The following is a 72,089-nucleotide window of genomic DNA, read 5'->3' on the forward strand; positions in this document are numbered from 1 at the left end:
GACATTCAGATCATCATTGACTATGAAATGGCAGTAGGTGCCTGTAATGTTCACGACTCCCTCCTGGATGCACCGAGTGATTCCGATACACAATTAGAAATCCAGGATAACGACGCCTTAAAAAGCTCCCTGACCTCCCTCGCCACAGCTAATGAGGACGACCCTCTTCTGACAAGCCTAGCAAATGTCCTCACAGACAGCCTTAGCATGTCCACAGCTAAGCAGAAGTCCCTGCATTCAGCATGTCCAGTAATCTTATACCAGTGCCAAATAAATGTCAAATGTGTCCTGCTTCACAGGCTGTTTCTCTGTGACACAGCAATTATCCTGGAATACTAAGAGACTCTGTTCACCAGATCTCTTCCAGTTTACATATCACCACACTGATATGAAAAATTTGTGTCACAAATAAATATTATAAAATGAAGTACAATCTCTCTCTCTCTCTCTCTCTCTCTCTCTCTCTCTATACATCATTATGATGTAACTGATCGAACCAATGGTGCTTCCAGGAAATAAGATACAAATGTGTTTTAGGAACCCCTATGTGAACAGTGGGGAGGGAGGTGGAGGTAGAAAATGTATGAGGTGTTGAGGGTTTACTGTGGAGGCTGTGCTCTGGGCAAATCCCTACGAGACTCACATTAATGAAGGATAAGCATTATACAGGCAGTAGGCTCTAACATGTTTGTGTATGGTTCAGTCTTCATTAAGATCCAAATTACTCTTGCAGAGTTTTAATTAAAATTTCAAAAATTTAATTACTGTTGAGGTAAAATGAATTTATTGGGATTTATGGGAATTTTTCCTTTAGTTGGTGTGGGTGCAAATTCCTGAATAAAATGACATAGCATTTCATATTACGTATGTACATGTAAAGTGTTCCAGTATTTATGTAAGATGTCATGAACTTGTATGAAATGGTTCATAACATCTTATAAATGTCATATTAAATGGTAATTTATATGTGACCTTCATATAAAATAGTATTTACTATGTGAAAACACACATGTAAATCTCCTTTTGCCAGTAGTTTCCAGTTACTTGAGCTGGAATTCAACCTCTCAGCAGACACAGTCTGATGTGCACATGTGATGTTTCATGAGCAACAGGAACTGACCTTCCTTAGTTGGACAAAAATGCTCAGCTTTTTTCATAGTTAAAAATATCATCTTTCTTAATATTTTTGTAACAATAAATGGTACCAACGATTCACTGTCAATCTTCCTGGAGGCTATGAGAGGTTCAATGAATTAGTGTTCTTCATAGGAAGCAGACTGACTTCATCATGAGTAATTACCCTAACCTGCATATTACTTAAAACACATGGACCATTTCATTTTAATATTCAAATGTTTAAAGTATTATCAAAATAAAAGAGCTCTCTTGAGATCCATAAATGTCTCTTGAGATCTCTTTTTCCTGAGTCTCCTGAGTTTCAACACTCAGACACCCATAGACATGTAGAGATGGAGATTAATGGAACTGTCTATGCTTCTCACTCAAGGGTGCAGGGAAAAACGAAGGTCACATACAATATTACAGAGAGGCATAGACGCAAATCCCTGTGGACTGACAACTGAGACTAAAGTCAGTGTTCACATGAAGCCTTCATCTGTTATCTTCCCCACAACCCTCACAGCATGTGGCAGATATAAAGAAGCTAAATGACAGGTCGACATGGGGAGGGAATCATGGATACATACCGTGCATGATTGGCACCTGAGGCTAAAATATAGAAGTATAAAGTTAGACCTCTTTTGTCAGGTAGCAAATACCAGTAAAATGAAGTGTCAATCAAGATCACCCTTTTCAGATAATATTTTTGAATTAAAAAAGGATGACAGGGTCTTTGGCTTCTCTGTAACCAAACAACATGCAATCCAGTTAAAAACATACAAAGATGATTGTAGCTGAGCTCTTAATGTTTTCCTCAATTTCTAAATCAAAGAGTATATGGTATATTTGCACTAGAGTCTAGTAATATTGCTACGCCAACACACCACCCAGAGCAAATTTAGAGACTTCTGTGTTTTTGTTTTCACAGAAATGTGGCTCAATTACAGAATACCTGACACCATCATCCAGCTGAGTCAGTTTGCTTTGTCTCATGCTGAGAGAAATGTAGCTATCTCAAGACTCAAGGAGCGGGTCTGTGTGGTACCATTAACACAGAGTAGTGCAAGAACTCTGCTGTTTCCAAGAACAACTCACCACTGCTAGAGTTTGTGACTGTTTAATGCAGGCCATTAGACCATATTATCTACTGTAGAAATTCACACCCATGCTAATACTTGAGGTGTACAATGGACTTCCTGACTGGGAAACCTCAGTGATTGTTAATCAGGGTCAGCATGTCCAGCACAGATTCACTGAGCCCCGGAGACCCCCTGTGAGCTCAGCCCACGGATGGGTAATAATGCACCGCTGGAACTACATCATCAAGTTTGCTGGCACTACTGTGGGTCTCATAAACAGAGATGATGGGTCCGCAAAAACAGAGGAGGTCCAGCACGTTAAGAACTGCTGCAAAGTCATCAACCTGTGCCTGAATGTGCACAAAACAAAATAGATCGCAGTTGACTTTAGGAAAGTACAGAGTTATTATCACTCTCCACTCAACATCAGTGATCTGCAGAAATAGTTTCAACCATCAAATTCCTTGGTGTCCACCTAGCAGAGAACCTTGAATCTCAAAATGTTTCATAGCCAAGGAATTCAGGAACTCACAGCGGTGGAATTTCTGACATATTTCTTATTATTTCATCCATTTCTAGCTTAGCAAACAGCAAATCACTTTTTAACAAAGACTGATCCAGCTAAGCTTGTAGGACTGAGCAATACAGAAGGGCATTCATTCATCAGACTCTTTAACTCACCCACCCCGTGTCTGATAAGCTTTTGAACTGTAATGCTACTCAACCAAGGAGACAGCAACTCCCAAAATTTTCTGCATTGTCTTATTGTGTTGATCCTTCTCCCCTCAATATAATCACCTGTTTCTCTTCACTAGGCCATTATATATACTAGAAGGTTCCCTAGACTCTTTGCGAAGTATTGCCCACATATCTTTGTAAGCATACAGAGTGTTTATTCTGATTGTTTTACATGGTTTGACCCAGTTTGTCTTGTTCTCTTCTTGTGGATTTCTTTCTGCTTCTGCTTGGTTTATGCTCTTTTTGGTGTCAGGGCTGGCTCGGATGCCATGCCATCCACGTCCACTAGGGGCACCCGAGCCAGTCCTAGACTCCAGCAACGCAATCAGCAATGATCTGTCTCACCTGTTGCCATGGCTTCTTAAGGAAGCCCGTGGAAACGGATCATTGCTGATTCGTTGTGGTTATGCCGTTGCGTTCTCAGCCTCTCCTGTCTTTCTCTGTTGCAGCGTTTGCCTCTGTAGGTGTCCCGTCACCTATCTCTCCTGTCTGTTTTCTCTGTCTTTTTCCGAGTCCTCTCCTGCGTCGCTTACTGACCTCCCTCAAGTTTTCCTCAACCTGTTTATCTTCCTATCCCGTTGCTGTTTGTATGGGAAGGGTTTTTTGTTTGAGTAGCCTTTTTGCTATTAGCCAGCTTCTTCCCCTGGCGTCCTTGTTTTGCTTTATTTCTTTTTACGCGTTGAGCTGTCCGTGTTTATTTAGGCGCTCCTTTTAGTTCTGTTAGTTTTTTGTGGCACTTGGTTCCACCTCTCCCTTGCTCTCTCTAACGCGGTGTGTGCGTCCCTACCCACCGACGTTACATTTGGACTAAACTGACCTGGACTGTTTCTGGCATCGCCATTGGATTACGCATCACATGTAGCATCACATGAACAATTGTTACGACCCGCCCCTGTCTAGGTAGGGGCGAACGAACAAAGAAAGACACGGAGGGGTGGAGGTGAACTGCGCTCCACAGACACAAATAAGACCTCTAACCTACCTGACCAAACCTAACCTCAATAACGTACATACATGGCACGTGCCCCTAAACTAGTGTTTTAACAAAGGGTTCCCCTACGTGAATGGAATGTAAGGGCCCAACTAAACTGTCCACTTATAAGAAAATACAAACCAAAAACATCACATACAAACACCAACCAAACAAACAATAACGTATCTCAGTCTATTTGCCGTCAACATGCCCATCTCTACACTCGTCACGCGCTACTAAAATCACGTCTCTTGGCGCGTCCATAAAACGACAGTTGATCATAGTCTACGCGTCGTTCTACAATCAAAAGGATTTCACAACACACTTAGTCAAGATCAATCGAAGAGACTCTTAACGCGCTACGATTTCTCACAACTCATAACGCGCTGGATGGAAACCTGGCAAGTAAACACTCAGCGCGAGATACACTAAAATGTTCTCACGACTCATAACGCGCTAGATGGAAACCTGGCAAGTAAACACTCTTAGGGCGATTTACAATAAAATGTTCTCACGACTCATAACGCACATGGTCACAAGCTCTCTACGAGGCTCTGCGAGTCTGTCTGCAAGTCTATCTGCAAATCTAGCCTCTCGTACCAGTGCGCGCTGTCCCGATTTTAAGACCCATACCACGCCCCGTTAGAGGGCCTAGACACACAACCATTGGCCTGTGCCAAACGAGACGCAGCAGTAAGCAATCCGAATTAACAAGTCTGACTTGATAACGCAGATGCCCGTAACACCCCCACCCAAAAAGATAACACATCAGTAATACATTGTGTTCACATATTCAAAACAGACACTCAACCGACAGCCCACGACAGGGCGTCTGCAACAACATTGTCCATGCCCTTCTTGTGCTGAATGACGAGGTTGTAATCCTGGATGAGAAGAGCCCAGCGCATCAAACGTTGGTTCTTATTATACATCCTCGAGAGAAAGACAAGGGGGTTATGGTCCGTATAGACGATAACAGGAGAAGGAGTAGATCCCACATATACATCAAAGTGCTGTATGGCTAAAAGCAATGCCAGAGTCTCCTTCTCGATGGTGGAATACCGTCGTTGATAGTCCGTAAACTTGTGGGAATAAAAACAGACAGGATGTTGTAGACCGGTGTCGTCTGTCTGGAGTAGTACTGCTCCGGCACCGAGATCACTTGCGTCCAGGGGCAGACAAAACAGGTGCAGAAGACAACAAAACCTTGACACTGTTAAAAGCGTGATCACAAGCATCATTCCAAACAAATGGACAAGAAGGGCTTAACAACTTGGTTAGTGGACAAATAACATCCGCAAAGTTCCTACAAAAACGCCTATAATACCCAGCCATACCCAAAAACCGGCGGAGACTACGCAGAGATTGCGGAACTGGATAATCCTGGATAGCCTGAACTTTTGCGGTTAGGGGGCAAACTTTGCCATTGCCAACCAACACACCCAAATAAGACACAGTAGCTTGTGCAAACACACATTTCGACAGGTTAAGAGTTAAAGACGCCCGCGAAAGACGCTCAAATACTTCCCGTAAAAGCTGAACATGACTACTCCAATCGGTACTAAACAAAAGCACATCATCCAAATAAGCCGCACAGTCAGACAGATCACCTAAAACCAAATTAATAAGCTTTTGAAACGTAGCGGGTGCGTTCTTAAAACCAAAGGGCATCACAGTATACTGCAAAAAGTTGTCAGGAGTTACAAATGCAGATATGTTGGACGCTTCCTCCGTTAGTGGCACCTGCCAGTAGCCTTTTAATAGATCTAACTTGGTCACGTAAGCAGCAGAACCAACCTTGTCTATACAATCATCCACTCTGGGCAGTGGATACGAATCAGCAACAGTAAGTGCATTAACCTTCCTGTAATCTGTACACAAACGTGAACTTCCGTCAGGTTTGGGGACCAAGATACAAGGAGAACTCCAAGGACTAATGCTTGGCTTAGCCAGGCCATGCTTCACCAAATACTCCACCTCAGTCCGCATGGCAGCTCTCTTTTCTGCATTAGCTCTATATGGGTGCTGTTTGACTGGCTTGTCACAAAGGACCTCAACATGATGTGTGGGGACCGTGGTTTGTGTGGGCACATCATTAAACAAATGTGAGTAGTCGTGAACCAATTCTATAATGTCGTCTCTTTGTTCTTCCTCCAAATACACCAGAGTTGATGGTAATGCAGACAATGCTTGGGAATTGGACAGCTGAGCAGGTATTACAGCACGAGCACGCAATGACGCAGCATCCACCACAGGAAAACCAGCATTATCCACCAAACCCACAGAAGACACTGGTACTCCATTGGTGTTGTCACCACCCGACTGATCCTTAGAAACATAAGACTTCAGCATGTGAACATGACAGAACTGTGTGCCAGTTCTTCTTTCAGGGACCTGTATCACATAATTGGCATCACTCAACTTTTCTTTCACCTGATAGGGTCCAGCAAACTTTGCTGAAAAGCAAGAACCAGGCACAGGCAGTAAAACCAAGACTTTATCCCCTGGCTTAAACTCACGGTGAACAGCTTTCTTGTCAAATGCACACTTCATCTGTGTTTGAGTGGCCTGTAGGGCTTCTCTTGCCACTTTCCATGCATGATACAGTCGGTCTCTGAAAGTAGACACATATTCCAATACAGACCTTCTCTGTTCATGAGGGGGTTCTGACAGTAAAAACTCTTGAAACGAAGTAAGAGGACCACGGTACGAATGACCGAACACCAAATCTGCAGGACTAAAACCAAGAGACTCTTGAACAGCTCCTCGGAATGCAAACATTATAAACGGAAGCCCTTCATCCCAGTCTTTCTGTGACATAAAACAAAAACGTTTGAGTGCAGCTTTCAATGACTGGTGGAACCTCTCCAGAGCACCCTGAGACTCAGGATGATAAGGGGAGGAAACAACATGCTTCACATTTAGTATACTCATCACCTGCTGGAACAACTTAGCAGTAAAATTTGTACCCTGGTCACTTTGTATCTCTTTGGGTAACCCAAACAGAGAGAAGAACTTCATTAGGGCCCGCACTATGACGGGGGCTGTAATTTTCCTCAAAGGAACTGCCTCAGGGAACCGTGTAGCCGAACACATAATGGTTAACAAATACTGATTTCCAGTCTTTGTTTTAGGCAGAGGACCGATGCAATCAATGATTACTCGTTCGAACGGCTCACTCATAATGGGCACTGGACAAAGAGGAGCAGGAGCAACACTCTGGTTTGGTTTACCAGTACACTGACAGACATGGCAGGATCGACAATAAGCAACAACATCTCTTTTGAGACCAGGCCAAAAGAAACACCTCAAAACGCGGTCATATGTTTTTGTTATACCTAAATGGCCAGACCACTGTAACGTTTGTGACGGGCAGGCATGACGCAATTGCAGAATTTAAAGGGTTTTAATGAAAAGAGAGACAAACACAACTAACCACAGAAGGCAGAGGGAGCTAGGCTAACGATAGGGAGAGAACACCAATGACACGGGTAAGCTACACTACAGAGAAACGTAAACGCAAAAACCACAATGGACCTAGAACTACGAAACATATATGAGGGGAGGTACACAATGAGGGGAGCAATGATGCAGGGACAACAATGGCGTAGACTATGAACTAAACAGACAAGGAAATATAAACTACAAGAGATTAACTAAGACTATGAACAAGCACAAAGTAAACACAAGCATGAAATACGGGGGGGGACCAAACCAACATACAAAGACTAGAAACAAAACAGAGAGGGTACAAGGGCAAAGGCATGAACAGAAAGCAAGGTACAACTGAGGAACAATGAGGAACTTACGTACAGGGAATGACCGACAAGGGAATGAAACACTCGGGGTTCTTTATACACAGAGACAAGACGGTGAAACGAGACTCAGGTGTGTGGGCACTAACGAGGGGGCGTGACAGACAGAGGGAGGAACGAATGGGAGCGGGGAGCTAGGCGGGACCAGGGAGGAGGGAGGGGCTGGACGTGACATAACCCCCCCTCAAGGCGTGCAACTCCGGGGCACGCCAACCAGGGAGGGCCGGACAGACGCTGGGGACAGAGACACCATGACACAGAGGGAAACGAACGGGCGAGGCCGGGGCAGGGACAACAGACACGGGGCAGGATGGAGACAACGGCCCGGACTCCAGACGTATGGGAGGACCGGGACAAGGACTGGGCGGTGACGTGGGAAAGGGACCAGACGGCACAGGACAGGGGGTCAACACAGGAGGCGGGACCAAGGGAGCTGGACAAGATGGGGTCAAGGGCACAGGACCGGACACCAGGGAGGACTGAGATGCAGAGGCAAACAGGTGGAGGACGACAGAGACAGGGACGGGAACAAAGTGGGTGACGATCTGCGGAACAGAGACGGGAACAGGGACATGGAGGACACTACCACGCACGGACACAGGGACAGGCACGTGGACGCGGACAGAGACGCACACAGGAACGGGGACCAACAGGAAACCAGGGAGGGGACAGGGCAAAAGAGGGAACACAGGCGATTGTAAAACAGGGTTAACATGAGTGTCAGTGTCTGAACAGTTCAGCATGGGACCAGCCCCAGGCCCACAGGCGGGCAAGGCAGTCACTGTGGGGGCTGGCGTAAGCTGAGGAGTGTCCTGGGGAACCAGCAGAGCCGGAGGAGGGTCCAGGGGAGCCGGGGAAGGGTTCATGGGTACTGGCGGGTTCAGCTGAGGGACAGCGGAACCCGGGGAGGCCGGCGGAGGGGCCGCAGGGGCCTGGGAGGCCAGGCGATGGGCCGCAGGGACCGGCAGGACCTGTTGGCCGGTAGAGGGAACATGCAGGGTCCGCTGGCGGGCAGAGGGAACCGGCGGGGACCGCTGGCGGGCAGCGGGGACAGGCGGGGACCGCTGGCGGGCAGCGGGAACATGCGGTCTGTTTACGTTTACAGGCGGTTCTGTTTACGTTTACAGAAACGTAAACGCAAAAACCACAATGGACCTAGAACTACGAAACATATATGAGGGGAGGTACACAATGAGGGGAGCAATGATGCAGGGACAACAATGGCGTAGACTATGAACTAAACAGACAAGGAAATATAAACTAAGACTATGAACAAGCACAAAGTAAACACAAGCATGAAATACGGGGGGGAACCAAACCAACATACAAAGACTAGAAACAAAACAGAGAGGGTACAAGGGCAAAGGCATGAACAGAAAGCAAGGTACAACTGAGGAACAATGAGGAACTTACGTACAGGGAATGACCGACAAGGGAATGAAACACTCGGGGTTCTTTATACAGAGACAAGACGGTGAAACGAGACTCAGGTGTGTGGGCACTAACGAGGGGGCGTGACAGACAGAGGGAGGAACGAATGGGAGCGGGGAGCTAGGCGGGACCAGGGAGGAGGGAGGGGCTGGACGTGACAACCACGAACTGTCATGTGCTAAACGCAGCACGTGTTGTCTATAAGAAACAGGCAGCCACTATCTGATCCACACTACGCAAACCCGCATTCTTGATGTCAACCCAGCGACGCAATAATAAACCACGATCAAGGTGATAAGACACAGAACCACACCCACTATCACCAGCTACTGTTTTTCCTACTTTATCCAAGCACTGGAAAAGAGAAGGATCTAACTGTTGTTCTTTAACGAGTTGTTTTCTACCAGCACTACACTCTATCGTCGGCAATAGATCCTGCCCTTTAGTGTCGTGACTTGTACGGACACTTGGGTTGGAAAAGCAAGTCTCCACCTGATCATCAGCTAGAAAAGTATCTGACAAATCAATATCTGCGTTTTTACGTGCCTGAGCACGAGTAACAGCACATGCAGGAAACACAACAGGATCTACAATACTACTCGGAACAGGTGCGTCTATGACTTCAAGGCTGGGAAACACCTGACCTCCTGCAAGGTCATTGCCTAAAATCAAGTCCACACCGTCGATAGGCAGTGTGTCACATATTGCCAGCGTACACTCACCTACCACTAATTCCGAGCTCAAGTGTACAGTATGGAGGGGCACTTTAATGTAACGTGTCCCCAAACTTCTACACACAACATGTACACCACTAAAAGACTGCGCAGAAAAAGGTAAAACACTAGCTAAAAGCAGTGATTGGGCCGCACCAGTATCCCTTAAAATTCGAACAGGAGTAGTCGTCTCATCTTTATGTAAACTCACGCCACCCTTAGACATAAAAGGTTGAAAGGGGGACTCCTTAACGGACATGTTACAAGGGGCCTTGTTCACAAACGCAACGCCAGTAGAGCCGCCACCCGGCGGTTTCCCTTGTCTCTCTAATTTTCGCTTCAACATTAAACACTCTCGAGCGATATGACCAGTTTTGTGACAGTAATAACATTCGCGGGACGGAGACGAACATACCGGCGAGCGACGCATATGTCCCGACGTAGGCAACGTATTCTCTTCCTTAGGGCAAGCACCAACAACTTTGGACACAGGTTTGTGCGTGAGCACGAACTCATCAGCGAGCACAGTAGCTTGCGAAACAGTCGTCACTGAGCGCTCATTTTAATAAACCACCACCCGTTCAGGGAGGCAATTCTTAAACTCTTCTAACAAGACTAACTCGCGCAAAGACTCAAAATCGACCACCTTATTTGCACTACACCATTTATCGAAGAGTACGCTCTTATCGCGACAGAACTCGACATACATTTGCGTTGGCTGTTTTTTTAACTGTCTAAAATGTTGTCGATAAGCCTCAGGGACTAGTTCATATGCTCGTAAAATAGCCGCTTTAACCACCTCATATTGCAGGCTATCTTGTAACGACAGACTAGAGTAAACTTCTTGGGCTTTACCCCCAAGTCTACATTGCAACAACAAGGACCAAACTTCACTAGGCCAACCAAGAGTTACCGCAATTCGCTCAAACACGCTAAAATAGGTGTCAACTTCAGCTTCTCTAAAAGAAGGCACCAGGGATATCCATTTACTCACATCAAATGCAGGCAATCGAGACGCATTCACAACAGACACAGTCGGTGTAGGCAGGTGGAGAGGAGATGTGTTTGGACCAACGGTGACGGCGGGAGGAGAAGAGGGCAGATTGAAACACCGGTTGAGCGGCACCTAGCTCAAGCTCACGTAAACGCACCTCTCGCTCGAGTTCCAGCCGACGTACCGCCAGGTCGAACTCGAATTTCTGCTTCCTCACCTCAGCGCGTTCTTTTGCCTCCAACTGAACTCGCGCCAAGCGCAAATCCAGCGGTTCTTGACCATACAGAGAGTCACTCATCACCGGTGAGCCAGGTGTAAACGGGGGCAACACGCCCACTGCCGGACCCTCAGCTATTTCCATGTCCGCGTCCTGAGTTACAAACGGGTTGTCCTCCGCTTCACCACCCCCACACGAAACGGAAGGGAGTGCCCCGCACGTTGTGTCTACCACAGCCTGTGTACTCAGAACCCCTCCTTCGACTAAGTGGGTAACTACTAAATCACGTACCTCTTTCTTTAACATGGAGCGAACGACCGAAATGTTGTAATGCCCAGCTAACGCAATTAAATCGTCCTTTCTGCAGGCATCCAATGCCTGAAAACTAGGAGCCTCGAGGAACATACTAACCTGAAATTGAGACATTGCAGCTTTCTCCCCAAAAACCACAGGGTAACTTACCAACTATGGGTTATGAAACACTCACGAACAGCAACACGTCACTATATGGTCACCAGACACAAACCATGGCCTAGAACAGGCAATTCACCTTACCACACCGTGGGCGGGAACATGCAAATTTATGTAAATCCCGGACGAACCCCCACATGTTACGACCCGCCCCTGTCTAGGTAGGGGCGAACGAACAAAGAAAGACACGGAGGGGTGGAGGTGAACTGCTAGAACTAGGACACAGACACAAAGGTTTCAGTTGCCACGTTTTACTTTGTGGTGAGCAACAATAGACAAACAAATACACTTCTTATAAGTGGACTGAGGACCGTGCCAAAGGAAAGAAACAAAAATAAGACCTCTAACCTACCTGACCAAACCTAACCTCAATAACGTACATACATGGCACGTGCCCCTAAACTAGAGTTTTAACAAAGGGTTCCCCTATGTGAATGGAAGGTAAGGGCCCAACTAAACTGTCCACTTATAAGAAAATACAAACCAAAAACATCACATACAAACACCAACCAAACAAACAATAACGTATCTCAGTCTATTTGCCGTCAACATGCCCATCTCTACACTCGTCACGCGCTACTAAAATCATGTCTCTTGGCGCGTCCATAAAACGACAGTTGATCATAGTCTACGCGTCGTTCTACAATCAAAAGGATTTCACAACGCACTTAGTCAAGATCAATCGAAGGGACTCTTAACACGCGCTACGATTTCTCACAACTCATAACGCGCTGGATGGAAACCTGGCAAGTAAACACTCTTAGCGCGAGATACACTAAAATGTTCTCACGACTCATAACGCGCTAGATGGAAACCTGGCAAGTAAACACTCTTAGGGCGATTTACAATAAAATGTTCTCACGACTCATAACGCACATGGTCACAAGCTCTCTACGAGGCTCTGCGAGTCTGTCTGCAAGTCTATCTGCAAATCTAGCCTCTCGTACCAGTGCGCGCTGTCCCGATTTTAAGACCCATACCACGCCCCGTTAGAGGGCCTAGACACACAACCATTGGCCGGTGCCAAACGAGACGCAGCAGTAAGCAATCCGAATTAACAAGTCTGACTTGATAACGCAGATGCCCGTAACAACAATCCTTAGGAAAATGAATAAACACAGGACAAATCTTTTAGTATAGTCACTCGCCTTTTTACTATATCACAACCTACCATGTACCTGGTTGATTGGACCCAATGTGTTCTGGTTGTCTCTCAGAGATCGATAAAGTTCTATCTATTCATCCATCCATCATCTAAATAAGCTCATCAATATATATCTACATTTTGTATAATATATAGCATTTATTTGATTAATATTTTATACAGCTGTGCCAACCGTTCTCTGACATTATTATTAATTTCAAAATGCATAAAAAATGTGAAATTTGTGTACAATTATCACAGGTCATTGAAGAGGGAACTGTTCAAATTGTGCATGTGGGTCAGTGTGCAGATTCACTGAAATGAAATATAGCCTGGGACTCTCTCATTTATGAAATTATGCCATCTGAATGTAAGCAGTTGTGCATAATAGCAGAAAAGTCCTAAACGTTTGGTATGTCCTATCGGCAGTGTTGTATAAAGTATTCGAGACCCATACTTGAGTAAAAGTACAAGTACTCTATCAAAACATTTACTTGAGTAGAAGTTGAAGTGTTCTTTAAAAACTTTACTTAAGTAGAAGTACAGAAGTATTCAGCATTTTTTGTACTTGAGTATTGCAAGTAGTTTAGTCTAAAATTTATTACTCAAGTACTGAAAGTAAAAAGTACAAGTATTGTGTTTTGAATTAATTAAAGAAAGCCATCAAAGTTTGATTATCAATTGTTTTTATATATCACTTACAAATCAAAGATGTCAAAGATCACAAATACAAGTGTTCTGTATGTACTTAAAAAACTGGGGTTAACACTTCGTACACAAAAAACAGATAACCTATGTCCCGCTACGTTGTAGGTTTGACGCAAAAGTACAAATTCGCCATAATTTAGCTGAGAAAACGAGGTGTATTTTGGACGTAAAATCCGTCCGTCGGATTCTAAGGGTGAGCTTACTGCCCGTTTACCCCCAATAAATGCCCTTACCCTATAAAAACACTACACTATAAAATGGGCACATGATTAGTCAGCACGTCACCTGTATTGCCAGCTAATGTTAAGTGAATTCTGCAGCACGCCATGAACATAATTAGGTTAGTTAGCTAAGATATCCAACCTAACTAGTGCTTACTGCGCTCTTCTGCTGTTACCAAACACGGTACCATCTCTTTTAATGAGATAAAAAGCGAATTATTTGGAATAATTTCGAATATATGTGTATTTTTATAAATATGTAAATGAAGCTGAAGGTGCTGGAAAATACTGAAAATGGACCTTCAAAGTGCCGTACAAGTGCATGAAATCCACCTTGTAACTTCACACGCTCAAAAATCGAGAGGTGCACGACCTCGCGACGCGACTGCGCGCGTGGTTAACGCGCATGGGCGGAGCCACCGCGATTGCGTCATTTTTGCCGCGCGGACCCTTGTGTCAGTAACAGCGTGTCAAGTGAACCTAGATTAGAAGCTCAAGTGTTCAGTGAAGGCAGCAGCAGAGTTAACGAGACGCGACCGGAGCATGCGCAGTTTTCATAAGACAGCCTGATCGCTTGACCCAGTGACAGCGCCAGCTAACGTATATAATTGTAACGAGTAACTATACAGCACGTAAAAAATATATCGGAGTAAAAGTATTAAACTGATGGAAAATATGTAGTGAAGCAAAAGTGGAAGTAGGAGAAAAAAATAATACTCCAGTAAAGTACAGATACAGCATTTTAGTACTTAAGTACAGTAGCGAAGTAGTTCTACTTCGTTACTATACAACTCTGCCTATCGGTGCACATATTTGGATAGTTTTATCTAGACTTTTCAACAGAATAAGTGTAGTGTCTTTTATCTTTAAGTATTACTATATGAACCTGGCTGTGTAATTTGGCCACAGTTTGTAAACTGGATTTTTGCATACATGTTTAGATACCAGTGTAGCTGAAATTATCACACAATGGCACTGTTATGTAAAAGCAATGCCATAACTGTTTGGCCTTTTTTATTCTCTGCACAAAAATGAAAAAAGCATGATTTTATAAAAACAAACTACACTTGTTATATGTGTAACATTCTGTTATTCTTCTAATAATTTTTTTAATTTAGAGAATCACTGTATTCTGTACATACATTTCTGAAATTTGCCACAAGATCAACATGAGACTGTCAAACAGATCATTTCTTTCACAACTATGAAAAAGTTGCAGTGAAACATGATATAATTTCATGCACACAGTAATATTTTCACTCAGATGCTCTTATATTATTTGTACAGTAATATCGGAAAAGCACATGCACGGTAAAACCTGTAGGTTTAGCTATAAAAACAAAAGTATCCATTTATTTTTTAAATGATCAGATGGGTCTGTTGGTCTGCTTGTTTTAGTTGCAGGGAGAGAATTCTTGTGCCAAACGTACACAAGCTCATCTCTTTTGGCACCAGGATCCCTTCAGTCCAAGCAGATTATGTGTTGGGTCCAAACAGTTTATATTTTTCATGCCAATGGTGGAGATGAAGGATGGGTACTCCAGGGGCTCTTGTTGTCTAAGGAGTTCCATTTAATGCCCAGAAAATAGAAATGGCACATGAGCATTTTATGAATCACTTCCCTTTAAAAGGAGCACCATGTTTTATTTATGTGGGAAATAATCTTTCTTTGATGGTATATTATAAGGCTGGAATGACACAAAAAAGGGGTTTTGTACATTTTAAAATTCGTTCTGCGTAAAGCACATTGTATGTTTCAAATAGGGAATCATCTGTGAGTCCATCTGCAGTCAACTGCATGTGTAGTGTTTCTGAATATAAAACCTCATCCTTCTTCAGTGTGAAAAAAAACAAACAAACGTCCCTTGTGCAGCATTTTAAGAGGCCGATTCATTCTTCAGCACTGGGTTAAAATTATTTACTTTTCAGAATGATGCAAAATGAAACTGATGACAAGCTGCCAGTGGTGGGAATGTTCTAATCAGTCTAATGAAGTGTTAGTGAATTTTGGTACATATATCAAAATAAATATATAGCAAACAAATATAGCAAAATAACCTGTTTGATCAGTTCTGTATAACTTCTAAAGATTGCCTTCCAAATTTAATTTGTTCATGGCATAATATATATGATAATATACATCCCTGGGTGCACATATAGTAGTCCACTTTGTTATCCAGAACTAGGGTTATGTGTTACCAGCTCCACATGATGACTTCCAGGACAATTTTCCCTAAAACTTTTACCATTGCAGTATCCTGTTTTTGTCATTATTCAATTTATTACCTTGGGACGTTATAAATCTGGCAGCTTGTCCCTGCCTTTTGGTGTTCCTCAGGGCTCAGTTCTTGGCCCCCTTCTCTTTATTATCTATATTCTACCACTTGGTGAGGTCATTCGGCAGCATGGTCTGCAATTCCATTGCTATGCTGACGACACTCAGATATATGTCTGCACCAGGCCTTCTGACCAACTACCTCCAGATACGTTAGTAAACTGTCTGGTTGATATTAGAAAATGGATGACAAAGAATTTCCTTAAACTCAACACCCATAAATCTGAAGCCATACTTATTGCATCACCAACCACTCTTAAGAAGCTTGATCAACCCATACTGTCTATCCCAGATTTTATTACATCCTCTGTAGCTCAGGTCCGCAATCTTGGTGTTATTTTTGATTCATCACTTTCCATGGAAGCTCATATTAATAACATCACTAAAACAGCTTTTTTTCATCTGAAGAATATCGCCAGATTGCGCCCTTCTCTCTCAGACACTGTAGCAGAAACCCTTATACATGCCTTCATTACATCCAGACTAGATTATTGTAATTCAGTCTTAGTTGGGCTTCCTGCCAGCAGCTTGAAGAAGCTCCAGTATGTTCAGAACTCTGCAGCTAGGGTCCTCACACACACTCGATCCTGGGAACACATTACTCCAAAGCTCAATGAGCTACACTGGCTCCCTGTCCATTTCCGTATACAGTTTAAGGTTCTTCTTTTGGTTTATAAATCTTTACATGGCATGGCTCCTGAGTACCTTTCTTCTCTGATACAAAGATATTGTCCAACACGCTCACTTCGATCTGCCGATGCTCAGTTACTGTCTATACCCCCCTCTAGGCTTCGCACATATGGTGGAAGAGCGTTCAGTGTTGTTGGCCCTAAGTCATGGAATTCACTTCCCATCCATCTTCGCACATGCCCTTCATTATCTACTTTTAAGAGACATCTAAAAACTTATCTTTTTAAGATTGCTTTTCTAAATGCTTAGTTCGTTTATACTCTGTTATCTCATTGTAATGTTTTTTAGCTGCTTTTATGATCATGATTATTATTAATTTTCTTCTTAGTACTGTTATTAACATTTTTTTCCTTTGCTGTTATGGAAAGTGTCCTTGTGTTATTTGAAAGGCGCTTATAAATAAATTCTATTATAGTCATATACTTTCGGGAGCTGACTGATTCCTCTCTCCACCACCCCTGTCGTGCACAATCAGAATGTTCCTGTGTGGCCCTGGCTTTCTGCCCTCTCTGCCTTCTGTGTCCTCCATTTCACGACCTTCCTGAGTTAGCCTTTTCATTCGCAACGATGAGGGTGAACACTTCAAAGAGCCCGTTAGAACCGTGTTGCTCTCCGGCTCAGCCAGCGTGGTTCTGCCTCGCCCATAGTGAGTCAGTCCCTTGCGGAAATGGATAGTGAAGAGACCATAGGTGATGGGGTCCAGGATGGCATTAAAGAGGCCAAAAATGAAAAGCATGTGCGTAAGTGAGTGGGATACAGTCTCCTCCAAGTCATCGGGGAGAAACCAGTACCACAGCCCCAACAGGTAGTACGGCGTCCAGCACACAATGAAGGATGTAACGATGACGATGCTCATTTTCAAAGTCCTCATGCGGGCCTTAGGGATGTTGTTGATGGAGCAGCGCAGGTGGACTCCTGTTGAGGACTCTGCAGGGAGGGCAATATGTGTTAGACTTGTAATTACAATCATTTGACTTGTAACTAGAATTATGTTTATTCATCTTTAGGTACGTGATGTATCTTTGCCTCTAAAACCACAACAGTGATTACAATAAATGAATAAGAAATGAGACCATTTACATATTGAAAAATGTCTGGCTATTATCACCTAGAATGAGCAATAAAGATATCCTTTACATTTTAGCCAGTGGGAGAATATAATGTATGCAAGTACATTTCATTTTTATTTTCTTCAAACACTAAAATTAAACATGGAGTGAAAAAAATCCATAATTGTGGACAAGACATTATTCCTGGACTATTAATAATTACATCATCATCTTCATGGTAATTATTATTGCTCTTGTGAGTGTTTATGAGTTAATTATGACTTACTGTGTCCTTTGGTCATTCTCTGAGAGATTTCCACCAAAATACACGTATAACAGAAGATCATGATGACCAGAGGTAGCAGAAACAGACACACGAAGGTGAACATGTTGTATAGCGTCTCCTGCCAGCGCTTGGTGAAACTCCCCCGTGTGGTGCACTGTGTAAAGCTGGTTGGAACTGTGATTGTCACATTGTGAAATATAAAGACCTGTTGGGGAACAGGAAGACATCTTCCCATTACAGGGCTGTAAAAAGCAATACAACGAGGCAATATTAATCCTAAAAGTCCAGGCCTAAGCAGCCAAAAATCTTTTGATATTTTATGTTAAATCATATATGATCTTGACTGGAATTGGCTTCTGGTAATTTTTTAGCTGTTGGTTGACTGTGTGGTCATAAAGTGTGCAGTCTTGGACCTTACAAAGTGAATTATGTGACCGTGTGTGAACATAATGTGTACAATCCTGGACCTTGTGCTATGGCATTATCCCATCAGGAATCCTCAGCAATTAGGTTTTGTGTACAGAATAATTCTGTGTAAAATGTGATGTTCAGTGGAAAGAGCAACCTGAAATGGGGTGCAATCAATTGCATTAATATTGCAATAATTCTGTATGTAAAAATTCTGTACTTTACACATTACATTAATATATTCTTCATTTAATTTAATAGTCTAGCCACAGATCTGTGTTAAATAGATCCTACAGAATGCTGATGTTGGGATTTCATGGTCAGTCAGAGGGTCCTTGTAATACACTGTAGAACCTGCCACGCATAAAGCATCATGAAGCAGATGAAACATTCCTGCAGGTACTGCCAATGCCGAAGACTGATTACTAATGGCTCAAGAGATGTGAGAGTAAACTATTCAGTAAACTAATTCTCTGCAGCATCTATATGAGATTATGTTGAGATTATGTCGAGATTATGTAGAGATTATGTTAAGCTGGAGATCTGAGTGTATCACATAGTCTCTAATAGATAAGGAAAACTACACAATTATCATCTACAACACTAAAACAACTCTCTGTACTTCATCATGTGATTTGTGCCTTTAGAACAATGTTTTTTTCCCAGTGCCTAATATACATATTCTTAATTGACTTAAAACAAGCCCTAACAAGTTCAGTTTAGCAGACCACAAGTACTTGCTCGGGTGAGAAAAAACATGAAAAAATTATCCCAGGTCAGTGCCATTACATTATGCCATCATATTAAAATGGCCTGACAAACTTTGATCGTTATGTGCCTAAATGAGTCTACTGACCCATGGGAATGGAGCTAAAGTAGATTCAGACTCACATTAAGGATTAGACCGATTAAACTGTGAACAGTGTTCTCACACTACAACAAGACCAATCAACATCCCTTTCCATGATTGAACAAATTCGCTGAGACAGACATCAATGATTGTGGAACCTACTGTGCCCTACAATTATAATGCAATGCAATCTTCAGGTACCTTTCCTGTGAGTCTCACACCTGCAAGGAAACCTTATTCTCGTGATTAAAGGTCTGTCACATAACACAATTAAGCTCACATATTAAAGGACAGAAACAGAATAGGCAAAGGACATGCATGCATTCGTACACAAAGCAATAATATATGTAGCCAAAGTTGAACATAAGGTATATATTTAAGTACAGAAGTAGCACTAGACTAGATCTTATCACAAGATGTTTCCTCTGCAAGGTGTTTCTGGCCTCTGGATTTATTCTGGCTTTATTCTGGGTTTATTCAGTAAGTGCACTGGACTCAGTGCTGCTGCTCAGGGATAAAATGGAGGAAGAAAGAACACAAGCAGAAACAAGGATTCCTGACCGCGCACCTGAGGGACGGAGAACACGACGCTCATGATCCACGCAGCACTCAGCATCATCTTGCTCTTCTTTTTGGCCTCACTGATGGCCAGTGGGTTGAGGATGGCAGAGTGGCGGTCCAGGCTGATCACCACTGTGACGAAAGCACAGGAGTACATGGCCACCAGCTTGAGGAACATGAGGAGGCGACAGGCCAGGTCGCCGGCCCGCCACTGCACGGTCATGTTCCACGCCGCGTCCACGGGCATGACGATGAAGGTCACCAGCAGGTCGGCCACGGTCAGGTTGATGATGAGGATGCGCACGTGTGACTTGCGCCGGGCGCCGGAGCTGGCGGCCCACAGCACGGCCAGGTTGCACGCCGCTGACACGGCGCACAGGGTGAAGGTGATGACCACGCGGGCTTTGGCTGCTGCCGAGAAGGTGGGCAGACGCAAGGCCGTCTGCCCCTCGTCCCCACCGCTGGCGTTCAGCGCGCTGTCGGTTCTCTGCTCAAACGTGTGGTTCATCTCTAAAGTATCGGGCGGAGGGCGGAGAGCTGGCTTTAGTTGCTTGTCTTCGTCTGACATTAAGTTGATATTAGGATAGTAGAAAGAGGAATTGCATGTCAAAGAAGGGCTTGTGCACATACACTGTCATTCCCTCCTTGGATAAACTAATATTTCAACATAACGTGTGATTATATAGCCTGAAGAAGCGGATGGTAGAAGTATGAGTGTATGAAGGGGATCTTAAGTTGGGATTCAAAGCTGACATCCAGGTGTCATGTGATGGACACAGCTATGTGTGGAGGGGAGAGCAGGTTTGATCTATAGGGTCAGCACAGATTCATATATTCTGATTAGCAGAGGAAGATGGTAGAGTCCTTCTCATCACTGCAGCTAGTATCTGGCTTTATATTTGTTAATCTGAAAACGTGTGGGGAATACGTGGTGGAAGGTATGTGGAGTAAAACCTATTACACAATAGTTAACCTCATGAGTAAATTAAACGTAAAGAAAAATGCGAGAAAAAAATGCATTTAAGTACATTAATAGTATTCTAGACCTCCAGGCAAAGTTGGAACAGATTTCTATAAAGAGAACAAATTAACGCTGATATTAAAAATGACCAGTCGAAAATCATTCATAGATCCCGAGAGTCAATGCAACAGTCAATGCGCTGAATTAACTTTTTAAAATAAGTTACGCGTTCAAACGTGTTCTGTTTCCAACACGCTGTTCTATATTTCTTACTGATTATTATTGTTAGACTTACCCGGTAACCCTAAATATGTACCATCAAAATATTTTGCATATAGAATCCAATGACCTTGAATCACGTATCCGTGCTTCACAAATAAAAGGATACTTCGGAAATCAGTAGTCAAACGACGAAGCAGCTTGTTTGAATACACTGTACGGTCCAAGTCCAGTTAGAAAGAACACAAATTCAAAAACGTGCATCTGCTAAACGTGCGCACAGGTGTGTATCGCAGTTGTAGTCCAAGTAGACACCTGTTCATTGACTTACTGAAGATGGACGATAAAAAATAACACTACGTTCCAAGTTAAGACGAAATAGAATTGAATTTTATTCAATGTTTTTTTATAACCGAAATAAGAGCATTGAAAATGATTCGGATACTAATATTCTAATAGGCTACATATTACATCTTCAAATGAAACGTGTTCACGGTCGGAGTGCAGACCGAGTGTAGAGATGTTCACTCTGCTGGTGTAGTTTGCTGCCTCGGGTCTTCAGATACACGCCCAAAGCCCTGGAGCGCCACTTTATTCCAGCCTGCCACCCAAATCACATCCTTTTGTTGACGCACTTCTGCCGTGTACGTTTGAATTTAAAAGAAAAACCTCTTCCTTTGAGAATTCTCCTGATGATCCCATATTTGAAACGAACAATATAGGGCAATGCTGCGTGTAAATAGACTTCGAATGGACAAAAAGTAAATTCCTTTTTATTGCAGCCTTATAGTGTAAAAGGCTTACAATTAGTGTTCTCAGCGTTGAACTCAGTAACATGCTTTTCCAGGTGACACCAAAAGTGCAGAGGGTACCATCTAGCAAAGACTAATTTAAAACAAACAAACAAAAATTATATAATGAATAATAATAATAATAATAATTATTATTATTATTATTATTATTATTATTATTATTACTGCAGCAACAGCAACAATAATAATAATACAAAGCTAGGATTCAGTTAGACTGAATCAAATTACAAACATTTACATTTCCCTGGAGTGCATGCATGATGTATTTGTTCCTAATCAGAATCAGGTCATTCATTACCAGATAATCTATGGACAACTAACTGATGCTTGCAGAACTCATGTGATATAGAGCATCAGAGTTTATAAAGAGGCAAAGAAAGTTATATGTTATATACTGTATAAGATTGATAGAATGCAAGAATGTTATATACATGATTGATAGAACACAAGAATCACATAGTTCCAGATCTAGCATTAGCTTAAAAACATAGTTGTTCCATATAAATAGCTTAAAATCTGAATACTGAAGGTGTAAAAATGATTAATGATGATATAATTATAATTGGTTTAAATTACAAGAATGACTTACAAGTTAATTCTTCTCAGATTAATAAATTGTAGTAAGAATCTAATTTCTGTGTGTAACCTCATTTTATGATGATGTGGATGATGCAGTCAACTTGGCCCTGCATTTTAAGCTCCAATGTAATGTTTGTGGACCACAGCTTTGCCTTCAGTACTGTAGTGCCAGAGATCCTGCAAGTGAAACTGTCCCAGCTCTATGTGTCAGATTCTATCTGCCTATGAATCACAGACGTCCTGATGAACAGCAGTCAACAGGTGCGGCTTGAAAACACGCGTCAAATACCTGGACTGTTAATACTGGAGTGCATTAGATTTGCAGGTGTTTGCAGGTGACACTACCATGGTTGGTCTCATAACCAACAAGAACAGAAGTAGGAATAAAGTAGAAGACCTAGTGTCCTGGTGCAGCCACAACCTGGAGAGACTGGAGATGGTGGTAGAGCTCAAACTCAAGCCTTCTCCACCCCAACGTCCCAACATAAGTGGCTCTGTGGTTTCCACTGTGTAATCACTCAAGATCCTGGCCACCTCCATATCCTGAAATAGAAGAGGAACACAGTCCCCATCACCAAAAGAGCACAGCAGAAGTTATTTGGCTGTGTGGTCTGGTTCTGATCAGTTATCAGAGTCCATCCTCACCTCATCAATAAACCACCTGCTTTGAATCCACCTCACATGAGCGAGCCAAACCAGCACATAATCAGGGCAGGGGACAGAATGATCAGCTGCAGTCTGTTAATGCTTCAGGACAAAAACATCTGCAGGGTTACAAAGTGTGCTGGCAAGATTGTAGCTCACCCTTCTCACCCCAGACACCACCTCCTCTAGCCACTTCAATACCAGCAGAATACCAGCACAAAAATACTAGCACAAAAATACATGCAAACAGCTCTTCTCCAAAGCTGTAGTTTTCATTCTCTGCAAAGGGCACTGCATTTTAAACAAAACCTAATTTTCCTCTCATACAATTACCCAACTCTCATGTAGCAATGTGCATCTTTTCACAACTGCACAGTGTCAATAATTCTGCAGTATACTGTAAATAAATGTACATGGTTCACAAACTCTGCATTGTACTGTAAACAATAGATAATAATCTGCTCTGTCACACATGTGTACACATCATGTCAAATTCCTCTATGTCTAACATGCTTGGAGAAATAAAATCATTCTGATTCTGGTTTAAAGTATCTGTAGTGTTATGACAGTGTCTGTAAGGCAGTAATGAAAAGAGAGAGACTGCATGAAGAGTGAGACTGCATGAAGAGTGAGACTGCATGAAGGGTGAGACTGCATGAAGGGTGAGACTGCATGAAGAGTGAGACTGCTTGAAGAGTGAGACTGCTTGAAGAGTGAGACTGCTTGCAAATATATGCTATAAAGTGAGACTGCTTGACTGCTACTTCACAGTGTAGAGGAAGTGGGCTTACCTATCAAAAAAACAAACCAACAAACAAAGGCTGAAAAGATATTTTCAAAGAAATTAAACAGCCTTTGCTATCGTCCCCACCACACATCACCAGGAGAACAAGGGGGTACAACCAAAAAATAGCGTCAAACTCCTTACTTCAGATCTACTGTACACGTTATCTACAATATTTACACATATATACAAAAGATATTTTCACAAGCAAATAAATACAAGGGCTTAGCAACAAGCTTTGATTGTTATCAAGAGCAAAGGTCAAGCCTACCACAGGAGTTAAGAGGCACATGCAGACAAATACACAGTTATAAATCCTACAATTAGCTCAAATGAATGTTTCATAATTTCTATACTATACACGTCTAAGGACTGATGAGAATCAATCGTAAGTCATCTTCCTGAATCCTGTGTGTTCCTGCTTCTGTTTTCTCATTGTTCAGCCTCCAAGGTCCACACCCATCTCCAGCTTTGATGTCTTACGTGAAGGGAAGGCCTGCAGAAGAGCTACAGAACAGCTTAGGATACTTTGTCTCCACCCTTGAAACATGAAACACAGGAGTTGAGGTGTTGGGGTCATGGCTGTGCTATGGCTCTTTTCTACATGGCTGCATTTGGACCCACCTCAGGTCCATCCATCACAGTCTATGTCTTCTTGAAGTACGCTGACTCCTGCTCTATAATACATCAGAGATCCACTTCAAGAATCACAGCTTGTGCATTCTGATTTGAGTTTGGCAACAAATGCTATTGTGATGTGAATTATAAGTGTTAAGATACTTGCCTAGTAAATGGAAGGTTGCCAGTTTACACCCCAATACTGCAAAGTTTCTCTTGGTCTCCTGAGCAAGGCCCTTCATCCTCAGTTGCTTGGATTCTAGAGTGAATTCTGTAAATGGTGATGATGATTTACGGTGCTCATGGGGACTGGTAGTAGCTGGGAGACGGGGACCTCTGATGGCCGGAGGGGTGCATGACATGAGCATTCCTGACAAATACGGGGTGTGCTATCCTTCATAACATGTGTTCTATTGTGTTTACCACGCCAGTAAGGTGAGGCCATGCAATACATTGATTTGATCACAGCTAAGGGTGTTTGGGTACAATGGGAATCCTCTAACACCCTTGAAGTTAGAGGATTCCCAATGTACAAGCTGTAACACAATGGCAAAGATGAATCTATTTAGTGAAGGATTGCATTAATACAGAATCCAGTCAGTGCAGTTGTGGATGTGTGAATGTCAAGGATTTTACAACAGCTTACAACAGGGCTCAAGAATTGTCCATTTTCTAAACAAAAAGCAAAATGATGTTAAATGTAAAATGTTAAATAATCATTACTATGATGTTTTGCATCCATGGCCAGCTGTTTACAAACGTCTTTATTAAATGAACAATTGATGATGTTACTGACAATGTTACTGAACATTTATCATGCTGAACTTTGTTGCCTAAGTTACAGCAGTGACACTGGGCAAAATACTAGCACCCCACCACAAAAGGCAGATGGAGGCCCAACATTACCAGCAGATATCACCAACATGACTGGCATGTAGTAACACCAACAAAAATTAAGATGGTGCTGACTCTTAGAAGTTTGCTCTGATCTGTATTCAAGCACACTAACAGCGTGCTAACCTAAAATGCTCTTACCATTAACAATGCCCAACACATCCCTTCTTCACAAGCAGCAAATTCCTTCACAATGTCTATCAGACGCATTTGACGAGGATGCTGAGAATACCAAGTGCAGAAAGCCTGTCTTGGGACATTGTACTTCCTGGGAGCTTTTGATGAGTTTCACATTGGCATAGTGAGCCATCTATATTTGCTTGGTGAGCAATATATATTTTTATATATTCAAATATAAAGACCAATGCAAAAGAGATGTTTGAAGACCGCTTTCTCAATAAATAAGTGTCACGGTTACAGCTCCGGACCCTTCCCTGTGGGCGTGCCGTTATGTCGTCTGCGTGCTGTTATGTCCATATTAGTAGTTCCGTGGGTGTGGGTTGTCTGTGAGCGTGTTCGTAGTCTCACCTGTGCCTTGTCTCGAGATCACGAGGGTCTGTGTTAACAACCTATTTAATGTGCGTTCGCGCAGTGTCTTGTGCTCGTCTTTGTCTAAAGTTCATGCCTCTGTAAGCCTCCGCATTTGCGGGCTTACATTATCTGTGCTGGGCTTTGCGTCTTTTTGTATTAAACGTTCTGTGTTTCACCGCAAGACGCTCGTCGTGTCTCCTCCTTCCTCCCACACGCCAGCGTCACAATAAGTAGATTTGAAATGACTCTATGATTTTTTAACACAGTTGGATCTAAGTTCACCTTTTTCAGGAGAAACCTGACATGACCAAAATACTTATTATATACTGCAAATGCTGATTCCAAACTCCTGCCTCTTGTCTTTTTTCTCCTATATTTCTCCTTATTTATTAATTCAATACACATATGTTTATTTATAATACCCGAGAGTCGGGAGTGATCTTCTCATTTTTGGTACATAAGAAATTTCAAATTATCAAACTGCTGATGTTTATGAGTTGAGACTGAAGTAATAATCATTCATAAATTTATCAAAATTTATGTTTTAATTAGGGCCATGCTTCAGTTAATCTTATTAATTATAACAATTGAAATGTTAATATAGCTACACTGATGTCTGGTTTTAAATTATGTGTATTCTGCTTTTCTACATTCTCTCCTTTGGTGTTGAATATGATAATATTATTATTTCTGGTACTTTTTGCTTATACGAAATGGTTTTGAATTTAACTGGTACAATCACAGCCATGACACTCCTAATTTTTTATTTGATATCCAGTAGAACTGACCCACATTGGATCCAGTGAAAATGTTGAGCCTGGCCGTAATGTCTGGTAAATCAACTAAGCTCCTGGTATGTTATTTGCCTATGGGTGATACATGGAGATCAGGCTAACAACACGAACTACCAGTGTCTCCATGAATACCTTCCGTGTGCATGAGATGAAATGACATCCCCATCATGAAAAATCCACAGAGACTCAAACTTCAGCTGCTTGGAAAAGCAGTATGGTGCCCCCAACACAGGGATTTAAGAGGAAAAGCAAACTTCAAGAACTTGTAGTGTGTCATAACCTCATGAATGTGCGAGGTCTGTAAGAATATCTAAGGACAGATGACACATGATAGTGAGGGAGTTGGAGAAGAGAGGATTTTACTGCATGTGTGTTAAACTGGCTTTTTGATGTAGTATAAATATAACACGAACGCACATGTGACCTTCTTTGTCAAAGTCGACCACCGGTATTTTTCCAAAAGAAGCTCAGAGGACAAAAGAGGAGGTAACTTAGAACCTTGGAGAGGTACAGGGTGAGGCTGAGTGAGGCTGAGTGGTGATTTGTTCTCCTGTTTGGGAATATGGTCTCCCATGGGACAGCATCTACAGGCAGATGGGGAAATAATGGCTTCAGGTTCTTAGAACAAGGCAGGCGTGTTTATACAGCATATTTCATATGCAGTGGCAATTCAAAGTGCCTCACAAAAAAGACTTGGTACACAGATACATAAAATTGAAAAGTTGAAAATAAGATCAACTGATATAAACAGAACAAATTTCAAAAAGAGATCTAAATAAACTATAACTAAAGAAATTACTCCTGTAATGCAGTGTTACAGGAGGTACGTGGACAGTGTTTAAATTGAACTGAACACCTGATGAAATAAGAATGTTTTTAGTCTAGATTTAAACTATTGTAATTTAGTGGACTGAATATGATGTATATATAATAAAAGTTCCTGTACTAGGTTACAATTAGAGCTAGTAAACAGGGCACTTCTAACCAGTGTCTGCACTCTTCACATCTTAAAGCTCACAATGAAAGGCATATGAGCTGGAAACCCACATGTCAAACGGGAGGAGTCACAGAGAATTGTGGGAAACAACAAAGCTAAGATCCTGTAGGTCCTCCCAGATCATGAAAGGATTTGAAAATGTTCCAGAGACTGAAAGAAAAAATGTAAAGAAGGCTAGCATAAAAGTTGCACAGATGGAAATGAGGTTCACAAGCCCAGTTGTTCCTAAGGGGGATAGGTATGTGGCTCTGATATATCACTGCAATAACAGCATCGATCTCACTCCAGAAGAAAGTTAAAAATACAGGTCTAGACTTTCAAACACCCAAGGGTCCAAACTCCCAACATTTTACATTTTAAGTTCAAACAAGCAAGTTCCAATAAAGAACTAACATGGAAAACTATGCACAAACCAAATGCAATAAATTGACTACACATTAAATGTAACCCGTACTATAGACTTTGATGAATTTGTAGAAGATCTGAAAAGGGACTGTCTGGAGAGCTACAAGTAACTGTTGAATTCAAAACAAATCTGCTTTACCCTTCCAGCATTTGTGAATTCTTAACGGCTTGAAAGTGTCAGAGCCTAGACATTAGAATCCGTCTGATTTTATCTTTCTTCTAGAGTAGACATGACCTGATGACGTGATGTTTTCTAAAGCATGTACATGAATTCGTTCATTCATTTGTACTTAGTGTATTTGTATGTCCTCTTTTTAGTGAACAAACACTATTGAACTGGGATACAGCTGACAATTAAATGCAGAGAATATTTAAAGATTAAAAACTTTACACTACTTTGCAAATATAAAGAGCAGATTACTAGACTCCAACGAGCAATGGTCAGATTATCACACATTCTTACAGTTTCCTCTCACAAGACTACTATGGTGTAGTGTGCGCTCTGAATATTCAGTTGTTAGAGTGTACAGCCCTGAGAATATTCTGGCATGGTGTTCTTTGAACTGCTAAATTAACCACTGATTGATCCAATACGTCTGCCATATTTGTGTATTGTATTAATTTTCAATCATTCGTTTCCCTTTCTTTTTTTTATTCCTCTATTCCTTTATTCCTGCACCTTGACAGCTGTCTGGTCAGCTCTGATGCCCTGTTAGAGTCCTTCTCCCCAATTGGTCGTAAGGAGCTTATTTCACTGGTGAAATCTGCTAAACCCTCCACATGCATACTAGATGCTGTACCAACCCATCTACTTAAAGAATTACTGCATAGCAATGTAGAACCGTTGCTTACTATAATAAACTATTCTCTGAGCCTGGGCTACGTGCCCAGTTCATTTAAACTTGCAGTCATCAAGCCGCTAATTAAAAAACCTGGTCTTAACCCCCAGGAACTGTCTAACTATAGGCCAATTTCTAATCTGTCATTCATATCCAAAATTTTAGAGATTTATTTTAAACTCTAGTTTGAGTGGAACTCATTTATTTTCTCATACTGCTAGACTTCCGTGCTGCTTTTGACACCATTGACCATAATATTCTACTTAATAGGCTGCAGACACTCATTGGCATAAGAGGTCAAGCACTCTCCTGGTTCAGGTCCTACCTGACAGATCGTTACCAATTTGTATTAGTAAATAACGAATGCTCAGAGCATTCTAAGGTAAAATATGGTGTCCCACAAGGATCTGTACTGGGCCCCATATTATTCTCATTATATATGCTACCACTGGGCACTATCATTCGTAGGCATGGTATTAGCTTCCATTGCTACGCAGATAATACTCAGTTGTATATATCTTCTAATCCAGATGATATCACTACAACTCTCAAGATTGAGAACTGCGTCCAGGACATTAAGAACTGGGTGGCATCTAATTTTCTTCAACTAAATTCTGACAAGACTGAGGTGCTGATTCTTGGGCCTAAAGCTGCTAGAAGCAATTGGGTTGATATTCCCCTTATCCTAGATGGTTTTTCAGTAACACCTAAATCTACTGCAAAAAGTTTAGGTGTCACTATTGATTCTGATCTTTCATTTGACAGACATGTATGCAATGTCACTAAGGCTGCCTTTTTCCATTTACGTAATATCGCCAAGCTGAGACACTTACTTTCATTAGCTGATGCATAGAAACTGGTCCATGCTTTTGTCTCATCGAGATTGGACTACTGTAATAGTCTTCTAATTGGATGCTCTAAACCAGGCGTACTCAACTAAATTTGTCCGCGGTCCAATTTTGGCAGATACCTGTGACCTGAGGTCCGGTGCGGCGGGGGTGGCGAACGTAAGTTTTTGAGCGGCGGGGGGGGGGGTGGGGGGGGGGGGGGGGGTTTGGGGTGCGAACGGTGGAGGCGATTATACTTTCGCGAGCGTTACTGCAGTGTTCTCCGAAACGATAGGCGTTTTGTCCGAAACGATATGTGGTAGAAACACCCCTCAAAACAGGGGAATGAACATTTACCTGACCAATTTTAATGTTGCTATATGTTTCAGGTTTGAAAAGTGCTGGAATTTAGGTTAAAGTACTTTAAAATGCTTGAAATTGTAACTACTTGGTTTCACAACAAATAGCTGTCTGACTGAATAGTTCTCTTGTATTAGGTTAACAAATACGAGCCTCTTGTAATTCCAGGACGAAACATGAGAGAACGTTAAGACGTGAAGATTGGGCCTTTTTTAAATAAACAACCATTAAATAATGTGATAAAAAGCGAATTATTTCGAGTATATGTATAAATATTTAACGTAATTATGTTTAACATGCTGGGAAATATTGAAATGGACCTTGAAAGTGACGTACAAGTGCTTTAATTCCACCTTATAAAGGTGTATAAACCCTGAAAACGTGACTTTGTTCATTGCGCTGAAGCGCGGCGCGAAGTTACAAAATTCGGGAGGCGCACGACCTCTCGAACCGACAGCGCGCGAGGCACTCGCGCACACGCGGAGCCACAGCGATTACGTAATTTTTGCCGCGCGGACCCTCGCGCCGCTCGCGAAGCGTCAACCAGGCAGGCTTGTTGTTGAGCGGGGGGTGGCGAACGTAAGTTGTTGAGCGGGGGTGGCAAACGTAACACTCGTGACGGAGTGTTTTTTCAATAGCCCTGAAATAAATGCTACGGTTTTGTTTTGGTCCGTATCCAGTTCATCAGGAATGAGATTGGGTCCGGACAGGACTGCGTTCGGGTCCGGATCCGGACCGCGGTCCGCCAGTTGAGTACCCCTGCTCTAAACAGTCCATAAAGAAGCTACAACTTGTACAAAATGCTGCAGCTAGAGTCCTAACTAAGGCTAGGAAATTCGATCATAATAGTCCCACTCTCGTCGCATTACACTGGCTTCCGATTAAATATTGCATTGAATTTAAAGTTCTTCTGTTAACCTATAAGGCGTTAAATGGTCTTGCCCCACAATATCAGAGTGAACTCATTGCTTACTACAACCCATCTCACCCTTTGCGCTCCCAAAATGCTGGATTTCTCCTAGTTCCAAAAATTTGTAAGACTACAGCCGGAGGCAGAGCTTTCTCCTTTAAAGCCCCCCAATTATGGAATAGCCTTCCAGCTCCAATCTGAGATTCTGACACAGTTCCAATCTTTAAATCTAGGCTTAAGACTCACCTATTTAATCAAGCCTTCAGCTAATATTTCCCTTGTAAGGTATAGGGGCTTGGGGGCCCCCAGACGTTGAGATTTCTGGTGATCTGAGATGTTGATGCTGTCATCCAGCTGTGGCATCACTCTATTTGTGACAATGACTTGACTGGAAAGCAATGTCTCAGTGAGCCCTCATGCCTGTGGTCACCTCTCAACCCCTCCCTTTAGTTATGCTGCTATAGATTAGCCTGCCGGAGCCACATGCTCATCACTGGCACGTGAGCTATGTACATTTAAATCAATGGTGGTTTAAATTCATGTCCACTCAGTCTGTATTGTGTATCTTCTTGCATGCCTCTACTCAAGACGATTGGACACAGGCACCTGCAGGCACCTGGGGGATGGTCTGGCCTGCCGGTGGATGTGCTGATGCCGGGGTTGGATGAGCCGTTGCCACGAGGTGTCGTGCTGATGCTGGCCCGCCTGAGGCCCATCGCCTGAGGCCCACCGCCTGCACCGAAAGGACTGAGGCTGCTTGGCCGGGGAACAGGAGCCTTGACTGTTGTGGAACTTTAAAACCACCCTGAGACCACGGACTTGTGTTAACAGGCCGCCCAATGGAGGATGGGTTCCCTTTTGAGTCTTGGTCCTCCCGAGGTTTCTTCCTAATCCCCACTCTATAGGGAGTTTTTCCTCGCCACTCATTAGGGATCTGGGCCCATACGATTGTAAAGCTGCTTTGTGACAACGTGTGTTGTGAAAAGCGCTATATAAATAAATTTGATTTTGACTTTGACTTTGACTCTATGAAGAGGATTTCCTTACAAAGTTGTATTGTCAAACTTGTGGTTTTGGTAAAAAAAAACCCAAAAGTGTTATTAGTGATGAGGCTGACCTTTTATGAGTGAGCCTGGTAGTGACACTGAGAACTGACAAATGTCTCACAGGCAAGACAAATAAATGAACAAATCTACAGAAATCTATTTAGCCAGTAGCTACTGCATCTAGCTACTGCAAGACAAGCCATTAATAAAGAAGAGGAAAGACTTATATGTAATATACTTTTCCTGGATAGTAGAAACTTCAGTTTCACTTAATTTAATAAAAAATGGTCACAGGTGCCGAAAACAGAGCATCTTCTTATGCATGTGTTCCTCACTGAACTGCTGGGGATTTTGACCTCACGAGTGCTGCAGACAGCCGGCCTGCCCAGACAAGGACTGGTGACAGCCTGGAAAGATTTTGAAAAGTAACTATAAAACTTCTCTCTTTTGATTTCTGAGTCACAAGACAGACTTATTTCTGCTGCTGCTGCTGCTGCTGCTGCATAACATATATATGTCATGTTGTCTCCTTCACACGCAGCACTTGGAAGGAATGTCCTGAAGTCCTGGACTCCTCAGACTAAGCTAATCTTGAATAGCTTTAAAGGTTAGATTGAGAGAAAGGTTAGATTGATCTGATTGGATCTGATTAATCTGTTTTTTTTTTCATTGGCTTTTTGTTCTTTTTCTCCAAGGTTGCCAAACAGTGTAGAAGGAACTGTAGCTTTGCATCTGAGCCAAGAGTGTCACCCAGTAGCCGTCAGATGTGCCTCTACTGTTCTGTGGTCAGGGTATCGGTCCAAATAAGATGCAGTTTCACTATTCCAGAAATCTCTGAAGAGTGGACTGCAGAGTTGGAATGAACAGGCAGTGATACATGAGAAAATGGAGATCATGAGACAAGACTAGCATTCTGTCTTAGTATACTAAACGTTAGTGTAGTACTAATGTAACCAGCCGAATATTTTGGGCTGAGAAACGGCATCTTCTTTTAAGTCCCTTTGGGCTTAAGTCCCTATTACGGTAGTGAGCTAATCTCAGCTGCAGCCCATTTAAAAATAACAACTAATTATTAGTGGGGTATGTATAAAGACAGACCCAAGTCAAATGATGTGGTGCAACATTTTGGTGTGCCCTGTGTTGATGCTCTGGTGACTTGCAAAGAGTTTACTGTTGTGCTCAAACTTTGGACCAGTACAGGTATATGCAAGGTGGTTTTGGTAGGAGAGGTATTTAGGGAAAAGTTGTTTCTATGGGGGACTATTGGGTAATATTTTAATCTTTGTTTTTACTCATTAGGTTGAGAGCCTGGGTGAACCGGAGTCCAACTTAATTGCCGTTGCTGTTTTTGCCTAACGGGTTTGACATTGGAGTTTTGTTTGTTTCCTTTTCTTTCTTTTTCTTGGTTTGGTGTTATGTTTGTTGCTTGTGTGGGATGTTAGAAGTTATGTTTAGTTTTTATGATTTAGTGGAGTTAATGTATTGTGAGTGAAATTTTTATTTTATATTGTATAACTGACCACAGTTAGGTAGCAAGTGTTGCTGTGAGTCCATCGGTTCTGCTGGCTGATCGTAAGCTGCACGGCGACCAGCGATAGGCCTCTGAGTTGGTGAGGTGAGCTGGGCTGTTGCCGTAATTGGCAGTGTTGGTGGGCGGCTGGGAGGTAATATCGTGTTATGCTCTGCTAAGAGATGCTTTCTTATTGATTTTGGATTGCGGGTGTACATGGGTTTGATGTGTGATTGTGCTAATTCTAATTTTTGTTGGTGTGCTGTGCATGTAGAGCTAACCGGCCAGCCCTTAACTGTTATTGCCTTTATTGTGCCCCTCCCAGTCAGGTGTCCTGTGTTGTCGGGCGATAGAGCGGCCAGCCAGCGGGTTTGATGAGACCTGAGGAGCCTTAATTGGCGCTCCGGTTGTTGCACGGACGGCACTATTGTCTTTTTATGAAGACTGTAGCCTTGTGACATGGTTTTATGATTATGTATTTTATCCAGTTCTGTTATTAAATATTTGCTACTGGTAGTGATCAAAGTAACTGTGTTCATTGTTCATTACAACCATTGTTAAATTAGTCCTGGGGGGTGGGGCCCCAGGTGGCTTAGTAAGTTATCTATTGGCCAAATAGTAGCGGATGGAGTGAGCAAAGTGACGGCCGCCAGGCTACACTAACATTTCAACACCTGGCCAAATCTTCTAAAAGTGCTCAATTCTGCATATTAGAAAAATTAAGAATGCTTTAATGACGTTATACTTATATAGCACCTTTCTCAGTACCTGGAACAATTTTATAATCATAGTGCACAATGCTTTTAAATCCACCCTAAACAGCATTATAATAATAGTACGAGTGATTTAGTGTATTGAGACCTCCAGTGCCTTGAGTGACTGGTAGGTGGAGACTGACTGTGGGACTGAAAGAGTGGAGAACTCAGTGGACTGGAGTGTGGGTGTGGTCAGACACATCTTTACTCTGAATGTACTCATTTATTTCAACCCTCACTTTTGAGAGTGTAAATCAGACATTAACATCTAATACAATAGACATCTTCAGAGTGAGAGAATAGAACAGGTTTTTTCTGAAAAAAAACAATATAAATATGCTATCTAAGTAGCAGAAGAAGGTTTAGAGGCCGCTGGTAAATGGCTTGGCGTAGTCCCACAGCACAGCTAATGTTTAACGTAGGCGTTCAACAGCTGTGGGGTTTAAATGGGAAGGATATAATGATGGGAACCCATGTGTGCAATGATCAAAGTTCTGGTGCTTGAGAGTGGAAAAGTGATCAGGGTTGTGACTGAGTTGTGTGATTGGTGAGTGGCTGGGCATTGGCTGGGTTATGAATTCGTGTAGATATGGGGGTTGTCCCTTTTATACAAACCTAAAAGTGCCTCATGGCACAAGGGAAATCAAAGGTAAAGTAAACAGGATCACCAGAGAAGTGGAAAAGAACCTAACCTTAGGAGCTAAGCAGTGGTTTCTATTGTAGGATGTGATGATTCACTATCAGTAAGAAGCAATTATGTCACAATATATACCCTTTAAGCCTTATCTGCGTTTATAAATATACATATATCTATTTGAAAAATTAGAAGTAAAAATAAAATCAAGTCACCTTACTACTATGTGTTAATTGCTAAAAACATTCTGTTTTTGATGTCTTCGACCCCTGTTCAAATGCAGTAATGTATTTTCTACACTGTATTCATGTATTTGACTAAGGCGTTAATTGTTTCTGGGCCCCTTTGTCTTCTATGACAATAACAATGACTAAATATTCCAATGAAAGCTGAATGTCAGGAAAAGCTTCCTTGAGGACTAAGATGGCTGTTGAGAATTCATTTGTATAAATGCTTCTGATTTTTTAATTAATTGATTAATTTTGTTTACAGTGCTTGAAAGTACAGAATAAACATCTCAGCATTAAAATTGACTCTTTTAATGAAAATTCTCTGAATGGAGGGGTGTTTGTGGCTAATCTTTGTTGACTGGTGTGGGAGTTTGTATCAGCTTGATCAGCCATCTTGACCATCTTGATCAGCTTTAAATCTATGTTTGTATACATCTTAGCTTTCAGTTGAGCACGGCTGACGTCTAACTTTTTACACAATTTCAACTTTCAAAAATAATTTCCGAAAGTTTCAAACTTCGACTCATTTCAACTGAATGGATTCCCTATGAATTTTCACAGTTGAAGGACACGCAGTGAAAAAAATGGAGGCAGGAATGGCATTTACTTACACCTGCAAATGACCTAAAAAGCACTCACACAGAAACACGCTCGGGTTAGTTAGACTATTATCTATTTTATTTTGCTGGATTGATTTGTAATTGATTTCTGAGGTTGTATCATAAACACATCCAATCCCTCCCATGCACTTTCTGTTCTGTTCTCAGTGAGTCTTCATCCTGTCTTTGGTCCCAGTGGTGACATTTTCACCAGCATGACCAGGATAGTCCACACGACTAGGAAAAAATGGCTCCCCCGTCATCGTTCCTGCTGGGTTATTCACTGAATCGGATCTTATATATTTTGGTATATTATGCCACTTTGATACCCAATTACCATTTCCTGAGATCAGACTAAGTGTAGGTAAATGCGTAACATGCAGTGAGGTAGAAAAAAGGTTAATGGCATGGAAGCATAATAATGAAAATGTTGGCTTTGTCTTATTCTGTTGATGGGAAGTGTATCTGTGCACCTGATGCACTCAGTTTTTCATTTCACTGAAAATGAAACATGGTATAGCTTAAGTGTCCTTCAACATTTCGCAACAAAGTCCCTTGCAGAACCGTCCTTTGATACACAGAAAAGATGTCTGATTGCTTGCGAGTTGAGTTACTGTCAAAGGCATGAAGGCTCTGTAGGGTGTGGATGCATTCAGAAGCAGCTGGAGCCCCTGCAGTATAGTATTTGTGAATTACCCTAATTGAGTATTTCTGAGGTCCCTAATTGAGTTCCCTAAATTATTTCCTTTGAACTAGAACTACTATTATTAGTGTCATATCAATCATACAGTATTTAACCACAAGACACAAGACATACAAACATTAGAGACCTTATGTGAACATATAAGTTTAACAAAGGCAGCCTCTGAATTATCATGTTGCCCAGATTTTTGTGATGTAAGTGTGATCTCATTCTGAAATATTCATTTGCAGTGAAGCAGCACTTATCACGATGTAACAAGAGGACAGCAAGACTTGACAAGTCAAAATTTGTCCCATGACATACTTGTCCTTGCTTTCGTGTGTTCCCATAACATTTAGGCAATGGAGTATTTTTTAAGATGGATGATATCTCTGTTGTTTTGCACATGATAGTATATCTGCATAATGCAAGAATGTGCTTTCACTTTTACCTTAAAAAGCACTTGATTCCCTCAACAGGCATATGTCTGTGTATGCTTTGGCTAGGAAAAGTCTAGTATAAGTGGTAAACACAATTCTGCAACACACTGGCAGACATCAATTCACTGACAGAGCTGAATAATATTACTAACATGAAGTGGGTGAAATCAAAGCCTCCATACCAGGCAAGGGTGAAGAGGAGCAGGAGAGCTCACACAGGCGCAGTACAAGTGTAATCCTAATATGGGAGCTTGCATCTTCTTGGCTTCTTGGTTTTCATACACCAAAAGCAACATAAGTCACAGAAAAAAAATGAAGTCCAAGCTTTGAACTTATTAATTGCGGTGACTTAGACTAGATGGCCCTTACCTGTTGGAACAGTGAGGGGTTTCCAGCTTTCTGCAGCAAATTTCTCTCTCCTATTACAGGCGTAGTGCAGAAAAAAGTGTAGGCCTACATATGAAAAAACAATGGACCTTCAGATATTTATATATACTGCTGCAATAATATCTTGTGATATATATATATATATATATCCATATATGCTGTAGTTTAATGATTAAAAAAACAAAATCAGAGGGGATTCTGGGTAACCAGAAGGGGTGAGGTTGGGGTGATTTGAGGACAGATGCAGGGATCAAACAGTGTTTCTTGTATCTTTGTGAATAATACCTGCAGCAGTTACACACACTGTATAGTGTTTATGGATAACACAGCACACAATGGCATGAACACGTTTGTCATTATGTAATAAAATGCTATGAAACAATGTTTCCATTTATGCTAATTTGTCTGTACAGGCAGGGCACACATTGCATGGGGTCCTCGAACACATCGTACATTATTAAAAACACAAGAGGCCTACAGGACACCTTGCTCTTCGAAAGTTTTGTGCTACGTAACCATGGGGAGTGGAGGGGTGGGGGGAATAATTTCATTGCCACTCTGTTGCCTAGCAATATCGACATCCCAGACCACGTCCTCTTAGCCTTGCCTTGATATACTCCTTTACCCTTCAGAGTGGAACAGGAGCTTTCAATATTCTCAATGTGATTTTATCTTTGTTGGTTTGCAAACTACAAACACTTGTACACAACACACACACACCTGAGACTGACTTTTTAAAATCTCCACTATTTCGTGTGTTTTTGTTTGTTTTTGTTTTTTTAATTTTTAGTATTACTGTGCTTTTTTGCTTCATAAAGATGACGAATGGCTAAGAGTGACAGAACTGGTGTGGTGCATGGTGATTGGCCTATTGATCTTTTGTGCTGCACAACCTGTTTTATTTCTAGAGAAACAGAGCTCCTTTCAAATATGTCTGATTGTAAACACTGCCATCTAGCGGTGGACGACAACTCAGCAGGACAGAATTACGTCGAGTGACCAAATTGAGAAGACGGCCGTGGTGTCAAACTTTTTTCAGCATGTTATCATCAGTATTTCGATATTACTTACTTCCCTGTCCTCTAATTAAATTTTTTCGTTATAGCTTACACATGATCACATAATTATGCAACAAGTACAGACACGGTAGTGGAAGTCGCGGCACAAAAGTAGAGTTTGTGTGTTTATAATCTTCATGAACCCTTCACTGATGAGGATTCTGTAGTGACATCTTTTAGAGACCGGAGAGACGTCTTGAGACGCATCTAGAAGTCATGTCCGTTATTGCTATAATGATGGTAGTGGTAAGCGTTTGTGTATTTTGGCAAAACCACAAGAAGTTCACTTTGGGATAATATGAAATAGTTATCCAGCGAATGGGAGGTTTCCTAAGTGACCTTTGACGCAATGTGGGTAAAATGTGCCCTTTTGAAATCATGTCTGTCTGATGAGACAGACATTAAGGTGATTTCAAAACTCCAATACCAAAGCAACACGAATGCTTAAGCTAGAGGAAGCACTCATAATACGTTTTCAGTTGCAAGACTTTTGCTAGATAATTCAGTGGTTAATTTGGCTCTACAGAATGGCACTGGAAAAAAGAAACCCCAATCTGCTGGAAAATAGCCAGGTAAGGCACTTACTTGCTTTGTATTTTGACAAAAAAATAAATAGTACGTACCATTATGAATATAAATTGCTTTTGCCATCGTGCATGGATGATATTTTAAGAGAAAATATGTGTCAAAGCCTTATGATGAAACTACAATGGCAATGTAATTTTAAGAATTGGTTTACCATTTGGAATAAACCAGCTACCAGTTGAACCTGTTGAACTTGTAGCTATTATGTTATATATATATATATATATATATATATATATATATATATATATATATATATATATATATATATTTGTCTCACCCCACCTTCACCCACATCTCCACCCTCCACCTCCACCCACATCTCCACCCTCACCCCACACCTTCCCCCCACTCCCACATCCTTCACAGAGTGTGTTTGTAAGACTCTGGAATCTCCCAAGCGTCATCATCACAGTGGAGGTGGTTGGGAGAACGTACACCAGTGCGAAGTCATCGAACATGCTCCTGTCGTCGGTGTGTGAAGTGTGTGAACGAGGGCTGAGTAGTGCTGGCTGCGTGGCCGCCTGCAGCGTGTGGCCTGTCCTGCTCGTCTTGCAGCCTCAGCGTAAGTCCCTTATTAAACACTTGGGCTCCTACAAGACTTTACTGCACTAATGTTAGTCCTCATTGAGTTAGGCAGCACTGCCCCCCATCTTACAGCCTACTCAGTGCAGACAACGAAAAACGTGAAACTTAAATACCTAAATATCACTATTTAATAGTGTGTGGAATTTACAGAAATATATGGATATAAATGCAATTGAAAACAATGCTAGTGTTATATAACTACATACAGATGAGTTGAGATGCCAATATTAGCCAGTGTTGTTTACTGTATACTGAAGTGAAGCATAAGGTGTTTATGGAAGCATATTTGGTCTCTTAGGCTGATCTAGGCATGAGTCAGAGCTCAGAGGAGGAGCTGATTAAAACAGCCGTGGTCAGATTATGACTAGCAGAAAAATGTCCCCCAAGTATTTTGTGCTTCTTCAGCAATGTGAAATTGTTCAGCCTATCTCCGAATTGCTCATATCCTAAGTGGTTTGATAAGGGATTATCTTAGTCTCATCTTAGTTTGGATTTTTTAAATTTTACATTTTCTGATTTTACACATGGCATCATTTGGCAGTGGCAGAAGTGGTGCCCAAGACCAGGTGCCACGGGTCTCTGTGAGGAAAACAGTCACAGCTGTGCCATCTGGCTCAAGTCCCAACAGAGATTTACTATTTCACATTAGTACTGCTCCACTGAGGAGACAACACTGTCTAGACACAATGTGACTCATGATTTCATCTTGACCTCTGTACCAGTGGCGAGCTGTCCTTTGAGGACGTGGACGTCTTCCCAGTGCTAACCACATGCCTACTTCTGAGTGTGAACTGGCCCTTATTATGGTTTGCATTAAAATCATGTGGTTCAGAAATGATGCCAGGATTTCTAATTAGAATATGATAAAGGATGTCTGGGGCTTGGTGGGGGTGAGAGCAGGTTGCTCCTACGTTCTGATATTTCCTGGCAAATCCGCTCCTAGAAAGGTGGACCAAACCATGTCTGACACAAATAGAAGTTGAATGCTCTTAACTGCCAATTGCCAGGAGTCATCTGAGATCTCGTAGCCTTAGCCCGTGGTTCATGCCTCCCTAATGTAGCTGAATGACAGGGAAGCGATCCTCTTTTGAATAGCTTTTGAGGGCCACCTTGAGTGTTTCAGTGGGGAGGTTAAATAAAAGAGGAGTTAGCAGCCAGCCTTGTCCAGTACCTCTGTGTTCGTGATAAAGAAATGATCTTATTGGTACAAAACAAGGCCTTAGAAAACCCGTATTGAGGAGAAGTGGATATAATCCATCTGATCAAATGCTCAGTGTGCATCCACAGTGAGCAAAACCTCTGCTGTAGGTGCAGTTTCAAGAGAATAGAGTACATTGATCAGCCTGCCTAAACATGCTGCCCCATAATAATACCAATGTGGTCTGGATGCATCACTGTATGCTAACCAGCTACAGTCTATTAGTTAGAATCTGGCTTACAATCTTATAGTCACAGGCTGATATGACTCGTACTTCAGAGGGTCTTTTCCTTTTTTCATGAAGAATCGTTGAAGTTAAGATGAACTCTCATCAACCATGTAACATCCTATGTTAATGTCCAACTAGGGGCAAGTTACGTCTGCATGTAGGAGTCTACACCACTGCTCTCCAGGCAATAATGTCTGCTCTCTCACAAATGGCCTCCTGTCTCCTATTGAATTAATACATTTTCATGAGGTAAATTAATAAGGCTATCACATTTATTAGCTTGGTATTGACTGGGCTGACCCAGTCAGTGAGGACAGTGGGCTATGACTCCATGATTGCATGTGAATGGATTTATTTTTAAACTAAGCATACGCAATATAAATAATAGATTTCTTCAGTAAGGGAGAGGTGGAAAATGTAAGTTATAAAAAATGCTTTTTGTCCAGTAACTATTTAAAAAAGAATGTTCACAGTGCTTACTTTGCTTTTGTAAAATTCTAATTATCAAATGTTATATTTAAAAATATTGATCTATGCTTAGTTATAGCTGCTAACCTTCTGGCCTGCAAAGGACTGGACCTCATCGAAAAGAAAATGTTGACTTTGGAGTTCCCTCCTGCAAAGGTAATGTGAGGGGCAAGGTTAACCTGAAAAAATGCTCCTGTCCAACTGTCTCTTATGAACCCTATAATAATTTTACTAGTGTTTGCTAGTGTTGCTAAAGCAGTTCCTTCCTGCAACCTCTCTCTCCCCCAGCAGGCTGCAGAGATGGCCGCACTGATGTCTTCTGTTATACAGAACCCTGCTGTGCAGTACATCCTCTATAGCAAGCTTTCTTGCCTGGCAGAGGAAGGCACAGACACCGTCTTGACTTTCACTGAGAACCTGGTCAATTACATACTCCCTGCATCCTCTGATGAGATAGGTAATCGTCTCATTCTGTCTGTAGGTTATGAAGTGAAAGCTGAAAATAATTGTGCTTTTTAAAATTGGCCACTAGATGGAACTATTGTGTTAATCTCTTAGTATGTATGGTCACAAATACTTTCCAAAATCTAGAAACCGCTGGTTATTTGTTTTTAAAGTTGGCAGTTCTGATTGTTTGAGTTATTTTTGCCATAGAAATAGAACTGTTTTCATAATATTATATAGTCAAACGTAAGAACGTAAACAGACCTTTGGACTGATATATTGTTCAACTGAGGTGACGGGTGGGGGGGGGGGGGGGGTGTAGTAACTTTACTGGTAAAGGTAATTAAGTCACTTTATTTGGATCTAAAGTATTGAATCAGTCATCTTCAGTTAGTTCCTTAAAACAAACATTTTAGATGATACGTGATGGCTGCACAAGAACGAGGTCCTGAGTTGTGTGGCTGAGTTGAATCCACTGTACTGGAACCATTGATGGGCAGCAAGGGAGTGAAGCAGGCCAGGTTCTTAGCTCTCCAGCTGCCATGACAACACTGCTTCCACACAGGCGTGTGTGCGTTATGGGATTGTTGCATTATGGGATGTAGTACAATGTTAAATGGATCCATTTGATGTTGAACTTCAGGCAGTGAAATGACTACCACCCATGTGCAAAAAGTCTGTTGAAAGCAATTAGGATCATACATTTATATGTCTACGATGTTTCCTGTCATATGTTTATACGTTGTGATACATTTACAATCATGCCTTGATATGTGCAGAATTTGTGTTTCATATGTCCTTTTTCTCACACTTTGAACTGTATCACTGAGTTTTTGTGATTTTGCTCGTTCTTTTTTTCTTAGTTTTGACATTTTGCATACAGCAGGTCAGGCCCTGTCAGAGGAGCCATCACCCCAGAACAGCCGCCTGCACTTAGGTGGACGTTTTCCTATTCGTGACTTTTTCCAGAAGCTTTTGTTTGCCTCCAGTCTTAGATAACTCCCACCTCACGTGGCCCTGTGTCGGTGACTCGCTTCCTCTGCCTGGGCTGTTATTCTGTGCTTCCCTTTGGCATTTTTAGAAGCGCAGCCAGCAAAGAGAATCTGGTTAGCTGGTGTTTTTGTCCTGCCATTTCAATCTAATTGGAGTCTTGTAATGCTCTGTTGAGAGCACGAGACACTGAATGTGGTCAAGTTAGTCCTAGCTGACGTCCTTCCAGGAGTTCAGCCTTATGGTCACTGATGACTGTTATTGCGCTTGGGCACATGGACCTGCTGTTTGCACACTGTGGGAGTCAGGCAAGGATTATTGTCTTCCTGTGCATCCACTCGCGCCCACCAGTACAATCAGATCAGCAGCAGTGACGACCTCACAAGCTCTTTCTGGCGTGCTGTCTAACCTTGCTATTCTTGTCAAATCCAGGAAGTGGTAGGTCACGTAATCTGATGGAGCGGGGTCAGTGGATGCTGAAGCACATAGAGCGAAGAAGTCGCCAACTTTCTGCAGAGTCAATCACTACAGACATCCAAACTTCATGTGGCCTTCAGATTAGCTCAAGAACAGTGCGCAGAGAGCTTCATGGAATGGGCTCCCATGGTCTAGCAACTGCATCCAACTCATACATCACCAAGTGCAATGCAAGACTCGTCCCTAATGACTCTCAGCTCGACTCGGACTCGTCCAAACTAACTCGTGAACAATAGGAGTCAGTTCATTATCAAGGTGCTGTGTGAGAAGGTCATGTCTTCATATCTTTCTGTTACCATTCCAGGATCCCTATGTTGGGCATTAAATCATGTTCAATGCTTAGAGTCATGCTGTCATGCTATCTTAGAAATTTCTGCAGTTGGGATGAAGAGCAGATAAATAATGCATTTCTGAGCTGTACCCACCAGAGCAATGTTATTGCTGACCATCATATTTAGCAAAACAGGATAGTTACACAGGGTCTGACATATAGATTAAAAGATGTGTTTATGGCTTTGAGTAATAATTATTTTTGGACGGAAAATATTGCCATGGTACAAAAATTGTTAACATTGAAGCCTGTTACAAAGTGCAGATTTTAAAATGACAACCAGAAATTTTATTTGTGTGATACATATGTGACTGAACTCTTGATGGTTAATATTGCTTTGTCCTGGGCTATGTCCCTAGTATGTCCTATGTAACCTCATATTATTATGGCATGGGTATTTATAAATCCACTGCAGGGGGAAAAGCCTGAAGATTTTCCTACTCCTCACTGGTTTTTCACATTCATCTGTCATCAAAGAGACAGGCTAATGAAGACGGGTGAGCTTTGGGTGGTTATGAAAGAACCTGAGGAATCAGAAGGAAACCCTCCCTTCCTCTCATCCTCCCAGGATTTAGAAAAGCATTAGATTTTAAATAACTCATTTGATGTGGGATTCCTTACCTTGAAGACACTTTGTAGTTGGAATCAAGAGAATTCCAGCTCACTTAGTTCTGGGGGTGTTGAACAGTTAAGCTGGTGGCACTTATTAACACTTAACAGCCACATCCTCCTGGTTTTCTATCTGGCATTGCTGATATGTATTCACCTAGGTAATGGGTGATTGGTTGGGTTTCACCTAGGTAATGGGTGATTGGTTGGGTTTCACCTAGGTAATGGGTGATTGGTTGGGTGCACTGGTGTGCTTGTGTTTTTGCTGTAGGTGTATATGATTAAGGTCATATGGCAGAGTATTAAATCAGAGACTTGCAAAACAAAAAGTCATACATTTTTCATAAATTTATATTGTCCCCCATTTTAATAAGGCTAAAATTCGGTTTTACTGAGTCACATCTTGGTCACATGACACCTAACTGTTTCTCTAGGCAGACTGTTGAGAGAATGTTGGCTGAATTATTACAAACTGACACCATAGAGAATTTTCAGGTTCTTGCATGAAATGCCTCTTCAAAGAGTTGATTGGTCTTGCAGAGGAAGAGGAGGTGTGTCAGGTGCAGGAGGCCAGTGTCGTTGTTGCCGTCCCCAAACCCGGGTTGGTGAGACTGGGAGTGCTGGCAGCCACTATCTGCAGACGTGCGTATGGGCAGACGGCCATTCAGCTCCAGCGAACCAAGAGTCGAGGACACCAGTTGGTCAAAAGCATCCCCAGCATGTCCTCCCTGGTAATCTCCAGTTAGACGCTTGGGTCTTGGTTTAGACGTGAAGAGAAGGTCGGGATTTAGCTTTAAGATAACTAACATATACTCGCCCTGTGAACACGAGAAAGTAGTTAAGCTTTTAAGTGTCAATAATGGTATAGTAGGCAAGTGACATGAATCATTTGAATGCTACATGGAATTCTACAAGATTATTTAAAACTGAAAATATGATTACATTTTTACAAAGTTTTGTGTTATCAGTTACAACGACACTGAGAAATGGATTCTGTAGGATAAATACATCGCTGTAATCAGAAAGGGAGCAGGGGAAATGGAAGTCACCTACAAGCAATATCCAAACATTACCCAAATATTTACTTTTTTAAATTTTATTTTATTTTTTATATTTACTTTATTATTAATTGTTCATGATCAAAAGAATACTTACTTCAAAAGATGCTTTACTCATTCTAGAGTCTAGATCAGTTTAACCAGTCACATTTTATCAAATAGTTTTTTTGTGGATTGATTTGTTGATAACTTAAACAAATCTGGTACTAGTAGCACTAAGCAGCTTTAAAAGCAGCTCTAGACTCCTTATATTTAGTCTGACCCAGGAATTCATGACAGAGGGAAAACTGGAATTTCTAACCAGCTGACTAACAAAAATGTGGTTAGTTGCTTCAAACACAGTGAGCATAGGACAACTGTCAACATATCAGCTGAGAATATTTGTACTGTTTCTTGGTTTATATAATTTTTTTTAAATCCTCAGATTTGGAAGTGTGCTATAAGAATTTGAACATGGGTACAATGTTCTGTGTTCTAAGATGGATCTTGCAAAGAACAGCACAGCAGAGCTCCTGGAGGCTTTGACAATGGCTAGACAGAGGGTCCTGGACAGCCTGTCTTCTGCACTGGTGAGTTGGTCATCATCTTCCCTGATTCACTTTCATGTGAACTGACATGTCTGGAGATCCAGATGATCATGTAGAGGTCTAACGTCCAACCCTCTCTACACAAACATGTACACACATGCATGCGCACACACACACTTTTGCAAACATGGAAAAAACTAGATGGGATTTTGCATGTAATCCAGCAGTGCTGGAGGCAGAAATGTGAAGGTAAGCAGGTCCGGTCATTGGCTATCCTTGGTAAATTACATAGAGATATGCCCAAAATACTACAAGGAGGATATATTTTGATTTCTTGCTATTGGTAATAAAATGCTTCTGTCTGGCTGAAGAGAAAAATGTGGATATAAAACCAAGCTACTTTGGAAATCTAAAAATATTTCATATATAAATGTCTGTTTACATTTATGAACGCTCTGATGCTCCCGTATAACATATTGGTGCTTTGAAACAATATTTAGTGAAATGTATTGTGGCAGTATTGTGTGATTGATGCTCGGTTTCTTTACCGTTTCGCTGAATGTCCCATGTTGTCTCTAAAGTGGCAGGCAAAGTGCCTAAGCTTTTAACAGTAGGTTTTTTACAGTAGGTCTTGGCTCACATGGGGACATTTTGTGTTTTTATATACTTCTGAATTAATTTGGAAAAGATTTACAGTAGAACCAATTTGTTATATTTTCTATTGTTTACTTAATCAAATTGACATCAGTAATCTTTTTTCCATTTTGTCAGTTATGTTTTTGAAATGAAATGAAATTTCCACATAACTTTGATCTAAGGATACATCTCTGTAGTGTGCACTGTAGTGTGTACTGTAGTATGTAGTAGCTGCCTGCCACTCTTTTGCCTTTCAGCTCAATTTTTATTTTGCCCCTAACCGTCAGAACAGAGGAAATAGAACAAAATGTGCTGAGAGGCACCCTGCAGACTTGGGATAATACCTCCAGCAGCCAGGCTGTGGAGGCCTTCCGAGGGGGCAGCAGTGCGGGTTAGCTGCCACTCAGACTTTGCTTCAGACTGCTTATGTAAGGTCTGAGCTGAGTCCTGTGTTGAGCCAGGTCATGGCCGGGCCCAAGGGGTCCACAGTAACGCTCATCACCAGCCCACTCTTTGCTAACCTGCCACAGCACTGACCCACACTGGAAAGGTCTGCCCAGCTCGGTGGCTGAGACCACAAGACTTCCTTGAGTGGTAATATAGCTTGACTTGATAGAATAGCACGAGGTGGTTTGTGTCCATGTTGATATTTCAGAAGGTGATGTAAGTAAACCTGGTGTACCTCAGCCAATGTGGGGAGCTGCCTGTGTTACTGGAGAGGGAGATGGGGACGTCTTAGTGTTTTTTTATATTACACAGGCATATGCACAGACAGCTTTTTATGGGCACATGTAAGGGCCATGGTGGTCTGAGCTAGTCTAAATCGGACATTGCATGTGACATTTGTTTGGAGAAATGTCATGATGGAAAAGGAGTTGAATAAAGCAAGGATGTGGTGTTCTGTCGGTTTGTTTGTCTGTGTGTCAGTTTAACATTGTGATTGCTCACAGATGATACCTGGATTAACAAATGCAGTTTACCGAGCAGTGCAGTAGCTTTTATCAGCAAAGTAAACAGAGAACGCCATGGACTAGGTGGAGCAGATGTTTCCTCAAGGAGAAGCACTCTGGAGGGAACTTCTGGCCTCTGCTGGGGAATTCAGGGGTGCCATAGGTATACTAGATGGGTGGAATGTTTGAACTCTTAATGTAATTCTTCTCATCATTTATTATGAGCAAAACTCTTCTCTCCCAGGCCTGAATGCTTTACAGTCTACACATTCCTGAGCTCCTGTAGAGGATCAAATAGTAATCTGGTCCCCCTACCATCCTAAATTATGTGTTAACCTCTCTACTGTATCAAAACTTGTCCTGTAAATTTCTCTAGGAAGTCTATGCTTAAAAATCCTTGTGATTCTTTAAAAACGTTTTACCAGTCTTATGAAAAAGCATGTTCTATAGCGTTTCACAGCCATACACCCAAAGGTCCAAGGTTGCAATTCTCTATTTAACTACTTAATAGGAACTTATTAATCTTGGTTGTGAGAAACAAAATTGTTCTAACATTCTTTTTTCCTGGAACTACTGTCTGTGACAGCGCACAGATTCTACAGGACCTCTTGATTACCAACATAAATGTAAGTTTTAACAATTTCCCCATACGGCTTTGAAAAAAATCTGAAATAGAATTTCATTCAACTGCTATGCTTTTATTTTCCTAACCTAAGGGGATTAGCCATTTTAGCAGAGTGAGGGGATTACATGGCACATCTCTATGTGCTGAAGCCAAAACCTGTTTCACAGACAACCTCAAATCTGCTCCTGGGAAGCAGGACTCTGCTCATGGCTCTGACCCTAGCATCCATGGGATACAAACGCTTTTCTCACTCGTACTTTGTTTTTTTATATAGAACCTGGTAAACAAATGTTACAAATTAGAATGTGTACTTCTTCATTAATTTGTTATTGACTGAAGCAACCACCACCTGCTTTTAGAAGGCACACAACCTCACTCCAAGTGAAGAAATATCCATGGGTATTATACATGCAGCAGCCGGTCTTACGGGCCCAAAGACTAGCAGTTACGCCAGTGTACTAAAAAAAAAAAAAACTAAGATCCACAAAATCTAGTTAAGTCTAAAAATCAATAAGTCTAACAAAATGGCATCCATAGCAAAACGTTATGAAGAAGCAGTAATGTGACTGAATATTCATGAATGATATTCAGGCATTCTGATTTGTGTACAAGTTCAAGAGCTTCACTGCTGTAGTTTTTGTTTTCTGTCGTGTGTGTAGGGCACTGAGTGTTTGCATTGCAGAGTAGTGCATTTGCTTCGTCTGTTTAAAAGTCATGTTCTGGAAATTATCACAGCAGCAAGGTAAAGATTTGATCTGCTTTGTCTGGGAATGCATTTGTTTGTTTTAAAATGGGTTTAGCAAACAAAGCAAAAAAGATGAGACTTGAGACTTATAAAAGCTTGAGATAGCTATGTTTTATGAGCCGACCTGTGATAGCCACATAGTGTTGTATAAAAAAAACTCTGCATGGTTCTTTACACACACATGAGATAAAGTGTTTTTGACTGGATCAGGATCAAATGCAACCCTTCTGCTGTCTTGATGAGGACCTACGTTCACGAACACTGGAAGGGCAAGTCTGTTGAGTGCAGACGTCGTATTATGAAATACCTTTACAGTCTGCTGCATGGCTCCTTTGCAGATCAGTGAGGTATTTTCAGTTCTAGCAGACAGGCTTGGAAACCTGACCCTGAGTAACCTTGAGCTGTGCAGTAATCTTCAACAGGTCTATAGATGTGACGAAGGGCTGTCACAGGCTGTAGAGACACTTATTCCTACCTCATTAACTCTGGCATGGACCTGTTTGAGACCTCTTAAACCACTAGATGAAACAGGTGACTCCAATAGGTCTGGCACCAGTTCTACCCCCCAATCAGCTATGCAGCATGCTGTGGGCATTTAGGATGATGTGTCAAGAAAGACGAGTCATCCAAATTCTGGCCCCTGGAAGTTCAGCTGAAGTTCACCATCAATTCTCATAGGCCACACATACTGTAGTACTGTAGACACCTGATCTTCTAGCTTCACCACAGACGTTTTAGGGAAAGAGGTCCCACACAAACAACTCCCCCACCATGTCCACCCACCCACCTTAACTGGAAGCCTGAAAATCACTGTTCCAGAAATAATAGGTTTGCAGTATTAGAAAATGACTATTGGACCAGGCATGACAGAGAAAGGCCAAGAACATCTGGTGAGCTTATTAATGGCCAGATCTTCCAAAATCAGAGCAACTGTTCCACAGTTGCAAAGTGTGCAAACCTAATGGATGCAGCCTTACATTTTCTTAAAGTTGTTGTACCATGTCATTGACGTTTTGTACCACACAACCCTAATATTCGTGCATTCAAATGTGTTTGATCTTTTGTCATTTTGTAGGCTTTGTTTTCCATGAATGTTATGATCCAATATGCAGTGTTTCAGAACACCGTGATTACTCATTTAAAAATGTGTAGAACGTTGCGCTTATATAATACTATCAGTTCCGGTTTATAAGAAGGCAGTTTTGAAATGGGTTTTTATTTGAACATAGCTTTCTGGTCGATCTTCCAAGCCAAGAGAAAAGATCCTTTACTGTGATGGCGAAGACCAAAAAGCAGAAGACACAAAGAACCCTTCTGACTGCTCTCCACCACTGAAGCCTCAAGGCAGAAATTGGAGGGCCAGCCAAACCTGGTCTGCTGCAGGAGAGGGACTGATGGAAAACAGCCACACGGAGGCCCAGCCGTCTGAGCAGGTTCACCCACTGCACACAGAACAGATCCTAGAGGAAAAGCATCCAGTACCTCCCTTGGAAAGTTGATTTAGAATGGTTTAACGCGACAGGCCACCTCTGATACCACAGGTAAAACCAGTGGTACCCAAGCAAGGCAATGCTAGAGATTTCTTTGGTGTATAGAATCTCTTAAGTCTGATGCAAATGACTTTGCTCTGCTTAAATTTAAATATACATATTTGACCCAGTATTAAATAGCTAAACTACTATAGTTACTGAAACAATGGATAAAGTTGAGATTACACAACTTGAACATGAATACACAACATGAATGCATGTGACTCTACCTTTCAAACATTTAATGATTTTTTATTTTATTTCATTTTACATTTACAGTGTGAGAATTTGAACTCTTATCTAGGGTGATTTAAATATATTCATATTTATTGTGTGTATTGCATTTTTTTTTATAAAAACAACAAATTACAAATTTGAAAGTCTAAAAAGAAAGTAAAATAATATTTGTAACTGAATTTTACTAAAATGCTGTTATAAACCTATCATGTTCCACCATCATTTTCATTTACCCCTTTATTGACCAGCTGAGATCTAACACATTTTTGTAGACTCTGAATCAAATATACTCATATGTCATATGTAATTAAATCTCATTTCTGTTTCTTCTCTTTTAGTATTACAATATGTTTATATTCAGAGTTCTAAAAAAATTCAGAGCATTTATTGAAGTATTGGAGCATAATTTTTTGTTGCTGTGAATCTACATTTTGGATAATCTGAACTAAGAATTTTCTTAGTAAAATCCTTGCATGTTCATGCCCCTCAGGATATGGCATATACAGATAGGCTTATTAAGGACAATTACAAACATTTGTTTAACACATGCTTATTTATTCCATCATTTAATTAATACAATTAAATATTAATAATCATTTAGCACAACCTTGATTTAAATTGATTCTGCGACTTCATCAACAGTCAGTGGGGAACCATTCAATGTAGAAACTACTGCTTTCTGATTTAGAGGGATAACATAACCAGCATGTATTTAAACACCAGTCACACATTATGTGCTAAGCCAAAGCTTAGATGCAAGACTGCATGTTCTGTTATTCAGATCAATAAATATCCAGTCATGTTTTAAGTTGTAAGATGATTTTAGGATGGCGTAAGATATTTATCTGATGATGATTCTAGTGTGACATTCTTTACATCTGATGCCACCATGGCTAAATCACATAACTTCAGGTGTTCTCATTCACAACAATAACATATAACTTCTCTACTTTATTGAATTTTGCAACAAAGCTAAATAAGTTCAATTATGATATTAAGTAAATAAGCGTTTGATATGTTTCCATCCATTTTGATGAATCCATTTTTGACCAAAATAGTATGAAGTTCTGGTGTTTGCAGTCAGAAGTCAGATTTCATATAGGTTTTTACAGCAACTAACACCATCTGGGTCACACATACTGGGTCATACATCTCCAGCCATCCTCGAGTGGCTGATCCTTCGTCCTCAGCAAACGGCACCAGCCACAGGGCATTCTCCAGATCCTCCTGACACTGGGGTCACAAAGGGATCAACCTGCCCTTTCCCCATGACCTCTAGAAGATCACAACAGACCAGAGACAAACGCAACTCTGTAATCTCATCTGGCTCACAGTGAGTCGGTCCGCCTCCGAGCAAACACGGCAGACATGCTTTTGACGATGCCTTTGATGCCCGCTGTCTTTTTGACAGCCATCCTGGACGCCCTGATACGGCTGACCAGGCCATGGAACACCATGAGGACGCTGTGGTAGTTCTCAGCAGCCGAGACCTCGTAGAACTGGCAGTCGGCCGAGAGTGCGAGCAGCCAGCCCTCATCGCTGAGGACCGTGCGTCTGTGTCCCAGGTCCTGCTTGTTGCCCACAATAACCACAGGCATCTTCTCTAAGCCTACATAGTCCTTAGTGGTCTTTATGGTCAGGAGGAGTTTGCTGATGGTGTTGAAGCTGGCACGGTCGCAGATGCTGTAGACCAGGATGAAGCCATCCGCCCACTGCAGCCTCTTCTCGAATGAGGTGGACTCAGGAGCCGTGTAGACCTGAGAGGTATGCAAGATGTTGTGAGTTACCTTAGCATTGTTCACTTCCAGGGCTTTACAAAAGTATCATAAGCATTGTTGATTTATCCAGCAGTGATTATACATGAGCTGACCATGCCAAACAAATATAGGTTGTTACCTGTGAGTAGGGAGAGTCCCATATATTGAGAGTCTGCTCTCTCCCATCTACAGTAACACTGTTGTTATAAATGGACTCTGGAGAAAGAGAAAGATTATCTTAGAGATCAGTCTGCACTGAGCAAAAATAAGACGTGTAGCCCACCGAGCTTTTTAAGACGTGTAACCCACCGATTTCTCCATATTCTCCGATGAATCTCCGGGTCAGGAAACGAACAATAAGTGCTGGAACAACAATAATTAGAATCAGACAATCGGCGACCTTGACCTTAATGAACATAAAAACACTTTTAAAAGCATGTGATAAATACATCGTCTAATATAAGATCGTTAAAATGTTACTGTTCTAGTGACGATATTAACAATGACATATCTCATTTAAACATTTAATTTCATTTTTATAAACTGCGTAACACACCCGATTTGCCAACATTATCGGTTCCCAGTACTACAATGTTTGCATCCATTGTTAGCGCAGTCTGTTCCGTCCAGTCATATCCAAAGTGTAAGAACAAACCGAACCACAATTTAGTGAGAGGACGCACTGGCGCTCGTCCCAAGACAGTGTGGGTCTTACGACGTTTAGCAACCCGAACCAGTTCAAGTACAAGGTCCCTGGAATATTCCACTTCTGTTCGTCCAGGATTTCTGTCTAAACATTCGCTAACAGCATTTAGCTGTACAAAATTAAACAAAAAATGGTATATGCCATGATATGTTCATCCATTTAGCCAAAGAACTAAAAGAAAGCGCTAAACTATAAATTTTAATAACTATAAATTAATTTGCTGGAAGTGGAACATTCCAGAAGTATAAAAACGAGTGTCAAAACTTTATGCAGCCAGCTAGTTGGGTAGGAAAATCCGAAATTAAAAGTTAATTTTGCGTTTGTTTTGAGACTGAAAATATAACCCTCTCTGAAATAGCCTTACAACTCTGTCTAATGCTTTTTAAATTATTTTTTATTCAAGAATAAAAAATGCAATGTGTGGAGTCTGAAAATCTGAGTTTAATAAAACCAAGAAAAAGTTCAGATGTTTCTTCTGGGAGTTCATATTTCCAGCACTAAAGCGAAATTCCCCTGAAATGATCTAGGAATCTGAGCGGACTTAATCTTATTCATTTCACTGTCAGTTTAAGTGTAACGATTTGTATAGTCACAAGGTGGCGCTAGCTGACCAGGACTGGTCCTAATAAGAGCTCTGGCGCCATAAAGATTTGTTTTCATGACACCCCCAAAATATATGGATGGGAGAGGCATAAATGCTCACAAATAAAACATACTGTGACTAAAAGTCAAGAGATGTCTTTCTCCAACCTGGAGACGAGGAGCTGTCAGACATCTTGGTAAACATGTAGTTGCTGAAGGTTGATGAAGGACCTCTGTGTGTGTGTGTGTGTGTGTGTGTGTGTGTGTGTGTGTGTGTGTGTGTGTGTGTGCGTGCGTGCGTGCGTGCGTGCGTGCGTGCGTGCGTGCGTGTGTAAAACCTGCCATCACATCCACCTGAGTACTAGTAGTAGGGTACTAGTTTGTCTAAGCAGATATTTGCAGGCACAAAGATATTTAACGTTGTAATGTCATTGCAAACAGCTCGTAATAAAATTTTGAAACACCAGTAAATTAGCTTATACATACTCATATATATATATAAAATATAATTAAGACCAAATTTCCTATCTAATGTTATACTTTGAAGACTGTGGAATTCTTCAGCAATTCCCCATGTAGCATCTTGTAAAACCTCAATCGCCCATAAGAGGTCAGTGTTGTTTAATGCACATCTAGACATTAATTCCAATATTCAGTCCAAATGGCAACACAGCTGTATGATCTTGATAGCAATTCTTTCAATATATGCAGTCACAATACAATTCAGTTTAATCCACTCAATATTTTATGCATATAATTTACATACATAAAGAAATATTCATATTACAGTGCATGTAGTATTTGGATCCAGCTTTTTATTGCATTGACAATAAGGTATATTTTAAAGGATTTTTGGGATAAAAGCAACTAGTCTGTTATCTAGAGACTTATTCTGACACACATTATCTAGGCTAGTGGGTATTCTATACAGATGTGGTCTACACGCTGTTGTGTGTCTGATTTTAGCAGACATGACCTAGATGTCAAAGTCAAAGTAATGACAAGAAACAGGTCATATGAATATGCTGCACAATTGGATATATTGCATTCTTGACAAATGATGAAATGTAGCATCATGCTCCCTTGCCTCAGGTTTGACAGTGCATGGATTGTGGGGTCTTTACAGCTCCCCCAGGAGGGCATTTAAAAGCCCGGCGAAATGATTTATAAATCTTCTATATGTTGGCAGTCACTAAAGGGAATCTAGATATTAGCCTTGTGTGTGTGCCTTGGGGCCAGCTCCCCTGTTTGCAGGCTGATGGGATGCTTAGCCCTTATTGCTGCTGCAAACCTTGTACCAGCAGCAGTACTGGCTGAGCTCAGACTCATTTCCTGCACGAATAAGTATGACATTGAGCTTGAGGATGAGGTCAGTGTTTGCCTTTTCATCAGCTAATGCTTTATGATGAAACAGAAGTCATCTCTGTGACAGCTTGTTGTCAGAAAGTAAAATAAAAAAAATACTCCTACTAATACAACTACAATGAATAATAAAAATAAAAACGATAACTTATTTGAACAAACCGAATCGAACGCAACCTAATAAAGGGATAACCAGCGATCATCTAGTATGAACAATGTATCAATTTTATGATCCACTTTTGAGAGAGCTATTTATGGATTGTTTGTAGGACAAAGCCAAGCACCGTCTTCGTCCATGTCAACTAAGGTGGACACGCAGGTTCTTCTCGCCCATCATCTGTATCAGGTTGAACGACTTGAGCTACTCTGCATATCTCTCTCTGTTCTCTCTGTTCTTCGCTGCACCTGACTCACATCATTCATTCATTTGGAAGCTTATCATGGGCTTGGAATGTATCTGTAGAAGCTCTACAGTCATGCAGTTGTTCGTGGAGGCATTCAGAAATAGTCATGTACTGGAAAGATGGACATGTGGTCAGGGAGTGAGGGATGTCCAACCCAAAGCCTGCGTTGAGCTGAAAAGCTCTCAGCCCCCAGGGTGGGTGCTAAGGATGTTCAGTTTGTTTTGGGTCTGAATGTTCCAGTTCTCTTCCAGTCTTTGATTCCTAGTTAGAACGTTGCTTTTTTTGCTGTGTGCAGGAAATGTTGAGCATCGTGTACATGGATTATTTTACCATTGTTTTTCATTTGCATAACAGAACATGCTAACAAAAACGTGGAACAAAAAATTCTGTCTCATTATGCTCCGTTCATTATGGGACCAAGAGGGGGTGAGTTGTAAGTGCTCTGTCTGTAGGGCTTCATCAGCTTTTCAGGAACTCATTGCAGCTTTGTCTTAGCTGGCATGGGTGCTAATCTGCTATTACTCAGATACAGTGTGTCCTTATTTACATCCAATTTGCATAACATAACATAATCTTCAGTATGTCCAAAGAGCAGCACCCTACATCAAAGACAAATAACTGCAATAATTTGAAGAACACTGAAGATGTTTGAAACTAGATGAAATATTAACCACAACCACGTATATAAGGGAAATGGTCTAAAACAGGTATATAATTATGAAATTGTGTTTTTGGGAATATCTGGGGAAGCTCAACCATAGTCATATTCATTCCAAACACCCCCCAAACACCCCCCCCTCCCCCTTGAGCATTAGCCCATATTTGCTTATGGAACTGAATCTTCTTATAGACTAAGCTTAGCCTTCCAACACATTGGTTAATCCCAGCCTCTTTTAAATCAGGCATACATTTAGGGCGAGTTTGGGATTATATTACTTTATCAGCAAGCTTCCCATAAATGTGTATTAGGTTTGGCCTTGCCCTTTTGAAAATGTGCTGCTTAAACTGTAACCATATGAATGTAACTCCAAGAACTTAAGTCCAATATGTGACCCGTGTACTTATGATGATTTAATATTATTACAGTCCCCTTCTGTGAACATATTTGAAATGAAATGTATATCCAATGAAATGTGAACTGTCAAAGGAATAAGCATCAATCAGGATATACCTTCTTAACCTTCTTAACCACCAGATAGGAGCTGTTTTGAATGCATTAACATTTTGGGGTATCACGCTGAATTTTCAGACAGGTACAGACAGATACAAAAAATTTTTTACGCCATGTTTTGCTGTCACTTCACCCTTGAGACATGTTTTGCTGTTAGATGAAGGAAGGTATAGTATATGTATATATTTTTCTATATTTTTATTGTTCTATAATATGTACAAGCTGAGACACATATCCTTATGTGATTTCAGTTCAGTCATCCACATTGGTTAATTAATACAAAGTGGCAGTTAGTTATGTGGAGGAGTTCATAGCAGAGCTTGTTGGTGGGTGCAAAGCAAGTTCAGTAGAATCTTATTGTTATTACAGAAGGATAGGATGGGAGGAGTGTAGGTGTGTGTGTGTGTGTGTGTGTGTGTGTGTGTGTGTGTGTGTGTGTGTGTGTGTGTGTGTGTGTGTGTGTGTGTGTGTGTGTGTGTGTGTGTTTTCTAGTCTGTGATTTAGAATTCATCCACAAATCACAGATGTTTGGCAGTTGTCTTTCACCAGTGAGAGAGAGCAAGAAAAATGACCAGATCTCAATCCAATAGAGCATCTTTGGGATGTGGTGGAATGGGAGAGTGGCATCATGGATGTGCAGCCGACAAATCTGTAGCAACTGTGTGATGCTATCATGTCAATATGGACCAGACTCTCTGTTTCCAGTACCTTGTTGAATCTATGCCATGAAGGATTAAGGCAGTTCTGAAGGCAAAAGGGGGTCTAATCCAGTACTAGCAAAATGTACCTAATAAAGTGGCCAGCGAATGTATAATCAGAGCACACGAGTACACCAGTGGCTCAGGGTGAATGAGGACACAGGCACACAACTCCAGGCCTGGTGAGGCTAAAAGCTAATTTTTTAAATCATAATTTTCTAATGATAATGATCTTACATCCCTTCAAAATTCCAATATGGCTAGACGTTTTAGCTTTTTGTCTCACCAGGCGTAGGGAGGTGTGCACGTGCCCCCCTTCACCCTGAGCCACTAGTGCACTCGTCTGCCCATTAGGCAGCTGTGGAGGTGTTATAACGGAGGCTGGAGGAGGCCGTTCCTGTGTCCTAGCCCTCTCAGGAAGGAAGTGCTCCATCTCGCTGTCTGCAGGATTACAGGCTGTGAAGCAGCGTATGCAAGGCCTTGCCAGCCCAGCCTTTCACACACGCAGCTGCTCACGATGTTTACGGGTGTGTGATACGTTTATGTGTGTGTGCGATACGTTCGGAGGAGATGGAGGCTCTTGAGTGTGGCATTTTCGATATTTTTTTCCTCCCAGGATTTTTTATGCCAAAACAGCTCTCAGCAAAGTGCAGCAGCTCATGTGGCAAACATCTCATACAAGAGCTTGTCATCCATCTAACTCTGAGAATGAAAAGCTCCACTGGGACTTCCATGTGTCCTCTGTGAGGGACGTGTCCCCAGCTGTGGCTTTAGACTGGGATCCAGGGGTGAGCAGCTGTCCAAAATGAATCAGAGAGGTTCTGCCTGGTTGTGCATGAGGATGGTCCTCACAATGAGGCAGGAAGTCAGAAGTGATCATCACAAGGGCAGTTCAGACACAAGAACTTGATTGGCTTTTCCAGACATGGCAGGAAAAATATATATATGCTGTTTTATTCTACTGTAATGACCTTGACAGAAAGACATAGATCTTCTGTCTCTCAACTGTTTGCATCTGGAAGTGTCATAATGCCTATGTGATGCTGTTTGTGAGAACAGACCTCAAACAAGACATGAAAAACTGTCCTGTAATTCACTAAATATATATTAGGGGTGGGCATAGATTAATTTTTTTAATCTAGATTAATCTCACTGAAATCTTGAAATTAATCTAGATTAATCTATATTAAAATGGCTCATATGCATGCTACCCAAGTAATGACTAAAAGTCAGTTTTTGAGGTAGGATTTCTTAATACAGAGGGTGCATTAGACCAGGGGCTCATCTCCTGTTTCCAAAATGCATCAATGACTGCTTGAGGAAGCTGTTTTACTTTGATACTTGAAGAAAAAAAAAACATGCTCAATAAAATGTAGGCTACTTGTGTTCAACGGTTTATTCAGTTAAACATGAATTTGTAAGCCTACATACTGTACATTAAATAACATGTATATTCAGCTAAACGTGATATTTGAAATGTAAGCCAACATTTAGTACATTTAACCTCAAGGACGTAATTTTCAAAAGTCAGTTTTGGTCCTCTGTAGTTTTAACGGTTAAAAATAAATTATTTAAATAGCGACGAATCTAGCGCTAGGACCATGCAGAAAACGACCGCTCCGAGCTCCGCTCCGTTAACACTTTACGTTCCTTAAAATGAATTTTCCATTAAGCAAACCTGGCGACTTCGTGGCTGCATCCATGTAAAAACACGTACGATTTGTAATTCACAGGTTTAAAAACTCGTTCTCGCCCCTACTGTGCAATTTGTTTAGGAATACAGCCGAGCTAAACTATCAAGTTGAAAGTCATCATAGTTTGCTTACCCATTTTGATCCAGTTCCCAACCCAACTTTAAGAATAGATTAACGGCGATAATTTTTATATCGCCCGATAAGAGTATCAAATTAACGACCGCCGTTAACGGCCCACCACTAAGAAGGTTAAAGACCAAGCAGTGATGTTAGCAAGTAATTTTGCTGAGGACAGAAATGCTGTGTTTAAATCCTGTGTTTTGTTATAGTCAGAGCCGGAGTGGCTAATCGGGAGATTCGGGAGGATTCCCGATGGGCCGGCTCATGTCCATCTCTAGTTTGGGCCGATTGGGAGGGAAAAATTATTTTGGGCATGAAACTCCCGGGCTGAAAAAGTGTCCCACTCCGGCCCTGGTTATAGTCCTCAACCATCCACTGAAAATGATATAACGGTCCACTCCTATGTCCCCTGGTGACTCAGTGGGTGATTGGTTTACTTTGGTCATGGTATTTCTTTCATTATTAAACACTGTGAAGTGGATTACTGCAAACCAGGAGTCAAAGCAAGTAGCTTAGGTCCAATTCTACCATGCGAATGAAGAAAGTGACAGTGACAGGACTTCCATCTGAAGTCCCGAAGCTCGTGGGCAAGATCATTTGCTGAATAATTGATGGGAAATGCTGCAAAGTGTGGGTGCTGCACAGCATGGCTGCAATGCTAATGGAGGACGTTGGAGCACTCTGACCGCAGATATGAGCTGCAACCATAACCAATCCCACCTGAACGAAGACACACGCAAGGGCTCTAAACAGCAGGGTCAAGCGTGTCAGACAGCCGAATTCTGGACGCCTCTAGCTCTTCAAAAGTGGGCCCAGACCTTCTGAAGTAACACATGACAGCCTTGATGAAATGGCTTGTTCTTTTAAAACCACAGTACGAGAAAGCAGCAGATACACTAGACTGAATTAAATTCTGGATTCTGATGGGAATTATTTATTTGAGTGCTTGTTTTACTGAACCATACTATAGTCCACACAAAGAGTAGACAAGTATAAAATCCTTCTGTCTTATCTCAGTTTACCTGTACCAATAGTGTGGTTTTACAACTGTTTCAACCACACTGAAATACTCAAGTTTCTAAAAAGTAACTGTAAAAATATATTTGAAAAGTCTAAAGAAGCGATGAGATCTTGAATGTGTGACACGGTTGAAAGGGTGAGTCCATGTCTCGGGCCCATTGTCTCCAGAGACGTGAAATCAATGACTTCTTTCCTTCTTTAGAAATGCACAGGATGTGAGCACTTTGGGTTTAGGGTGTGTATTATACAGGACACAGATGAAAATAATAACAGTGAAATGTTATTAAAAGCTTTGTTTTGTCAAGCGTTTCCCTCATCCAAATTGCACATAGCACATATTATAGGGTAGGAGCATTACTTGCAAAATAGCCACAAAAAGAGAGAAAAAGATCACAATAGCTTGTGGTGTGCCAATATTGTGACTTAATGATAGATAAGGGGGAAGGATGTGCTTAACTATTATCTTTCCTCTGCTATGAAACACCAATTCAGGGGCTTAAAATTAATCGGATGAGTTGAAGAAGGTGTTTGAAAAAGGGGCGAATTTTTAAACCGCAGCACAGTGGTTGTTCGGTGGGCTCTGATACGCTCTGCTAATAGTCTCCTTATTAGCGTAATCAGGTGAGGTGGTGTAAGGCTGAAGTGAACACAAGTCAATCCTGTCCTGTGGAGGGCTTAGCTCAGTTCCCTCATCTTCCCGAATAACCCTCCGCTAGCAGTGAAAAGTAGCCACCTTTCATAGACCCAAGCAGAGGCAACACAATAAGAACATGATTGGGGAGGCTTCATCCATGCTCAGTGACACAGGCCCATTATACCCAGAACTTGGTTCAGAGGGCTTTCAGATATACAGTGAAGAGACGACAGTGTGACCCGGTCGCTCAAAGAGGGTCTATAAAAACACCAGTTTCTCAGAGCCTTGTCAAATAGACTTCAGACTACAGACTTGCAGTATATTTGATTTTTTTTTCCTAATGTTTTCTTTTGGATGCTTTGAACTGGACAGAACTTTTATGAGTGGGTTATTTTGGATGCTTTACATTCAACTGTAACATCTTTTCTTGATTGTTATGAATTAAGCAAGGTTTTCTATTACAAAGATCTATTTATTTATATTTTTTTCAATTTGAAAGACTCCCTTATGCTAAGTTCTCTAAAGCTGTCCTCCTGTTCTGTGGTATACTTTAGCTTGCTCATGACATGGAGGTGTCTGTTTGTGGAAAACAGGAAAATGTTTGCCAAAGATGGAACACATCCCTCATTCACTAGTAAACGTGATCTTGTGTAAATGTGATTTGTGGTTGATATTACTCATGAACCTTTTGCAGTCTTTTTTCCCATCTCTCTGCAGTTTCAAAATTATGTAATAATTTGGCAGTACAGATAATCAACCTGCTGTCAATGGGACTTTGCGTGTCAGGCTTCTGAGCTCGCCTAAGTAGGCTATATATTCCTGTGAAGCAGATAACGTATTACATAGCATGCTTGAAAGAGCAATAGAATTTTGCCTTGAAAATCACTAATTGCAGTGATGATATCATGCCAACAGATCTGTTGTGCGGTTCGTAAGCCAGTAAATTTGTTTCGCCTTCTCTGGTGGCCTGCAGTATATTATATTACAGTATATAATAGCAGTGCAGTGTATTATTTATAGTCACCTCTGTGTAATGTGTTTTTCTAAACTAGTGTGCCTTGAAGGCACATTTTAGCATGAATTTCACTCCCACAAGTCAAGTGTTGAATACAATATCACATATCACATATAATTCAACAGCTTGTCAGTCATATTTGGTGGTATGTGGTCACATAGCCCATTCAAACCTGTTATGTTTGAAATATTGTCCTGTTTGTTTTTCCAATATAATGTGTTTGGGTGTTTTAAGGTATCTGCGTACTATATTAGATGTAAAAAAATACCTGTGAAGGAGTTCTGCTAACCCCTCTCCAGCTAGACTTTCAGTAATGTGGGAATGTAAAAATGTCTTCAGAGTGTAGATTTCCTGTGTTATTCAACAGCTGTTAGTACTAACAGGGTCTGAGACTGTATAGTTAAATAGAGGTTTCCATTTTCCTGTTACTGGAGGATTTTGACACTTTCAGTCAATTTATATAGCAGTACACTATAATATAGTAGATACTGTATAGTATAGTATAGTATAGTATAGTATAGTATAGTATACAAAATTAGTGATGTTTGTTTTTGCCTTGTGCTAATATTTAGCAAGTCATATCTGAGTTCTGTTAAACACACTTGAAGCAAGTTCAGTCCTGCAGAGCCACAGTACTGCAGAGCCACAGTCCTTTAGACCCACAGTCCTGCAAAACCACAACATTGCAGAACCACAGTCCTGCAGAGCTACAACAATCCAGAACAAGAGTCCCGAATAACCACAACACCGCGGAACCACAGTCCTGCAGAGCCACAGTCCTGCAGAGCCACAGTTCTGCATAGCCTCAACACTGCAGAGCCACAACACTGCAGAGCCACAGTTCTGCATAGCCTCAACACTGCATAGCCTCAACACTGCAGAGCCACAACACTGCAGAGCCACAGTTCTGCATAGCCTCAACACTGCATAGCCTCAACACTGCAGAGCCACAACACTGCAGAGCCACAGTTCTGCATAGCCACAGCACTGCAGAGTCACAGCACTGCTGAGTGTAAGGTTTTCCAGGTGCTAACACAATCTGGCTTAATTCAGCAGCAAACTGTCAAATCCCTGGCCTGTTGACTTGGTTCTGGAAGAGAATATCATGACTAAATTTAGCACGTCTGTGTGTCCCTAAAGGATTTTTTTCCTGCTTTCTCACTGATTGTTCCTTTTCACCAGAAACTGAAAATGATTGAGGAGGTTATCATGCAATCACAAGCCTCCAGCAATAGTACACAGAGAAATGAAGAATGCAAGAGATACTGCAGGAGCAGTTGTTTTGTCACGGACCAGTCTGACCTGCCATAAAGACCTTGGCAGATTTTCAACTATGAGTCACGGTGGCTTGCCCTGTTTTCTATCTCTGTCAACACACGGGCCGCAGTGCTACAACAAGACTGGGCTTCATATGCCCTTTTCTTTACTTTCGTCCTGTCAGAGGTGAAGTGGGATGGTATTTGGCCTCTGGTTGGCAGCAACATGACATATGCTCATGCATATAATGCAGTTCTATTCCACTCTTCCCTGGAAAATGTACAATTTGACTTATGATAAATCATGTTTTTGTGTCACAAGAGTCAAAACAATAACTTGAAAAAGTGCATTTTGAGAGATTTGTAGGACACCAGCAGCCGTCTGGAGAATGATTCAAGACTGATCTGACATTACCATTTCAATAGAAGTGATATGCATAACTCATGGTGCTTCTTTTAAAATCTCCCCTAGGTATGTGAACAGAAAGTATATTAAGGGCGTACTCACACTAGGCTCTGTGATCCGGGCCCGGGCACGGTTGCCTGCCGAAGCACGGTTCGTTTGGCTAGTGTGAGCGCTCCAACCGTGCCCGGGCCCGGATCAGTTAACCGTGCTCGGGCCCGCTTTGAAGAGGTGGGCCAGGGCACGATTCATGTGGACTCAGGCACGGTTCGCTTCTAGTGTGAGCGCTATCCGTGCCCGGGCCCGCTTGGTGCCTCGTCTGATTGGTTCATTTCGCTGGAACTCAAACATGACATCAGTGATGCGACGCTCACGTTAAACAGTCATAGCGGCAAAGCGATTAGCAGACAATCGTTGTGTTAAATTATCGATAAATCTGTGCTTGCACCGTGTTTCTGCACTCCAAAAATACAATAAAAAGAGAATCGTGAACTCTATAGTGTTGTGCGAGCGCGCTTTTTTTCCAAATAAAGCGGCGTTGTGATGACGTAAGCGTGCTCGGGCCGGGTTGCTGAAGCGAGTGTGAGTGCAGGCCAGCGGGGGAGTGGGGAGGGGGGATAACCGGGCCCCAGCACGGAACGAGCAAACCGTGCCTAGTGTGAGTACGCCCTAAGTGTGATTCTGGCTGATGGTCCATTTGGTGTTTACAATGCAATAAAACTCACAGTCATTATGTAACTGATTCATTTTTGAATTATGTTTTGTAGTAAATCATTTAGTTTCAGTCTTGGAAATATGTAAATATTTGAACATATTCATACATGGAGTAAACTGTGGAGTGTGTTGTAGAATATACTGTGGAGTGTATAGTGGAGTGTGTTGTGAAGTATGTCCATAATGGTTAAGTGCAGTGTGTGAATGTGTTAACACCCTCCAGAGCCAGGCCAGAGAGCAGGACACATGTGGACGCATAACCCATGACATTATTCAGGAAGGGTGTCAGACCTCATCGTATGTCCAGTGCTCCAGATTTGACCTCTTCCTGCAGTGCCAGTGTTAGAAGTTTAAAAACACATGCCTGGCTTCTCTATTGATATGGGGGGGTTTAAAAATAGACAGGGTCTCTGTGAACACCAGTCTGAACTCTGGACGGATACTGAGACACTATTAATAGCCAAGGCCTTCCAGGCTGAAAAAAGAAAGGTTCTGGCATTTTGTATTTTCACTTGACCCCCAGCTGGGCCTTCAAATGCCAGTATGCTATCCTGACAATCAGTGACCGAGCCCAGTCCCCAACAACACTGTCCCTTTAGATGTTTGACGTCTGCTCTTCTCTTTGTAGACCTCACATTGCTTGACCAGTTTGACTTATGCAGTGTAAGATAGTCCAAAGATTTTGAATATGTTTTTCTTTCGGGATGCTTAACAGTTGCTTCCTTTTTACACCAAATGTTATTGAACATTTTGGACTGGCGGAGTCTGGGGAGCAGGAAGTGCTGAGTGTTCTGTGTCTGTGCTGTGTGCTCTAGACTCATTTAGGGAGGGAGATGTTAAATGTACTGAGACCCTTATTGAATGCAGCATGCTTAATATCCTTGAAGGAGCTGCTTCCTTTGTGATGGCTCATGTATTGAGAGATCCCACCTGCATCCCACCAACGCACAGAAGCGCACGAACATGCATATACATGCACTCACGGCTACACACACACACATACACACACACACACACACACACACACACACACACACACACACGTGCGCACACACATACACACACACACACACACACACTAGGTGAAAAAAATGTAGGCTGGTGTGTAGTAGCAGATGATTATGTAGTGCCTGGGGCAACATTCATCCAGCACCTGCCTGATGGAGACAGCTACAACAAGCTTCTAGTAGAGAGAGAGAGAGACAGAGACAGAGACGGAGACGGAATGAATAGAGAAAGAGATATACAGAGAAATGGAGACAAATGGAATAAAATGAAACAAAGAACAGAAGAAAGGAAAAGGAAGAGAGACAGAGTAAGAAAGAAAGAATACAAGTAAGAGGGAGAGGTTCAGAGAAAGAGAAAGACAATTCTTCACTCTAAACCTAACAACCCCAAAATAAAAAATGCTGACACATGACATATATCCAGTGATGCCGGTAACGCGTTACTTAGTAACGCGTTACTGTAGTCGGACTACTTTTTTCAGTAACGAGTAGTCTAACGCAACTACTATTTAAAAACTAGTAGTCAGATTAAAGTTACTTATCTAAAACATCGTGCGTTACTATTTCTGCATTTCGGGGGAACGTAGGTTATATTTATTCATTCTTATTTTTTGGCTACACGTTTCTTACGCGGTTACGTCATCTCTGCTCTGCGGCGCCAAAGTCAGATGGAAGGAGAGGTTCGCCTTTAGCAGCTGGAAATACAGGCATTATTTTGATTTTATTTCGGCTAAGGAAGACAACATTAAGGTCCGTTGTACACTCTGTCCTGGCGACAGAGTGCTGTCTACTTTCAAAAACACAACGTCAAACCTGAAAAAAAAAAAAAAAAACCGGGGCTTGGCGGCGAACGTAAATTGTTACCGGGCGGGGTGTAAAATTGACTAAATTCAGTATTATATCGCGATCGATCGATCGCCGGTGGTTGGCGCCAGATCGAACTAGTAACTCATTGAATCATAGATGTGGATCAGAGGTAAATAAACTGGATTTTTTTTTCGGCGTGAGATATCGGAAGTGTGGCGTAAGCGTGTGAAGACAGTCAAATGCGTGTGTCTCAATGCGTGACAGTTGGCAACCCTGTAAGTGGGCGGAGTTGAACAGAAAGACTGTCTTATTTATTTATTTAAAAAACATGTAAGCCTATTTCAAGAAAAAGTTTACAAATGCCAGTGTCATTTTTGATGTTCCGGTTAAAATACATGTCAATAAAGTGAGTATTGGCAGAACTGGTAGTCATTTTCATGTTATAGGGGCGGGGGATCAGCCTCTGCTGAAAGTAACTAAAAGTAATCTAACTTAGTTACTTTTAAAAGCAAGTAGTCAGTAACTTAACTGAGTTACTTTTTAAAGAAGTAGTCAGTAGTCAGTAGTCGGATTACTGTTTCAAAGTAACTATGGCAACACTGCATATATCTATATAAACTTTGGCCTCAATAATTATCTTTACCCGTTGTCTGCTATTCAGACTATGCATCATTACGCTATCATGGTCAACAGTGTTCTTTCATTTTGTTTTGTATGCTTTATCTTCACATTTTTAATGCAAAATTCTGTGGTGCAGTGCTGTTTTGACTCCTTTCGTGAGAACACATCCCTTCACTGTGTATGTCTCTCCTTCACTGTGTATGTCTCGCCTTCACTGTATATGTATTTCTTTCACTGTGTATGTCTCTCCTTCACTTTTTATGTCTTGCCTTCACCGAGCTCTAAAATGTGTGCTCTGTTACAGTCGATGAAAATGGCCTGCTGGCTTGAAGGATCCTACTGAGTGTAGAACAGAGAAAACACAAGACTGTAGTGTGCTGGGACCCCCCAAGGACACACACACACACACACACACACACACACACACACACACACACACACACACACATCACATAGCACACAGTCCCACTTCTGTTGTGACAGGTCATCTTTTCAAAGCCATCATGTACTGTTTATTGCTCCGGCCAAAGAATGACCATTTAATTAAATGTGTATTGATTTTCACCCTGGTATCCTCATGTTGATCCATTATATTCCCAGTTTATATATATGGCCTACATAACATTGTCATAATGCCATGCTGGGTCTGAACCATGAGGTGCATTAGTGTAATGTGAAAGCCAGCATTGTGTTTCTGGTCATTAGAGCAGACAGCTCCTGGTGGATGCTGTGTGTGTTCCCGCTAATGCACACCACTGGCAGCTGATTTATACTAACGCAGCGCGGAATGCAGTGGAACAGTGTCTGGGCTTGCACTTTTTGAAACAGCAGGCCGTTTTCATCCCGATTTCATGTTTTCCTCACTGGTGATATGGAAGATTTAAATAGCCAAATGACACATGCACAGAACAATAACCATAAATAAAAGAAAAATACATTGTAGTATGTGATAAAATTGGTTACGTGTAGAAAATGATAAGCGTTTTACAAAAATGTAAAATGTGAGTTTCACTGCTTTAGATCTTCACCACTAGATATGGAGCGAATCTGGCATTATGTTTGTAAAATGCCAAATGTAAAAGTAAGAGCCATACCATGAGTTGAAATGCCTGTTCATTCTGGATTTATTCCATTCTACTAGAGAATTTCAAATTCACAGGGCAAAGGCCACAACAGTCTTTTTTTAAGGATAATTTGAGGTTTCGCAGTAATTCTGGTTATGCTTATCTCTGAGTGCTTGAAGAGCAGAACGGCAGAATGTCTGGGAGGGATTTTGTATTGCTTGGTGATAAGGCTTGACAAGCAGGTGTGTGGACTGTGCTACAAGCCTGTCTTGCTACATTTGACTCTGTCTGATTTGTTAAGTCCGATCAGTAATAATTTCCAATAAAAATCTCTGGATGTCGTACTGCGAAATGTTTCATAGCAGAGGCAAAAACAATAAAGAAAACCACATTCTAGAGTCATGACTTATTTTCTGCAAGATGAATAACTAGAGGTTCATCATCAAGTAAATGGGAGCAGGGGTGTTTCTCTGTGCCAGTCCTTGGCACACACATGTAGAGCCCTTCTGTGTTTCCCCAGTTCTCCTCCAGCTTATTCAGCTCATGAAGGGCTTGCTAATTGGCTGCTGAGATGAATCACATGTATCAGAATTGGCTAAATGAACAGTAGGTTCTCTCGGAAGTAGGAGAGGAGACGTTGGACCATTTGACCAGAGGACTATGAGCTCAACTTCCTTGTTCAATTCATCCTTGGGAACCAGTAAATCTTTTGGAACATCGCACCTTCTCCTCATTGCTGTATCGAAGTCCACCCCCCCCCCCCCCCCATTCCATCATGGTATTGGCCAAGTCTTCTGAAGTTCTATGGCTACACTGTGGCTATTTGGTTAGATTAGACCCTGAAATGTGGCTATTTTTCTAATAATTAGGATAATGTTTATAGCCCAAATATCATTTGAAAACAACCTCAGGTCCTGCTACATATCCATTTAATCTGATTGGATTATAGCCTATGTCCTTAGGTATCTTAGAGAGAGATTCAAATATGCACATGATTCTCAATACCTGTGCAAACACAGGCTTATTACACAGATAAATGTTTACCTATTGCATGATCATGTACTCACACCAAGTCCTTGTAGGGCACTGTTCCAGAGGATCTATCCTACATGTAGTCATGAACTGTTTGTGTTAAAGTTGTCATCAGTGGTCAGTTTCTGACACTGGGCGTCAGGTGTCAGACACCTCTCAGCCCAGCAGGGTCTGAGACACTCGTTGCATTGCAACACTTGCTACTCTGTTAGTGTTGCTGCTGAAAAATTGTGCATTACAACATATGGCCTACATATGAGCTACATATGGGCTACATAAGGCCTACATATGGGCTACATAAGGCCTACATATGAGCTACTTATGGACTATATATGGGCTACATATGGGCTACATAAGGCCTACATATGAGCTACATATGGGCTACATAAGGCTACATATGGCCTACATATGGGCTACACAAGGCCTACATATAGCCTACATATGAGCTACATATGAGCTACATATGGGCTACATAATGCCTACATATGGCCTATATATGACCTACATATGCGCATTGCAGCAAATTGTGCAGACACATTTAACCCACTGTGTATTTAATATGACAATCAAATTTATTTGAATTTCTGCTGCAAGTTATGAGGACGAGATCAAAGTTAGTGATGCCGTTCTAAAGAGTGCAGGGCGGTAGCCGAGGTATCATAGGAGCCCAGGTAGGCTTGGTCTTGGTCTGTGAGCACAGAGGGTGTGGAGTGGAACTAATGAGGAGGAGTTGAAACAAAACATGAACACAAAGGAAAGAGAACTTGTTTCTCTTCAATTTTTGACCATCCAACACCCCCAGTACTGTGTCGAACAAACCACCATGGCATTCCTGTTTGGCATTCCTGCAGGTTGCAATTTGTCTGTGCCAGTTTGTCTACTGTGCAACATCATGTTGTGTGAGCCTTATTGTCGCTACAGAGATGGTGTACAGTAACACTGGTGCACACACTTAGAAATGCATTAGTTGTTCTGTCAGTGTTCGGCCACACTAGCACTGATTGCAATAATTTACTGATATAAACTCTATTAGCAGGAATTTTTAAGCAGAAGTGACACAGTACATCCCGAAAAAGCCAGACGAAATACTTCACACTTGTTCTGTCAGTATCGACTTTTCTGTTAGTGTATCAGTCAGGCATTACGTGTATGACGTTAATGAGTTACAGTGTAACTGAATGGACCTCATCTCATCTGTCCTAAGATTCAAGTCTTGCAAAAAAAATCTTACAATGGCAGTTGCTATGGAAACTAAGACTAAATGGGAGAAGAGCAGTATCCTAGTATGGAAAGAGTTTCCTGTTTTTCTAATGGACTTTCAGAAGAGATCACAGAAAATATTTTACAGATAATCCCTATATGATGGCTTCTGTTTCCTGAAGTTAATCCATCCTGTTTATCTCTCTGTCCATACTTGTGATTTTCAGATTGAAATGACAGTGAGAATCCAGCAAAATGGTAGAAGCGAAGGTGGTGTCAGGGGTCAAGGTGAGGATTATTGATTATTGATTATTGGTGGGTTATTGAAGCCTTGGAACATTAAAGCACTTTGTCATCCCTTTGACAACTGTCACGCCCCCTCTCAGCCCACATGATGAACTCATGGGCCATGTGGATGATAATGGAAGTGCTCGCAGTGTGCTTGTGTGTGTTCTCACTGCATTGCTCATGTTTCCGTTTGTGATCATGGGTGAGTGAAGATGCCAGTTTCCTCTCAGATTGGTTTGCTATACTACAGCTTAGGTTCTACATTGATCAAATCTAACTGTCCTTTTGTGTAGTGTTATTAATGTGTGGATGATATTTGTTTTCTGTATCGTCAGGGCAGACACCAAGATACAGCTGTATTGTTTGTTGGTTTGTTTTGTTGTTGTTGTTGTTGTTGTTGCTTGTCACTTCCTTTCTGTGTAGCATTAATCCCTATGGTGCAGGCATTGTTGCATTGCATCTAAAGAGATTCAAAGTAACTCTGATCTCTCGATTGTGAATGACGGAGGTGAGAGGGGAACACGAGTCTGAGAGGCAACAGAAGCAGGTATCATGGCCGGGAGCACAATGAGATCTTTCCCAAACCAGTAGAGGTGTAATACCGTCCAATCAAATCCGCCATCAGGACAAAATGCACTAACCTCAACCCCACCACCCTCAAAATGTGAATTTGCGACATTGGTTTTATCATAATGGCTTGAGATACCATTATTTTTTACCATGGAGCCTAGTTTGGCTAAGGACTGTACAGGCACAGACTGTTAAAGTACAATTCAATTTCACAGCTCCTCTGCTCTTCCATCTAGTGTTGAAGTATAGTCCCCAGGAGAGACATACTCCACAGCACATAGCACATAAAGCAGGCCGCTGCAACCCCCATCTCCACCTCGGCCTTAATGGAGGTTCCAGCAGGTAGCAGGCGCCATTCAGTTCAAGCCTTGCGCAGTACCCTTTTAATTTATTACAGTGTTTACATGTTTACATCAATTACCTCTCACTGTTCCTTTAAGCTGTGTTTTGGCCTTGTGCAATGCTTTAAAGGTCAATAATGAATGGTTCTCTCCCTCCGCCTCTACACCTTCCTGTCTGGACGATCTGGCAACTTCTTGGCAATGGCTCATATTCTAAGTGATGTCTATACATGATCATTTCAGGCCATATATATTTGCCAATCATACAGCATGGGGCTCTTGGGGGACTCAGGGCTCTGGGGGTCCTGGGCTCTGGGGGGACTCAGCTACTGGGTGGTCCACCCACACAACCCTGCAGCTCTACTCCTGACTCATACAAGCTAAGGAAACAAATGCAATAGAATTTAGCAACAAATCCATACACACACACACACACAGACACGCACACACGCCCTCACACACAAGCACGCAGGCACTTACGCTCACACACGCACATATTCATATACACACTGACATTCTTATTGAAATACCAGACTGTGACTCACCTCTCACAGACTACAACATCACAGTCTGCTGCTGCGCACCGTAGCCAATACAGTAAAAATTCAAAACGATAAATCTGTTCATTAATTAATTGTGAAGTGCAAAACTAGAAAATTTTGAACATAATACTGGTTCCCACTCACAGTGGTTTGCAGTTACACCATTGCCTGTAATACTGGCGGGTTAAGGGAATGTGAGGAAAGAGGGGCCTTTTCTCATGACTTAATAGCTCTGTTGCTTCATTATTCGCCATGGAAACAGAATGCAGAAATGTGTCATCAGCTGTGTGCATGGCTGTTGGCAGGAGGGCCGAAACTACATCAGCATCAATCCTGGCTAGATGAAGGCCCATTACCTCTCTCAGCATGAGGCAGCCCGGGATTTCACATTTTCCTGTTTCTATCCCAGAGTCTGGGCACACTGGAGCATCGTAGAGAGTTGTACCATCATTCTGCTTAAAAAATAACCCCCAGCACACACACGTGGAGGTCGTTCTGAGCACTTTCACGCTCCCGGTAAGACACTACGTAGTGAAT

The 72,089-nt window shown here is 41.7% G+C and overlaps 3 protein-coding genes across 6 annotated transcripts; 1 reads left to right on the plus strand and 2 right to left on the minus strand.

Moving 5' to 3' along the window:
* Nucleotides 1–15,791: 15,791 nt before the first annotated feature.
* On the minus strand, nt 15,792–20,370 carry gnrhr4 (gonadotropin releasing hormone receptor 4). Its single transcript, XM_076997318.1, has 3 exons — nt 19,810–20,370; nt 17,984–18,188; nt 15,792–17,575 (listed from the first exon to the last, which is right to left on the minus strand). The coding sequence occupies exons 1-3, from the start codon at nt 20,368–20,370 to the stop codon at nt 17,064–17,066; spliced, it is 1,278 nt and encodes a 425-aa protein (XP_076853433.1). The 3' UTR covers nt 15,792–17,063.
* Nucleotides 20,371–38,653: 18,283 nt separating this feature from the next.
* On the plus strand, nt 38,654–51,041 carry plin1 (perilipin 1). Of its 4 annotated transcripts, XM_076991174.1 has the most exons (8): nt 38,654–38,890; nt 39,273–39,468; nt 41,460–41,542; nt 41,675–41,843; nt 44,778–44,968; nt 45,775–45,864; nt 47,995–48,034; nt 50,008–50,184. In XM_076991174.1, the coding sequence occupies exons 1-8, from the start codon at nt 38,846–38,848 to the stop codon at nt 50,052–50,054; spliced, it is 861 nt and encodes a 286-aa protein (XP_076847289.1). In that variant the 5' UTR covers nt 38,654–38,845; the 3' UTR covers nt 50,055–50,184. The 4 variants fall into 4 exon arrangements, with proteins under 4 accessions (XP_076847289.1, XP_076847266.1, XP_076847279.1 ...); XM_076991151.1 differs by lacking the exon at nt 47,995–48,034 and having other exon boundaries at nt 50,008–51,041; XM_076991164.1 differs by lacking the exon at nt 47,995–48,034 and having other exon boundaries at nt 50,029–51,041.
* Nucleotides 51,042–51,475: 434 nt separating this feature from the next.
* LOC143493070 (ras-related and estrogen-regulated growth inhibitor-like protein) lies at nt 51,476–53,036 on the minus strand. Its single transcript, XM_076991182.1, has 4 exons — nt 52,858–53,036; nt 52,611–52,664; nt 52,441–52,517; nt 51,476–52,301 (listed from the first exon to the last, which is right to left on the minus strand). Exons 1-4 carry the CDS (start codon nt 52,904–52,906, stop codon nt 51,873–51,875), a joined length of 609 nt encoding a protein of 202 aa, XP_076847297.1. The 5' UTR covers nt 52,907–53,036; the 3' UTR covers nt 51,476–51,872.
* Between the last annotated feature and the right edge of the window lie 19,053 nt (nt 53,037–72,089).

Source organism: Brachyhypopomus gauderio, chromosome 2 (assembly GCF_052324685.1).
Source record: "Brachyhypopomus gauderio isolate BG-103 chromosome 2, BGAUD_0.2, whole genome shotgun sequence".
In the NCBI taxonomy this organism is placed as follows: Eukaryota; Metazoa; Chordata; class Actinopteri; order Gymnotiformes; family Hypopomidae; genus Brachyhypopomus; species Brachyhypopomus gauderio.

What these genes read in the sequence shown, in the direction of transcription:
- gnrhr4 (XM_076997318.1), bottom strand. Translation starts at nt 20,370, where the DNA reads ATGTCAGACGAAGACAAGCAACTAAAGCCAGCTCTCCGCCCTCCGCCC. An exon ending in TCGTGTTCTCCGTCCCTCAG is followed by an intron (nt 18,189 to 19,809) that starts GTGCGCGGTCAG and finishes GTTCCCCAACAG; the next exon opens with GTCTTTATATTTCACAATGT. An exon ending in GAGAATGACCAAAGGACACA is followed by an intron (nt 17,576 to 17,983) that starts GTAAGTCATAAT and finishes CCCTCCCTGCAG; the next exon opens with AGTCCTCAACAGGAGTCCAC.
- plin1 (XM_076991151.1), top strand. Translation starts at nt 38,846, where the DNA reads ATGGCACTGGAAAAAAGAAACCCCAATCTGCTGGAAAATAGCCAG. An exon ending in GCTCGTCTTGCAGCCTCAGC is followed by an intron (nt 39,469 to 41,459) that starts GTAAGTCCCTTA and finishes ATCTATGCTTAG; the next exon opens with TTATAGCTGCTAACCTTCTG. An exon ending in TCCCCAGCATGTCCTCCCTG is followed by an intron (nt 44,969 to 45,774) that starts GTAATCTCCAGT and finishes CTGTGTTCTAAG; the next exon opens with ATGGATCTTGCAAAGAACAG.
- LOC143493070 (XM_076991182.1), bottom strand. Translation starts at nt 52,906, where the DNA reads ATGGATGCAAACATTGTAGTACTGGGAACCGATAATGTTGGCAAATCG. An exon ending in CGGAGAATATGGAGAAATCG is followed by an intron (nt 52,518 to 52,610) that starts GTGGGTTACACG and finishes CTCTTTCTCCAG; the next exon opens with AGTCCATTTATAACAACAGT. An exon ending in GGGACTCTCCCTACTCACAG is followed by an intron (nt 52,302 to 52,440) that starts GTAACAACCTAT and finishes CATACCTCTCAG; the next exon opens with GTCTACACGGCTCCTGAGTC.